We start from the raw sequence: 72,089 nt of genomic DNA, 5'->3' as shown, positions 1-72,089 counted from the left end.
CAGATCCCCAAATTATCTTCAACCTCAGTGCAGCTCCCAACCTTATTGAAGTACCTGGTAAGGAAGGTGAGCACGTCAGCGACAGGGACGTAGGGGTTGTACAGATGCACCGTCACAACCCGTTCTCGTTGCAATGGTAGAGCAAAGAGCGGCTCCGCCGTCAGGATCTTCATTTCTGGCAGGTCTTTCTTTTCCTCAAACACCTTCAGGAGTTTGACACAAGCTGCCACTTGCTTGAAGGTCACATCAAAGAAACCAGCGCTGGGGAAATCCTGTAGGCAGTAGATCTCCGTAGCCTCAAAACCACACAGCTTAAATAAGATCCTCTTGGTGAAGAAGGTCCTATCCATTCCTGTTCCTTGCTCGCTGCCCTTCACCATGACTCGGATGGTGTTAGGTACCCCATGGTAAGGAGTTCGACTGGTTATAGCCATTTCTCTTTTCCTGGCAGAAACGCGATGAAGGTCTCTCCCCTGTCAGGTAAGTTTGGAACAATTGATAGGTTAACCCTTCTGCCAGTTCATTTTTCTCCTTATTCTAATGGTGACATTCCCCATGTTCCTAGTTATTCCTTTAAGTCAGACCTTGAATTGTTTGTGCCTTGTTTCATCATTTTCCCACATTTCACTAACAAATGTTGAAATGTTTGCTCCACATCCACAGGCTTTCATCTGTTTAAAGCCACGAACATCAAGGTCCAGTTTTCTCCTGGAGTTTGAGACAAATCAGCTTTCAAAATGATGCAGTGTTTCAGCCAATGAGGGAGTTCCGAGCTCAGCCCCGCCCCTCATTCACTCCGATTGGTTGAAGAACCAGGCGCTCCCGCTCGGATCTCCATCCCCGCCCCCTCTTCCTATTGGTCCGGAGCTGCTGCCAATCAGGCGAGGACGGCGAGCTGGAGCATGCGCAGTGCGGCTGGACACAGTGCGCAGGAGCACTGTCGAAGAGTTTGGAGCACGCGCAGTGCGATTGATGTCCTTGCGGGAAGAGGCGCCTGTTTGTTCCGGAGAATCGGAGTCAGAGCGAGGCGGTGGGTGGGAGGATTTGGAAACACTTTGTGGATCCGCAAACCCTGAGGAATAATTGTCAGCTCCTGGTTTGCAGCTGCGGGGCTTCTCCCTCCCGGGAACAGGCCCAGGTTAACGGCCGCCATCCTGGGTCAGCGAGTGGAGGATGGTTCACATCAGAGGATGGGGGAGGGGGGACAATAAATAAGAGGTTACACTTTGGGCTCAAATCAGTGAGGAATCTGATCTGTGGGAAGGAAGGAAACCCTGGGAGGTGGGCGGGGAGGATTCAGAAACACCCGCTGGAGGCCCCAAACCCCCAATAAGACTCATTGATTTTATTGTCAGTCTGCAGACAGGAGCTGGAGAACTGAACCCAGGCAGAGGAGAGGGAGGGAGAAAACTGGGAGTGGGGGTAAGAAATGGTGCAGATGGTGAGATGGGTTTGGATTTCAGCCCAGGGAGGAGGGAGAGTGAGTAGGACGGGGATTTACAGCTTTGGGGAAACGAGGAAGAAATGGTCCATAGAAACTAGAGTTGTCTGTTCTGAATTTCTAGGCTGTGCTGACAGTTAAGCGTTTTGTAAACTCCTTTTGCAGGTTGTTAGAAGGGGAAGATTTACAGAGGGAAGCTCAAATCAAACTTCACATCAAGATTTAAAATCGTCACTTGATTCATCAGGACCTGAATATCACTGGCAATTGAACGTGGAAGGAGAAATGCTTGTCTGTTCTGTCTGTGGGAAAATATTTCAAACATCAGTGTGACTGGAAAAACACTGAGGCACACACACACCCGAGTAAGAGTGTTCAGTGCACCGACTGGAAAGAGCAGTTACACAGCCTGAAAAAACATCGCACCGTTCACAGTGGGGTGAGACCGTACTCGTGTTCTGCATGTGTACAAGACTTTAACTGATTATTCAACCTGGAGAGAAATAAGGACTCCGGCACCATAGAAAAACCATGGAAATGTATGGATTGTGGTAAAGGATTCAATTATCCATCTCAGCTGGAAATCCATCGACGCATTCACGCTGGGGAGAAGCCGTTCACCTGTTCCGTGTGTGAGAAGGGATTTACTCAGACAACCAAATTCGTCACACCAGCGAATTCACACTGAGGAGAGGCCATTCACCTGCCCTGTGTGTGGGAAGGGATTCACTCATTCACCCGGCCTTAGGTCACACCAGTGAGTTCACTGTGAGGAGAAGCCATTCAGCTGTACTTCCTGCAGGAAGAGTTTCAGGCATTCATCTGCCCTTGCTGAACACCAGCGAGTTCACACTGGGGAGAGGCCGTTCACCTCTGTGGGCAGGGATTTACTCGTTCATCCAGTTTGCTGAGACACCAGCGACTTCACACTGGGGAGAAGCCATCTAGCTGCACTTCCTGTGGAAAGAGTTTCAGGCAGTCATCCATCCTTATTGCACACCAGCGAGTTCACACTGGGGAGAGACCATTCACCTGCTCTGTATGTGGAAAGGGTTTCACTGTATCATCCGCCCTCGAGTCACATTAGCAAATTCACACTGAGGAGAAGCCACTCAGCTGCACAGACTGTGGAAAGAGTTTAAGGTGTTCATCTGCTCTCCAGGCACATCAGAGAGTTCACACTGGAGAGAGACCATTCACCTGCTCCGTGTGTGGGAAGAGATTCACTCGGTCCTTCAACCCAGTGACACATGAGCGAGTTCATAAGTGACTGCAGGGGTTGGATTCTGCTGTTATCACTGCTGTTAATCACATCCGGGATTGATAGTCTGACAATATCAGGTTTGTTTCTGCTGATGTTAACAACCCCTATAATTGGCTGGAGTTTAATATTCTGGAAGTGTCCCTTTTTAAAAGCACCATCTGTGATCATGCCCCTTAATTCATGAACTGCTGGAAGGTCAGATCCGTTCCACAGGATGTGCATGACACAACAATCACAATTTACAAAAACAAAGGGGACAGAGGAGATTGCAACAAAAACTTTGTCCACCAAAGGTCCTCAGTCTCATCCACTCCTTTCATGACACTGTGCCCTGTACTGTACAGTTTGATGGCTCCACTTCTGACAGTTTCAGGGTGAAGAATGTTGTGAAACAGGGCTGTGTCCGAGTCCCCAGTTTATTTGGTATTTTCTTCTCCATGTTCCTGACCTTGGCCTTCCCTGCAGATATGGAAGGAGTTTCCCTGCATACTCAGTCAGATGGCAAACTCTACAATCTGTCCAACTGAAGTGAAGACAAAACACAGCCTGTCTTGATCAGACTTCCTCAACACTGATGATGTCATGCTTGTGACTCAAACAGAAACTCAGCTCATGGACTGTCTCTCCCATGTCTGTAACTTGTTCTCCTTCACTGTAAACATCAAGAAAACTGTGGTTTTGACACTGGTTGTCACATCTCCGTCCTTGATCACACTAAATAACTTCCCGCTGGAAGTGGTCAGTTGATTCTGTGACTTTGGGTCCACAGTGACAGACAATCTTTCCTTTGATAGAGAATTTGATGCACGCGTAAGAAAAGCAGGTCCACCTTTGGCTGACTCATGAATCGTTCATGGAATAACATCAAGCTGTCTCTCAGCACCAAGATGCTGGTTTTTGAGGCCTGTGTCCTCAGTACCTTGTTGTCTGTCTGTGAAACATGAACGATTTACAGTGATCAGGAAAGGAAGCTCAACAACTTTCACCTTCAATGTTTGAGGCACGTTCTGGACATCTCAGGGATGGAATCAGGAATGTGGCTGTCCTCTCAAAGACAAATCTCCCAAGTACGTTGGTTCTCATCAAGCAGAGGTGACTTCACTGGCTGTGAAGAAGAGTCATATCAGACTTGAAACGTTAACTCTGTTTCTCTCTCCACAGATGCTGCCAGACCTACTGAGTTTTTCCAGAATTTTCTGTTTCTACCCCATAAGAGACAGCTGACCTCTCTTCCATGGTCTTGTCCGTGTCTGGGTGGCTCTGGAGAGGGAGCATATGGTGTCCACGGTTGATGCCTTCCACCACCAGTGGGTACCTCAGGGTACAGAGTGTCTCAGGGACACTGGAAACAACATTCTGGTTTAGTTAGGAAGATTGTCTTCGCTCTAGTTGGGGCTTTGATACTGATTTTGGGCTCTTTTAGTTTAATTGGACAACATGTTTGAGAGAACAAGAGAAGAAAATATGTTCTATAGAAACTAGAATTGTCTGTTTTGAATTTCTATCCTGGACTGACAGTGATGACTTTTGTGAATCTTTGTTTACAGGATATTAGAAGATGATTTGAAGATGGGAAACTTGAAACAAACATCTCATCACGATCTGACAGAGTCACTCGATTCATCAGGACCTGAATATCATCGGCCTTTAAATGTCGAAGGAGAAATGTTTGTTCTGATTGTGGGAAAAGATTTCAAGCATCAGAGTAACTGGAAAAGCACCGAGACACACACACCCGAGTGAGAGTGTTCCATTGCACTGACTGTGGAAAGAGCTTTAACCAGTTACACAGCCTGAAAAAACATCACACCATTCACAGCGGGGAGAGACTGTACATGTGTGTGTGGACGAGGCTTCAACTGATCGTCCAACCTGGAGAGATACAAGGACACTGAGACCACGAAGAAACCATGGAAATGTGGGGAGTGTGGGAAGGGGTTCATTTGCCCATCCCAGCTGGAAGCTCATCGACGCACTCACACTGGGGAGAGACCGTACACCTGCTCCGTGTGTGGGAAGGGATTCACTCTGATGTCCAGCCTTCAGTTACACCAGCGAGTTCACACTGATGAGAGGCCTTTTAAATGCTCTGACTGTGAGAAATGCTTTAAAATCTCACCGGATCTAATTAAACACCAGCTTGTTCACACTGATGAGAGACCGTTCAGTTGTTCTCAATGTGAGAAGAGATTCAGACAGTCGTCTCACCTCATTCAACACCAGCGAGTTCACACCGGGGAGAGGCCGTACATCTGCTCCGTGTGTGGGAAGGGATTCACTTCATCATCCAACCTGGTGACACATCAGCGGGTTCACACTGGGGAGAAGATATTCGCCTGCTCTGTGTGTGGGAAGGGGTTTTCTCAGTCATCAAACCTGCTGAGACACCAGCAAGTTCACACTGGGGAGAGGCCGTTCACCTGCTCTGTGTGCGGGAAGAGATTTTCTCGATCGTCTCACTTGCTGACACACCAGCGAGTTCACAAGTGACTGCGGAGGTGGGTTCTGCTGTTAATGATTCCTTTGTTTCTGCTGCTGTTAGTAACCCTTGTAACTGAACCAGAGTTCAATATTCTGGATGTCTGTCAATGAGTTTAGATGAAAGCAGACAGCGCTGTTGTAAGAACATAAGGGCGGGGAACAGGATTAGACCAGATGACCTGTCACGCCTGCTCCGCCACTCAACACGATCATGGCTGATTTCAGCCTCAATTCCAATTTCCTGCCTGTTCCCCATGATCCTCGATTCCCTTAGAGACCAAAATCCTGCCTCAGTCTAAATCTCAGTCTTCAACATCTTCAGCGATGGAAACTGAAAATGAAACTTTACAGGACAGAAGGAGGCCATATGGCCCATCATGTCTGTGCCAGCCCAATCCCACAATCCAGTTCTTCATCTGTAACCTTGCAGGTTACAGAACATCAAGTTCCTAACTTTATTAATTGGTGCTACAGTCAGTCTCCACCTCATTCCCACAAAATAATCACAAGAACCTGAATTGTGAATCACAATGGTGGGGCTTTTACCAACATTCCCCGAGGTAGAGAATGTCCCCTATCCACACCACAGGAGACCAGTGCACAGGCTCAGTGCCCCCCAGTGTTTGGAGCATGTGCAGTGTCAGTCATGACCATGGAGAGCCACTTGTTTGTCGCTTCTGCAGCTGGCCGAGGGAGAGATGGAGTCGGCGGCTGGATGGGGAGGATTTGGAAACACTTTGTGGGTCCGCAAACCCTGAGGAATATTATCAGCTCTTGGTTTGCAGCTGCGGGGCTTCTCCCTCCCGGGAACAGGCCCAGGTTAACGGCCGCCATCCTGGGTCAGCGAGTGGAGGATGGTTCACATCAGAGGATGGGGGAGGGGGACGATAAATAAGAGGTTACACTTTGGGCTGAAATCAATGAGGAATCTGATCTGAGGAAACTATTAAGAAATGGCTCCTTGTAAAACATGACCTCGAGGTGACATTGGGCAGGAAGAAAACCAGAAAACAAAATGGCACAAGAGACTGAGTTTAACTTAGTTAGAGAGAAAGAGAGAGAAAGAAGGATGGAAACCCTGCGAGGTTTGGAGAAACCACCTTCACAATTGCTTATTAAATCTCCACACAGTAAGTTCTGGTCACAAGGTTAACATCTGTTATTCTGTGTGGTCGGTCAGGGTGATTCAGATTAATAGATAATTGGTTTGGCTCGATAGATAATTGGTTTATGGAAAAGTCGTCACGGTGGCAGGTACTGAATTATGATGATGATACAAATAAAACAAGTAATCATCATTCATGACATAGTTATAGACAATATTAAAATTAAGATATAAATCAATAAAAGGATTGCACAATTATAATTATTTCAACATAAAGTCATTACAATATGTTACAAAATGGAGGACTCCTTAACCTATAGAATAGAAATTAAAGGTTTACTGCATTCTGCATTTTCTATTAAAGTCCTTCGATTAAATGTTGTCAGCGTGAGTTCATTAAATTCTCAATCATTTACATCGTATTTATGAGTTTTATACAGTAGGTGATTGGGCTGTTTTGTAGTGTATTTGTCCCATAGCTTATTTGCAGAATGGTATCTTTTCTCCTGAACTCCATTGCATTTACTTCCGTGTGTATGGGAGGTGCCGATGGGAGGTGGGATTCTGGAGTTTTCTACTGAAGTCCAGACAGAGTTTTTCCCACATTTCAGCAAGGAAACACACATTAAGACATTTGATTGTGTAACGTTTTGTCATGAGTCACGAATGAAGTGAATTATCGAACATGTTGCTATCTCTGTTGGATTTGTTAAAAGAATACAGAAAGAATTATCCAACACTTTATTTGGATTTTAGCCCAGGGAGGAGGAAGAGTGTGTGGGACGGGGATTTACAGCTTTGGGAGAACAAGGGAGGAAAAAATGTTCCATAGGAACTAGAACTGTCAGTTTTGAATTTCTGTCCTGGACTGACAGTGATGATTATTGTAATCTCCTTTTATAGGGCGTTAGAAGGGGAAGATTTGCAGATCTCTGAAACCAAAAATCACATCAAGATCTGACAGAATGATAGTTCATCAAGACCTGAACATCATCGGCTTTTGAATGTGGAAGGAGAAATGTTTGTCTGTTCTGACTGTGGGGAGAGATTTCAAACAACAGGAAAAAGCACCTACACATCCACACACCTGAGTGAGAGTGTTCCAGTGCACTGACTGTGGAATGAGCTTTAACCAGTTACACAGCCTAAAAACAAACAGAACCATTCGCTGTGTGGAGAAACCATCCACATGTTCTGTGTGTGAACGAGGCTTCAACTGATTGTCCAACCTGGAAAGACTTAAGGACACAGACACCATGGAGAAACCATGAAAATGTGGGGACTGCGGGAAGGGATTCAGTTACCCATCCCAGCTGGAGATTCATCGACGCAGTCACACCTGGGAGAGGCCATTCACCTGCTCGATATGTGGGGAGGGATTCACGTTATAAGACCATTCGGCCCAACGAGCCTGCTCCGCCCTTCAATCATGGCTGACGTTTCTCAACCCCATTCTCCCGCCATCTCCCCGTAATCTTTGATCCTCTTACCAATCAAGAACCTATCTATCTCAGTCTTAAATACACTCAATGACCTGGCCTCCACAGCCTTCTGTGGCAATGAATTCCTTAGATTCATCGCTCTCTGGTTAAAGAATTTCTCCTCATCTCTGTTCTAAAAGGTCTTCCCTTTACTCTGAGGCTGTGTCCTCGGGTCCTAGTCTCTCCTACTAATGGAAACATCTTCCCCACGTCCACTCCATCCAGGCCTTTCAGTATTCTGTATGTTTCAATCAAATCCCCCCCTCATCCTTCTAAACTCCATCGAGTATAGACCCAGAGTCCTCAAACGTTCCTCATATGTTAAGCCTTTCATTCTTGGGATCGTTCTCATGAACCTCCTCTGGACCCTCTCCAGGGCCAGAACATCCTTCCTGAGGTACGGGGCCCAAAATTGCTCACAATATTCTAAACGTGGTCTGACCAGAGCCTTATAAAGCCTCAGCAGCACATCCCTGCTTTTATATTCTAGTCCTTTTGAAATAAATGCCAACATTGCATTTGCCTTCCTAACTACCGATTCAACCTGCAAGTTAACCTTAAGAGAATCCAGGACTAGGACTCCCAAGTCCCTTTGCACTCCAGAATTCTCTCCCCATTTAGAAAATAGTCTATGCCTCTATTCTTCCTACCAAAGTGCATGACCTCACATTTCCCCACGTTGTATTCCATCTGCCACTTCTTTACCCATTCTCCTAACCTGTCCAAATCCTTCTGCAGCCTCCCCAATACTACCTGTCCCTCCACCTATCTTTGTATCATCTACAAACTTAGCCAGAATGCCCTCAGTTCCTTCATCTATATCATTAATGTATAAAGTGAAAAGTTGTGGTCCCAACACTGACCCCTGCGGAGCTCCACTAGTCACCATCCTGAGAAGGACCCCCTTATCCCCACTCTCTGCCTCCTGCCAGACAGCCAATCTTCTATCCATGCTAGTACCTTGCCTCTAACACCATGGGCTCTTATCTTACTGAGCAGCCTCCTGTGTGGCACCTTGTCAAAGGCCTCCTGGAAGTCCAAGTAGATAACATCCATTGGATCTCCTTTGTCTAACCTACTCGTTACCTCCTCAAAGAATTCTAACAGATTTGTCAGGCATGACCTCCCCTTGATGAAACCATGCTGACTTTACCCGATTTTACCATGCACTTCCAAGTATTCTGAAATCTCATCCTTAATAATGGACTCTAAAATCTTACCAACGATCAAGGTTAGGCTAATTGGCCTGTAATTTCCCATCTTTTGCCTCACTCCCTTCTTAAACAGGGGGGTTACATTAGCGATTTTCCAGTCCTCTGGGACCCTCCCTAACTCCAGTGATTCCTGAAAGATCACCACTAATGCCTCCACTATCTCTTCAGCTATCTCCTTCAGAACTCTGGGGTGTAATCCATCTGGTCCAGGTGATTTATCCACCTTCAGACCTTTCAGTTTTCCTAGCACCTGCTCCTTGGTAATGGCCACCATACTCACCTCTGCCCCCCAACTCTCTTGAACATTGGGGATGTTACTTGTGTCTTCCACCATGTAGACTGACGCAAAGTACCAATCAGTTCCTCCACCATTTCTTTGTTCGCCACTACTACTTCTCCAGCGTTATTTTCCAGCGGCCCACTGTCCACTTTTGCCTCTCTCTTACCCTTTATATATCTACAAAAACTCTTGCAATCTTCTTTTATATTACTGGCTAGTTTACCCTCATATTTAATCTTCTCCCTCCTTATTTCTTTTTTAGCTGTCCTCTGTTGGTCTTTGTAGGTTTCCCAATCCCCTGGTTTCCCACTGCTCTTCGTTGAATTGTATGCTTCCAGCTGTATTATCTTGTATTATCTTCCAGCTTACATATAAACCAGAGGACTCACAGCGGGGAGAAGCCGTTAACCTTCTCCGTGTGTGGGAAGAGATTCAATTTTCTGTCTCAGCTGCTAAGACACCAGCTAGTTCACATTGATGAGAGGCTGTTTAACTGCTCTGATTGTGAGAAGAGCTTTAAAAGACGAGAGGACCTGGTCAAGCACCAGTTTGTTCACACTGAGAGACAATTCAGTTGCTCTCACTCTGGGAAAGTGTTTAGACAATCACTGAACCTCATAAAACACCAACAAGTTCACACCAGGGATAGGGCACTCACCTGCCCCGTGTGTGGGAAGGGATTCACTCGACTATCTCACCTCAGTTCACACCAACTTGTTCACACTGATATCAGACCTTTCCAATGTTCTGAATTTGGGAAGAGCTTTAAAACTGCAGGTGATCTGCTGAGACACCAGTGAATTCACACTGAGGAGAGGCCGTTTATCTGCTCCATCTGCCAGAAGGGATTTATTTGTTTGACCAACCTCAAGATGCACCAGCGAGTTCACTCTGATAGGAAACCTTTCCAATGTTCTGACTGTGAGAAAAGCTTTAAAACAAAAGGGATCTGCTGATGCACCAGCGCATTCACACAGGGGAGAGGCCATTCACCTCCGTATGTGGGAAAGAATTCACCCGTTCATCCCACCTACTGACACACCAGCGGGTTCACACTGGGGAAAAGTCGTTCACCTGCTCTGTGTGCGCGATAGGATTCATTCGGCGAGCTCACCTCAATTCACATCAGCTTGTTCAGACTGATAACAGACCTTAAAAATGTTCAGAATGTGAGAAGACTTTTAAAACCCCAGGTGTTCTGCTGAGACACCAGCGAATTCACAGAGGAGAGGCCTTTCACCTGCTCCATGTGTGGGAATGGATTCATTTGTTTATCCCACTTAATGAGTTACCAGCAAGTTCACAACTGAATGCAGGGGTTGGATTCTGCTGTTATTACTGCTGGTAATCACATCCAGGACTGAAGCAGGTTCATTCTGACAGTTGGGCTGATGTTAATACCCCTGTGACGGCTGAAGTTTAACTCATTTGACAGATCTCAAAATATTAATATTGTTTGAAACACAGAGTGTCGGGTCCTTAATTTCTCCAAGATAAGAGAAGAATAATTGTTGTCCTGTTACTAACTGCTGGATTTTTGGGCCTTTTCTCCTTTCGATTCTCTGGATTATTTCAGTTCTCATACCTTCAGTTACTCTCATGGACAAGACCCAGCTCCCCATACCTTCCAGAGTGTCTCGCCTAGCCTTAGGGTCCAGGGAAGGTATCGGTAACACACCCAGGATGGATAAACACAAAACCCAGCCTACTAATCACTTTCAGACACTGGACTTACTGTGTGTCCTGCAGCAAAAGTCAAATAAATCAGTTTTCTGTTAAACACGGAGTGTGTCGAGTCTTTTAAATAACTCAAACACAAATTTACTTCCTTTTGAAGTGCTCTCTCCCCCCACCCCCATCCCCCAGTCTTCTGCATCCTCACCTCTGTAAGATTAAGGTTCGGGAGTTGCAGATTATCCAAAAAATTGTTTATTAATTATTAAGTAGCTTATTAAGAATCATAGATCAAATATGATGCACAAATTAAATGGACATAAAATAACATCCGGCCTGTGACAGGTGAGAGTGGTTTTGACAGCAGTCTCTTGTTCGATGTTTGCAGCTTCTTTCTCTTTTGTTCTGTCTTCTCGAACTGACCGAGGGGTTAGGAAGTTAGGAATGTTTCTGGCGATGAGGACTGCCCCCTTTCCCTCTGAGCACCCGTTAATATACTTTATTTCTAGGGGCTGGTAGTTTATCCCATGTCAATCACTTGTTCAATCCCCATCTGGCCAGTGACCAGAGGCAAGGTAGCCATGGTGTCACCTCCCCCGTCCATCATTTTACCTCAAGGTCATTTTGCAGCTTATCTCGTGCTTGGTGCCATCTGTTAACTCCTGCCAGACACTTGTCGAGATTCTCTTCAGCTGTTATCTTTGTTTTTCCCTGGCTCTGGCTGCATAGAACTATTTTTTCAAAGTGAGAGAGAGAGAGAAGAGTAACAAACTTGTGTCAGACAGTCTCATGCATTCTCTGCTGATTCAATAATAATTCTGTAATAGTCTTAAAGGTACCATTTTTTACAGCTCCCCCTTTTGAGAAGGAAATATCTTTATACATTTCTCACAATTCTACTTTCTAGTCAATCTAGTTATTTCTACACGAGAGCTCATTCCCCTAAGTTTTTGATTACATACTGTGGATAATATACAGAAGCTATTGCTGAAAAAAAGAGATGTCTACATTTTTTGTCTTGCACTCGTTAGGACACTCGCAAGAATACCAACATAAGGGAGAAAACAACAAATTATACTATATGTGAAGAGAGTATTGATTGGTTGGCAAGTGGCATTGCCATGGAGAATGCACTGCTGATGGTGATTGACAGTTAACTGCCAAGCATTGTTTGAAATTTAAACCAGGCAGATTGACACTGATTGGTCAGGACATTGCCCTGAGAAATGAGTCAGTGAGTGGCTGTCACTTATTCTGTTTAGCTGAAACAGGCGCAATATCTGGTTACTTCAGTTGGACTTGTCTCCAGTCCCGTGATGAGTGGATTTCTGTACCAGGCAGGAGGGGTAATATTTGGGGACTCTCGGTTCTCTACCAATTCCTACTCCCCTTCTTTCTGGTGGATAATGGAGGTGTCACTCTGTGTAATGTGCAAGTCAGGAAGAATTGTCAGGAAGAATTAATCAACATTTTCTAATTGGAGATGTCCCAAGACAATGATTCTCAAAGGGACACTGCAGCCCCGAGAACACAATCAGCTGTCAATCCAGAATATTAAACTCCAGCCCAGTTGTAGGGATTAACAACATTATTTTTCTTTATTCTTTTAGAACAGGCTTGTCCAACCTTTTCGCTTGGAGGCCCACGTTTCAGATTTTCTCTCACTTGGGGTTGTGGTTGGGGGGGGGGTGGGCGGTTGCTGAAGTGCATGCTTTAGGCCTTACAGTGCTCTCTGCTCCGCCCATTCAACACTGATTCAGTGAGGTCTCTGACCACGTTTTCCCCATGCACAGGAACTCAATGCCTGCCTTTGTACCACCCACCACCCCCTCCCCTGGAGCTCACCCCCTTTAGTGTTGCCCTGCTCTGCCCTTCCCTCTACAGGGGGCATCAGGGCCCAGCTCAATTTTACGGTGAGGCCACCGGAGGTCCGGTTCCGCCCACTCCGGGAACGGGGTTAAAATAAAATGGATGCCGCCTCAGGTGTCCGGCACTACCACCTCTGAGCATCCTGCCCCCAACGGTGAAAATTAAAGTCGAGGCCGCCAGAAGTCGGTGGCTGTCGAAGTCAAAACAGAGGTCACCCCCCACCCGAGTCCGCCAGCTCCGACCACCCCGCCAAGCCTGCCAGCTCCAGGTGCCGACCCCCTGCTGATCCCGCCAGCTCCAAGCTCCCAACTCCCTGAGCCCACCAGCTGTGAGCACACGCCACCCCAACCCCAAGAACCACCCCCTACCCCCCAATCCTGCCAGCTCCGAGCAAATTGAAATTTAGGTCACCGAGGCCTCATGGGGTCCCAGGCTCTGGAGGCTGGGGTCGAGCCGAGGTGGGGGTCTGGGTGGAGGTGGGGGTGGGGTCAGGGTGGTGTTCAGGACCGAGTTGGAGGCTGGGGCCGAGTCAGCCCCTCCCCCAGTCTGCTAGCTCCAAGCACCACCCCTCCAAGATTTAACCCTCCCCCAGCTCTGAGCACTTAACCCCCATAGCTCAAAGACCACCCCCCCAACCAGCTCTGATCACCCCCCGCTCTGAGCACTACCCTCCCCAGCTCTGAGCACCCTGGTGAACTTACCTGTTGCTCTGAGTACCCCGGCCAGAAATGGCATTTTTAAAAACTTATATGGCAACTGATGACATAATGCTTGACCAATCACAGGCTGTTCCTGCCCCACAAAGCCAGCCACTGGTGAGCCTATCAGCAGCCAATGCACAAAGAAACTCATCTATGATTGGATGAGCAGATTCTCTGCGCGTTTTTCAAAATTTAGTCTGGGGAGTCTTGGACGGTTGACTCCAATGATGTGGCAGGCCAGATGAAGATGCTTCTGGGGCCATGTGCAGCTGGGCCTTGGACATGTCTGTTTGAGCATTTGTTGCCCATCTTTAATTGCCCTTGAACTGAGTACCTTGCAGAACCATTGCAAAGGGCAGTTAAGAGAAAAGCACATTGCTGTCAGTCTGGAGTCACGCAACAGCCAGACCAGGTAAGGATGGCAGATTTCCTTAAAGGATATCAGTGAACCAACTGATGATGGTTTCATGGTCACCATTCCTGAGACTAGCTTTATATTCCAGATTTATTAATTGATTTAAAATTCCTCCAGCTGTTGTGGTGGGATTTGAACCCATGTTCCCAGAGGATTAGCCTGGACCGCTGGATTACTGGTCTACTGACATTACCACTAGGCCACCATCTTCCCTGAATAACATCAAACATCAGCAGAAACAAACCTAAATAATCAGAATGAACATGGTTCAGTCCCAGATGTGATTAACAGTGGCATTAGCAAGAAAATTCAACTTCTGCAATCACTTGTGAACTCGCTCGTGTGTCAGCAGGTTGGCTAACTGAGTGAATCCTTTCCCACACTCAGAGCAGGTGAATGGTCTCTCCCCAGTGTGGATTCGCTGATGTGCCAGCAGTTGGGATGACTGAGAAAATCTCTTCCCAGACACAGAGCAGGTGAATGGCCTCTCTCCAGTGTGAACTCGCTGTCGTTTCAGCAGTAGGGATGACTGAGTGAATCCTTTCCCACACACAGAGCAGGTGAATGGCCTTTCCCCAGTGTGACCTCGCCGGTGTACAGTGAGGGCAGATGATTGGCTGAACTTCTTTCCACAGAAAGTGCAGCTGAATGGCTTCTCCTCAGTATGAATTCACTGGTGTGACTGGAGACCAAACAAGGCAGTGAATCCCTTGCCACACACAGAGCATGTGAATGGCCTTTCTCCAGTGTGATTGCGTCGATGAGTTTCCAATTCAGATGGGTAATTGAATTCCTTCCCACAGTTCCCACATTTCCACGGTTTCCCCATGGTGTGATTGCGCTTGTGTCTCGACAGGCCGGATGAATGGCTGAAGCCTTGTCCACACAGACAACACGTGTACAGTCTCTCACTCTTATGGCAGGTGCTTTTTGGTTCCATGTTCAAAATCCTATGATAGTCAGGTTATGATAAATCGAATCACCTCGTTCGACCTTGAAGTGATGTTTGTTTGCATTTTCTGACGACAAATCCTCTCCTTCTAATACCCTGTTAAATTGATTTAAAACAGAAAAAAAGTGTGAGAGAGTTGAACAGAGAACTGTAAATCCCCATCCCACACACACTGCCTCCTCCCTGGGCTGAAATCCAAACCCATCTCACCATCTCCACCATTTCTTTCCTCCACTCCCAGTTTTCTCCCTCCCTCTCCTCTGCCTGGGTTCAGTTCTCCAGCTCCTGTCTGCAGACTGACAATAAAATTAATGAGTCTTATTGGGGGTTTGGGGCCTCCAGCGGGTGTTTCTGAATCCCCCCCGCCCACCTCCCAGCGTTTCCTTCCTTCCCACAGATCAGATTCCTCATTGATTTGAGCCCAAAATGTAACCTCTTATTTATTGTCCCCCCTCCCCCATCCTCTGATGTGAACCATCCTCCACTCGCTGACCCAGGATGGCGGCCGTTAACCTGGGCCTGTTCCCGGGAGGGAGAAGCCCCGCAGCTGCAAACCAGGAGCTGACAATTATTCCTCAGGGTTTGCGGATCCACAAAGTGTTTCCAAATCCTCCCATTTCAGCCGCCTCCAGAAGCAAAAAAAATTCTCAGCATCAAGACACCACTCGCACTGCGCATGCACCAAACACTTTCAGCGCGGCACCGGCCCGCAGCAGCATCCCTGCTGAGCATGCTCCAGCTCACAATGCCCGGCTGATTGACGGCAGCTCCGGACCAATAAGAAACAGGCATAAGACTGGAGGACCAAGTGGGTGCGGCTGGTCCTCCAACCAATCGGAGTGAGCGAGGGGCGGGGCTGAGCCCGGATTTCTCTCATTGGCTGAAACTCTGCATCATTTTGGAAGCTGATTTGTCTCAAACTCCAGGAGAAAACTGGACCTTTCTATTTGTGTCTTTAAACAGATGAAACCCTGTGGGTGAGGAACAAACATTTCAACATTTGTTGGTGAAATGTAGGAACATGATGAAACAATGGGCTGACTTCAAGGGATAACTGGGCAGATAGGGAATGTCACCATTAGAACAAGGAGAGTCCCTGGTTTCAATAAATGAACTGGCAGGAGGGTTAGGATAGACTAGGGAGAAAGTTATACTCTCATCATTCAGAATAACTATAAAGAAACAACTGATCTCAAATGCGATCTCTTGTACTGATGAGATAAGGTGAATAAGTATTAAAATTGTTAAACAACCTATGTTTTCTATATTGAACAGATATGAAAACTTGGATGTCAGATTTTACGCAGTGCTCACACACACAGACACCCACACACATGGGGACATACTTCCCGTCTGATCAGGTTGACAACATTTGTCCTCATACCAACAAACTTGAATGATACCAGGGAGAAGGGCCACAATGCTTCAGAATGTCAAGTGAATATTACCCTGCAGGGACTGCAGACAGTTTTGACCATCCAATCCCCATTGTTTTAACCTTAAATCCATATTGAACAACGTCTGGGAGAGAAACAAAAACAAAACAATAACATTGAAGAGTCTATTGCCACCCGGGTGATCAGCCTGGTGGAAGATAGTATACAATACAGGACAACATCCTTGAATAATTGCAGCCACTACTTTCCTGCTAGTATTACAGATGATGCCGAATCAACTTATATTGCTGATCTGCTTGCTTAAGCGAATTCTAAGACAGATTATAAGAAGAAAAAATAGAATGGGAACATTTGCACTGATCAGGAGTTAATCTTTGAAGCTACCAAAGGAAGAAGGTTCCTGAAACCTGAGGTGGGGAATGTTGACAGAGAGAAGCCAGATGGAATACCCAAATATCACAAATAACTCTAATAACTTTAGGAAGCATTTCTTAATATTAAAGGCATTTACCACACTTGCACTATGGATCTGCAATAGAGGTTTATTCTAGCAAGTCATTTTTGGGATAAAAATTGGACCAGAGGGCACTCATTTAAGATGATTGAAAAAGAAGCATTGGTGACGTGAAGAAACATTGTTTTATGTTGTGGGTGGGACCTGGAATGCACTGCCTGAGAATGTGGTGGAGCTAGATTCAATCGAGGCCTTCAACAGAGAATTGGACAATTATCTGAAGAGAAAACGTTTGCGATGCTACTGGCCAAAGATGGAGGATGGGACTAGGTGAGCTACTCTTGCAGAGTTGGCGCAGACATGATTTGTCAAATGCTTTCCTTCTGCGCTTTAACCATTGCATGATACTATGATTTGAGGGAAATGCAGTTCCCCACTGTAGGAGAGGCTGATTGTTCCATCTTGATATAATTGAAACCCTGTCCCCAGTGCAGGAGTGGCTGGTTGTTGGGCAGCGTGAGCTGAGCATACAGGGATGGTAAAAGTTGAGGCAGAGGTCAAGATTCTTGGGGATGAAATAGGCCTGGAGGGCGTTTGTTAATAAACCTGGGAGGTGCCAGCTTTATGTACCTCGAATGTGACCCCAGTCACAATTATAAACAGTAACCATATGTATCACTGATTTTAATTAGATGGTTTTCCACGTCTTTGCTCAGATTTAAAGTGATTTGTAAAAAATTCATTGGAAGCATTTCAGAGAAGGTTTACCAGATTAATACCTGGAATGGACGGGTTGTCTTATGAAGAAAGATTGGACAGGCTAGGCTTGTATCCACTGGAGTTTAGAAGAGTGGGAGACAACTTGATTGAAACATATAAGATCCTGAGGCGTCTTGACAGGGTGGATGTGGAAAGGGTGTTTCCTCTTGTGGTAGAATCTAGAACTAGGGGGGGTCACTGTTTAAAAATAAGGGGTCGCCATTTAAAACAGAGATGAGGCAATTTTTTTTTCTCTCAGAGGGTCGTGAGTTTTTGGAACTCTCTTCCTGAAAAGCTAGTGGAAGCGGAGTCTTTGAATATTTTTAAGGCAGAGTTGGATAGATTCTTGGCAAGCACGGGGGTGCTACATTATCGGGGGTAGGTGGGATGCAGATTTGAGGTTACTATCAGATCAGACATGATCTTATTAAATAGCAGAGCAGGCTCTAGAGGCCGAATAGCCTACTCCTGATTCTTGTTCATATGTTTGACGTTGGGAGAATTTTTTTCACATAGCGAGTGGTTTGAGTCTGGAATGCACTGCCTGGCAATGTGGTGGAGGCAGATTCAATCGAGGCATTCAAGAGGGCATTAGTACTATTTAAATATTTACAATGCACAGGAGCACGGGGAAAAGGCAGGAGAATGGCAATAAGTCATAATGCTCATTTGGAGAACTGGTGCAGACATGATGAGCTGAATGGCCTCCTTCTGCAATATAACATTCTGTGGTTCTGTACGTACTAACTGTAAAGGGGGTGGGCTCTCAGGAGGTTCCACTCTGCTCGCTGTACATGTTTAATTCTATCAGTGAAATGTGCTTCTGTATTTCAGTGCTGGGTATATGGTTCTGAGATCCTACCTGTCCCCAGTGTTACGAAGGATGGGTCTGGCCACGCTGCCACGAAATGTTCCAAGTAGTTGGACCATGCCATACCACCTGTCCCTCGTGGGCAAATTTATGCAGAGAAACACCTTTGACCACAAGTCGGCAGTGGTTGGCATGTAACGTCTTAAAGGCCCTGAGGGAAAAGTAGAGGATGGATCCTATGGGATGGTTCCCTGAGCAGATTGACAAAGTCATTTGGCAGAATGCCTCATCGCCAGAACTTTCCAACAAGCACCAAGACGTAGCTTGGCTGGTGGTGAGAAAGGCTCTCCCTGTAAGATCCTTCCTATATGCCAGGAGTCTCACCCACTCTGCACGTTGCCCTCGAGGTGGCTGTGGTGGGGAAGTGACCGTTGTTCATCTCCTTGTAGATTTTGCCTTTGCGAAGAAGGTCTGGAGAGAGATGCAGTAGTTTCTGTCAAGGTTCATCCCGAGCAGTTCTGTGACACAGGATTCTGTGCTATACGGTCTGTTCCCAGGGACACACACCGAGACAAACATCAACTGCAGTTGGAGGATCATCAACTCAGTGAAAGACACTCTTTGGTCTGCCCGAAACTTGTTGGTCTTCCAGCGCAGAGTTGTCCCCGACCGAGTGTTGCAGACTGGCACATTCCAAGGTCCAGGACTATGTGCTGAGGGACACAATTAAGCTTGGGGCAGCCAACACAAAGGCGCAATGTGGAAGGGTCGCTGCCTAAGACCTTTCTGCCACAGTGCACTGAGGGGCTGGGAACTGTTTAGAGCCCCTCAGGCTCTAAACAGCTTAAAATGAATGTCTGCCAATGTTTGTAATATTCATTGTTTGTACTGATACACCTTGTGATTCATGTTGTAAAATTTGAACCGGATTGTATTTTTGTAATGGTGATTTTGAAATGGTTCGAAATGTTTTTGAAGATTTATGAATAAAGTATATTTTTGCAAAAAAAAAAGGATATGGTTCGGAGGGACCAGGGCATACGTTTGAAACTAGAAGGAGCGAATGGCCATGGTGAAAAGAAAACTGGGCATGTGGGAGCGACGGTCCCTCTCCATTGCGGGTAAGAACCTAATCATCAGATGTGAGGCACTCTCGGTGTTGCTGTACATGATACAGGTCTGGCTCATTCCTCATTCCTGTGCCAAGCGACCAGCCAAGCCATCTTTAACTTTATCTGGGGTCAAAAATGGATCGTGTTCACAGGGACACGATGTACAAATCTCTAGATGAAGGGAGAAAAACATGCCCAACATCGCCCACGTCCTGATGGCCACCTTTGTGTGTGGCTGCATCAAGCTGTGAGTAGACCATTGGTATGCAAACATCAAGTGCCACTACGTGCTGAGGATCTACCTGTCCCCAGTGTTGTGAAGGATGAGTCTGGTCACGCTTCCGCAGAACACTCAAAGTAGTTGGACCCATGCCATACCACCTACCCATTGTGGATAAATTTATGCAGAGCAGCACCTTAGGGGAGGTGGTGGCATAGTGGTATTGTCACTGGATGGGTAATCCTGAGGCCAAAGGTAATATACTAGGGACGTGGGTTTGAATCCCACCATAGCAGGTGGTGGAATTTGAATTCAATAAAAAAAAATCTGGAATTTCTGAAAAACATTGATGTCTGTTGTTAAAGCCCATCTGGTTCACTAACGACCTTTAGGGAAGGAAATTTGATGTCCTTACCTGGTCTGGCCTATGTGTGACTCCAGTCCCACTGCAATGTGGTTGACCCTCAAATGCCCTCTGAACAAGGGCAATTAGTGGTGGGCAATAAGTGCTGGCCCTGCACATCCCATCCCATGAATAAATATTAAAAAAAAACCTTTGACCACAAGTCCATCAGGCAGTGGTTGGCATGTAATGTCCTAGAGGCCCTGTGGGAAAAGGAGATAGTGGATCCTGTTGGATGGTTCCCTGAACAGACTGTCAAAATTATTGGCAGAGAGTCTTATTTCCAGAACTTTTCCAACCCAAGGCATAGTTTGGCTGGTGGTGAGAAAGACCCTCCCCATTAGATCCTTCCGACATGCCAGGAGTCTCACCCCCTCTGCACATTGCCCTTTAGGTAGCTGTGGTGGGGAAGAGACTGTGGGTCACCTCCTTGTGGAATGTGCCTTTGCAAAGAAGGTCTGTAGAGAAATGCAGTGGTTTTTGTCTAGGTCCATCCCAAGCAGTTCTTTGACACTGGAAGCTGTGCTCTATGGGCTGTTCTGAGGGACACACACTGAGACAAACGTCAACTACAGCTGGAGGATCATCAACACAATGAAAGGCGCTCTTTGATCTGCCCAAAACTTGTTGGCCTTCCAGTGCAAAGAGTTGTCCCTGACCGAGTGTTGCAGACTGGCACATTCCAAGGACTAGGACTATGTGCTGAGAGATACACTAAAGCTTGGGGCAGCCGCCACAAAGGCACAATGGGGAAAGGACCTTTCAGTCATAGTGCACTGAGGGGCTTGGAATTGTATTGACCCCTCGGGCTGTATGACTCACATCGAATACTACATGTGTCACAATTGTATTGAAGCACCTCAGAATACTCATGATTCATGTAGATAACTTAAATACTATTGCACTGACTGTCTGTAATGACCATGTTGAAATGTCTGTAATGTTCATTGATTGTATTCAAGCACCTCATGATCTATGTGCAAAACTTGAATATGATTGCACTTTTTGTGATGGCCAGTTTGAAAAGTTTTGTAATGTTCTTTCAGATATTTAATGAATAAAGTATATTTTTCCAAAAAAAATTAGTGAGTCACATTGGATGTATACTGTAAATATTGCATGTAGCACGATTGTATTATAGCATCTCAGATTGCAAAATGATCTATGTAGAATATTTGAATATCATTGCACTGTCAAAGTGGCCATTTTGTAATGGTTTATAGTGTTCTTTTAGATATTTTATGAATAAAATATACTTCTCCAAAAAAAAACTGTGTCAGCACCAATTATTGTGCTTCACGTCGTGTGCTCTTCATCCGTAGATCTTTTTTGCCAACCGGGGAAAAAAAAAAATTCTTGATTCCTCCCTCATCCCTATGTTGGTTAGTTTACCCAGAACAGCCCGCATTGTAGAAAGTCCCCTATCAATGACTGTAGGAGTCCAGTGCGCAGGTGCAGTATGGGTGCGCTCTGAGCATGCTCAGTGTCAGTCATGGTGACAGAGTGAGGAAGAGCGGACAGTTCGGAAGGCGGGAGGAGATTGTGAGCACAGGGTAGGAATGGAAACCGCAGCTGGACTGGAAACTGGATGAACTTCCCGGGGCTCCTGAGGCACCGAATAAGAGGCCACAGGGCCCTGTTTACCTCGCGGTGACAGGCCAGGGGGGAGAGGGCCCACTGGCCGCCATCTTGCGAGTGGCAGTCGGGGCGAATCAAGGAGGCGGGGCTTCCTCCCCGGTGACAGGCCCGGGTACCCAGGCCACCATCTTGGGAGGGGAAGGCGGGGCTTGTTCCGCGAGCGAGGCGCATAGGCGGCCATCTTGGTGAGGGAAGAGGCAGTGAGCGAGGCTTCAGGGACCCACCAGTCTGTGCGGCATTGTAAGATGGAATTCACTTCCCCATTGCACATTTTCAAGGCTGAGTTAGCTGCAATGATTTTTGACCCACGAGGAAGTCATGGGTTAAGGCTGCAGGGAGAAAAATGGAGTGAAAACCAGAAACAGATCAGCCATGATCTTATTGAGCAGGCTTGATGGGCCAAATGGTCTCTGCTGATCCTATTTCCTATGATCTTATGAAGGCGGGGCTGCTTCAGCAAGCTGAGTGTATTTATGGCCAAAACAAAAACAGAATTACCTGGAAAAACTCAGCAGGTCTGGCAGCATTGGCGGAGAAGAAAAGAGTTGATGTTTCGAGTCCTCGTGATCCTTCAACAGAACTGAGTGAATATTAGGAGAGGGGTGAAATATAAGTTGGTTTAAGGCGGGAGTTGGGGGAGAGAAGTTGGGGGGGGGGCAGACCTGCTGAGTTTTTCCAGGTAACTCTATTATTGTTTGGATTTCCAGCATCCGCAGTTTTTTGTTTTTATCTCTGTATTTATGGTCATCTTGCAGGGGAACAGAGATTTGGTGGTATTTCAGCATCCCAGACACCAGGAGGGAGAGTGTTTGGTACAGGTGTGTTGGGGAAACAAGAGAGGAAAAAATGCTGCGTAGAAACTAGAATTGCCTGCTCTGAATTTCTGTTCTTTACTGACAGTGGTACTTTTGTAAACTCCTTTTACAGGGTATTAGAAAGGGAGGATTTGCAAATAAAAGCTTAAACCAAACATCGCACCAAGATCTGACAGTCATTTGTTTCATCAGGACCTGAATATTATCCACCTTTGAATGTAGAAGGAGAAATGTTTGTCTGTTCTATCTGTGGGAAAAGATTTCAAGCATTAATGTGACTGGAAAATCACCGAGACAAACAAACCTGAGTGAGCGTGTTCCAGTGAACAGACTGTGGAAAGAGTCTTAACCAGTTAAACAACCTGTAAAACATCAGCCCATTCACAGTGGAGAGAAACCACACACATATTCTGGATGTTGCTGAGGCTTCAACAGATTATCCAATCTGGAGAGACACAAAGACACCTGCACCATGGAGAAACCGTGGAAATGTGGGGACTGTGGGAAGGGTTTCAGTTACCCTTCTGAGCTGGAAATTCATCGCCGCACTCACACTGGGGAGAGACCATTTACCTGCTCCACTTGTGGGAAGGGATTCACTCAGTCATCCAGCCTGTTGACACACCAGTATGTTCACACGGATCAGAGACCTTTTGAATGTTCTGACTGTGAGAAGAAATTTAAAAGCAAAAAGTATCTGCTGAGACACCAACACATTCACAGTGGGGAGAAGTCATTCACCTGCTCCATGTGTGGGAAGGGATTCACTGCTGCATCTAACCTGCAGAAACACCAGAGAGTTCACACTGATGAAAGACCTTTTAAATGCCCAGACTGTGGGAAATGCTTTAAAAGTTCTGGGGAAGTGACATGCCATCAACGTATTCACACAGACGAGAGACCGTTCAGATGCTCTCACTGCGGGACTGGGTTCAGGCGATCATCTGAACTCACTGTACACCAGCGAATTCACACTGGGCAGAGGCCGTTCACCTGCTCTGCATGTGGGAAGGGATTCACTCAGTCATACAACCTGCTGAAACACCAGCGTATTCACTCTGATATGAAACCCTTTAAATGTTCTGACCCTGAGGAGAACTTTAAAAGCAGCAATGATCTGCTGAGACACCAGCAAGTTCATGAGTGATTGCAGGATTTGGATTCTGCTGTTTTTGCTGCTGTTAATCACATCCTGGACTGAACATGTGGGTTAATCCTGAGGTGTGTAAGAAATGTATCCCAGCCGCTCTCTTCCATGGTTCAGAGCTCCTAGGCACAGAAAAGAAAGCTCCTTTACAACTGTGTTTAGAGCCAGTAAGATTAACGATGAATGCTGGAAACTAAGATTTTAGTCTGAGACTTACAGATTATCCAAAAGGGGAGTTGAAGTCATAGGTGATTTTTCAGCATTTTACTAAGAGGCAACAGTTTAGATATGATACATCAGTTAAATATTCAGAAAAGACACACGACCCATAACAGCTGAGAATGGTTTACTGATCCTTGATATACTTGACCTCATCAACCTGCCTGCTACAGATGCATCTGTCCGTGACAATATCGATCAGAGTGACCACCGCACAGTTGTTGTAGAGACAAAGTCTCACCTTCACATTGAGGGTACCCTCTATCATGTTGTGTAGCACTATCGCCATGCTAAATGGGATAGATTTCGAACTGAACTAGCAACTCGAGACTGGGCATCCATGAGGTGCTGTGAGCCATCAGCAGAATAGTACTTGAGCACACTCTGTAACCTCATGGCCTGGCATATCCTCCAATCTACCATTACCATCAAGCCAGGGGATCAACCCTGGTTCAATGAAGAGTGCAGGAGGGCATGCCAGGAGCAGCACCAGGCATACTTTAAAATGAGGTATCAACCTGGTGAAGCTATAACACAAGACTATTTGCATGCCAAACAACATAAGCAGCAAGTGATAGACAGAGCTAAGCGAAACCACAACCAACGGATCAGACCTAATCTCTGAAGTCCTGCCATATCCAGCCATGAATGGTGGTGGATAATTAAACAACTCACTAGAGGAGGAGGCTCCACAAATATCCCCATCCCCAATGATGGAGGAGCCCAACACATCAGTGCAAAAAATAAGGCTGAAGCATTTGCTGCAATCTTCAGCCAGAAGTACCAAGTGGATGATCCATCTTGGCCTCCTCCAGAGATCCCCAGCATCACAGATGCCCGTCTCCAGCCAATTCGATTCACTCCACGTGACATCAAGAAAAGGCTGAAAGCACTGGATACTGCAAAGTCTTTGGGCCCTGTCAATATTCCGGCAATAATACTGAAAACTTGTGCTCCAGAACTTGCCGCGCCCCTAGCCAAGCTGTTCCAGTACAGCTACAACATCTACCCCAGCTATGTGGAAAATTGCCCAGGTATGTCCTGTACACAAAAAGCAGGGCAAATCCAACCCAGCCAATTACCGCCCCATCAGTCTGTTCTCCATCATCAGTAAAGAAATGGAAGAGGTCATCAACAGTGCTATCAAGAGGTGCTTGCTTCGCAATAACCTGCTCGTTGATACCCAGTTTGGCTTCCACCAGGGCCACTCAGCTTCTGACCTCATTACAGCCTTGGTTCAAACATGGACAAAAGAGCTGAACTCCAGAGGTGAGGTGAAAGGCCCTTGACATCAAGGCCGCACTTGACAGAGTGTGGCATCAAGGAGCCTTAGCAAACTTGGAATCAATGGGAATCGGGGAAAACTATCCAGTCATACCTAGCACAAAGGAAGAAGGTTGTAGTTGTTGGAGTTAGTCATCTCAGCTCCAGAACATCACTGCAGGAGTTCCTCAGGATAGTGTCCTAGGTCCAACCACCTTCAGCTGCTTCATCAATGACCTTCCTTCCATTATAACGTCAGAAGTGGGGATGCTTGCTGATGATTGCATGATGTTCAGCACCATTCACAACTCCTCAGATATTGAAGCAGTCCGTGTTCAAGTGCAGCAAGACCTGGACAATATCCAGGCTTGGGCTGACAAGTAGCAAGTAACATTCGTTCAACCCAAGTGTCAGGCAATGACCATCTCCAACAAGAGAGAATCCAGCTATTGCCGCTTGATGTTCAATGGCATTACCTTAACTGAATCCCCCACTATCAACATCGTGGGGATTATCATTGATCAGAAACTGAACTGGACTGGCCATATAAATACTGTGGCTACAAGAGCAGGTCAGAGGCTAGGAATCATGCATTGAGTAACCACCTCCTGACTCCCCAAAGTCTGTCCACCATCTACAAGGCACAAGTCAGGAGTGTGATGGAATACACCCCACTTGCCTGGAGAGTGCAGCTTTCTAACACCCAAGAAGCTTGACACCATCCAGGACAAAGCAGCCTGCTTGATTAGCACCACATTCATAAATATTCGCTCACTCTACCACAGACACAGAGTGGCAGTAGTATGTACCATCTACAAGATGCATTGCAGAAATTCACCAAGGTTCCTTTAAAAGCAGCTCCCAACCCACAACCTCTACCATCTAGAAGGACAAGGACAGCAGATAGAAGGGAACACCGCTGCCTGGAAGTTCCCCTCCAAGCCACTCACCATCCTGACTTGGAAATTTATCGGCTGTTCCTTCACTGTCGCTGGGTCAAAATCCTGGAACTCTCTCCCAAACAACACTGCGGGTGTACCTACACCACGTGGACTGCAGTGGTTTAAAAAGGCAGCTCACCACCACCTTCTGAAGGGCAACTAGGGATGGGCAATAAATGCTGGCCCAGCCAGTGAAGCCCACAACCCAGGAATGCATTTAAAAAAAGATTATTAGATGGTGATATTTCAGAAAACATGCTGTCCATTCAGAGATGTGTGTAAAACTGTGATCTGTTCCTGACTGAAAGTGAAGTTTCCAGTCTGAAAGTTTCCAAATGTTTATGTGACATTCTGGAGTCTCCCAATGTAAGGCAGTGACAACAATGCCTTGGATTTACCCTTGAATAGATTAAAATGTCCCGAGACCCTTCACAGAAGATCAAAAGCTGGATTGAAAAGGTAAAAAGAGACAGGTTTAGTGAGGGAATTCCAGCCCTTAGGACCTCAGCAGGCGAAAGCACCTTTCCCAATGGCGGAGTGATGTGGGTGGGGGAAGCTGAAAGGGTTAGAATTTTAGTTTCATTCTTTCATGGATGTGGGGGGTCACTGGAAAGGCCAGTACTTGTTACCCATCCCTAATTGCCCTTGAAGTGAGTGGCTTGCTGGGCACTAGTGTCAACCACATTGCCATAGATCTGGAGTGACATGTAGGTCAGACTGGGTAAGGATGGCAGATTTCCTTCCCTATCTTTTCCTATTTCCTTTCCAGATGCGTTTTTACAACAATTAGAATAGTGCCGTAGCCACCATTATTGAGACTAGCTTGACATTCCAGATCTATTAATTGAATTTAAAATCCACCAGCCATCAGGATTTGAAGCCATGTCCCCAGAGCATTAGCCTGGGGATCTGGATTACTGTTCAGTAAAATTAAAACTAAACCACCTTGCCCCCTACTTGGAGGAGTGCAGGGAGCTTGGAAGGTCATAGGGCTGGAGGAGGTTCCGGAGTCTGTCTGTCATGGAGAGAGTGGCTGCCTCCATGGAGCTTCAAGCACGGCTCTGAAATGGGTCCATGCAGGTCATGACCATGGCCGTGCAGGAGATGTCTGCTGCCTTAAACAGGATGACAGACACTGTATCTGTGACCTTACAACATGTCACTGATCTCCACCAAGCTGGTCTGCAGCAGAGTGGGAGGAATGATGTGACACTGGTCCAGGAGAGGGATGATGGAGAAAGCAGACATGTAAGTGGGAACTTGGATCAAAGCGCTCCCACTTCTCACCCATTGCCCCACCCAGCCCCCATCTCCCTTGACATGCCGCCCCGTCTCCCGCCAGGTGAGCTTTCTCCTGCACAAATAATGGTGGATCAGTCTTTGCCAGGACTCTCAGGGGTGCTCAAACCCAGAGGGTAGAGACCACAACCTCTTGGCAATGAGAGCAGGGATGTGAGCAGCCTGTCTCTCCCTCTGCTGAAACCACACAGGATGCATCATGTAGAAGCAATAGTTAGGGTCTGGGCTGGAAATTGTAATTCACCAAGGGTGTACACAGGGGCGTTTGATAAAATATTAATTTCCTTTTTAAATAATGACACAGAAAATGTATTGATTGGAACCACTTCCAGCTCTTGTCCATTCTGACATCCTGAGGGCCAACTCACCCTCCCACTGGGTTCATGCTGAATGTCAGTCCGGGCTGGGAGCCATTGGGTGGATGTGCAATGGGTGGATGAGTGGGTGAAGGAATGTTCAGTGAACAGGGAGGCAGACGGGCGGGTTGATGCTGCTGGTGGGAAGTGTTCATTCCAAAGGAGTTCCACCTGAAATAGCGACCATTCCTTTATCACTTTGAAATGATTGAGCTGCTGTGTATTGTTCTTTTTGTTTGTTTAGTTTTCCAGGATTCATATATATATTATTTTGATTAAAACATTTTTGCTGTAACACTGAAATACAGTGGGTTTGAAGTTCTTTAAAGTCAATCTCCATGAGTACAATGACTACCATGAAACCATTGCCGATTGTCATAAAAACCGATCTGGTTCCCTAATGCCCTTCAGGGATGGAAATCTGCCATCCTTACCAGATCTGGCCTACATGTGACTCCAGACCCACACAATGTGGTTGACTCTTAAATGCCCTCTGAACAAGGGCAATTAGGGATGGGCAATAAATGCTGACTTAGCCAGCGACGCCCAGATCCCATGAATGAATAATAAAAAAAGGATGCAAGTCCCTCCAGTACTTCCTCTCTCACAATGCTTATTGTATTTAATATTTCACACTCTTCCTCTTTCACTAGAATGTCTGCATCATCCCTCTCCTCAGTGAAGATAGAGACAAAGAACTAATTGAGAACCCTGCCCCCAACTTCTGCATCAACCTACAAGTTACCATGTACACCTCTGATAGGCCCTATCTTTTCCTTAGTTATTCACTTGCTCTTAATGTACTGCTAAAAGATCTTAGCATTTTCTTTGATTTTACTTCGCAATGTTTTTTGTATCCTCCCTGCTTTCCTAATTCCCATTTTTACTTCACCCTGTACTTTCTGCACTCCTCTACGTTTCTACAGTATTAAGTCTTTTGTGACTGTCATAATCTTCCCTTTTCTGCTTTATCTTGGCTGAAATGTTTCTGGTTAACTAGGGGGCTCTAGATCTGCCAGCCCCACCTATTTTCTTTGTGGGTTGGAAAAAATGAAATTGCTTGCTTATCCCACGTACTGAGACTCCAGTGAGTTTGCATCTAACTGTTGAGGCATTAATTTCTATTAAATACACATACAGGATAGAACTATGGTGGATGGCCGGTACACTTTGGTTGCTGTATCAATTGGTGTGATAATTTTATATCTTGACCCTAAGACTGGTCACGAAACATAATTTTCCATTCAATATCGTCTTTCAATGGCCGAGGGGTTACCCAGCATTCGCGGCGGGGCAGAATATGCTCTATCTTCTCTGCATGAAGACCTTGCGCAGGCGCATTACCAGGTATGACTCGTGCATGCGCCTTGTGACGGTTTTGCAGAGCATGCGTAGTAGCGGCTGCACGAGGAATTGGTCGAAGGAGCCGAGTGCAGGCGAGTAAATTAGAAACCGGTAGATCGGGAGGATTGGAGGCGGCGGAGTAGGAAGCGAAGCTTTATAAACATTCACCGGTGGTGTCAACGCCGGAATAAGGAGCTAGTGGTCCCGTGGTTGCAGCGAACGGACGGGGAGGCGGCTGTGGACCGCGGTTCTCAGTCAGAAGCCGGAGTTAACGGCACCATCTTTACTAGGGACCAAAGCGCAGCAGAGCGCACGCGCAGCCGCCATCTTTACAGTGACAGTGTGCATCAGGGCGCATGCGCCGTCATCCGCATCCCTGTCAACAGGAGGAGAGAATATTGTGCATTTCTCTCCTGGACTGACAGGGATGGATTTTGGAAACACCTTTTACAGGGGTTTAGAAGGGGAGGATTTACACACAGCAAATTCAAACCAAGAGAAATTTTGTCTCTTCTGATATATGTCTTTAAAATCCTCATTAGGATGGGCAGGTGATGCGGACAGAATGTTTCCACTTGTTGGCCTGCCCAATACTGGGGGCCATGTATACACAATAGTTGCAAATAAATCCAACAGGAAAACTGGAGATATTTCTTTCCTCAGGCAGTAATTAGAATGTGGAACTTACGACTGCATGGAGTGGTTGAGAGAAATACCTGAGACTCTTTCAAAAAGAAACTAGATGAGAACATGAGAGTAAAGGAATTAGAAAGATATGCTGAAAGACTGAGCTGAGGTCGGCAGAATAGGAGGAGACTCCTGTGGAGTAGAAACTCCAGTACAGACTGGATAGACTGAATGGCCTGTTTGTATAATGTATATTCCATGTAATTTTTTGTAAACTTATTTTACAGGGTAATGGAAGAGGAGATTTAACGGTCAGGCAAATCAAACCAAACCTCACGCCTGACAGAGTCAGTCGGTTCATTGAGATCTGAAGATTTGTACATCTGAAGGGACTTAATTGATCGTCTCAGCTGGAAACTGGTGAGAGGCAGTTCACCTGCTCCTCCTGTTGGAAGGAATTAAAAAGCTGGTAAACATGCTGACACGTTGGCAAGCTCGCAATAATGAGAGTCCGTTCACCTGCTCCATGTGTGGGAAGAAATTCATGTGTTCATCCAACCTGCTGGCACATCAGCTCGATCACTTTGATGAGAAACCTCTTCAGTGTCCTAACACTGGGGAAAGCTTTGAAACCTCTGAGGAACGGGTCCAACACCAGCGAGTTCACACTGATGAGAGACCATTCAGTTGTTCCCACTGCAGGAAGAGGTTCAGGCTGTCCTCCCGCCTTGCGGAGCACCAGCTCCTTCACACACACGAGAGACTGTTCAGCTGCTCCCACTGTGGGGAGTCGTTTAGCGAGTCAGTACATCTCACTGAGCACCAGCGAGTTCACACCAAGGGCAGGCCATTCAGCTGCCCCCAGTGTGGGAAGATATTCACTCAGTCCTCCCATTACACTGAGCACCAATTGGCCAATTGGTTCACTCCGATAAGAGACCTTTTAAATACTCAGAATGTGAAAAGACCTTTAAAAAATGCAGGGAACTGCTGAGACACCAGTGCACTCACACCAGTGAGAGGCCATGCGCTTGCTCTGTGTGTGGGAAGTTCAACCTCTGAAGCACGAGGGTGTTCACACTGGGGAGAGGCCATTCACCTATTCCGTGTGTGACAAGAGAGTTTCTGAATCCTCCCAATACACTAAACACAAACACGTTCGCTCTGAGAAGAGAACTTTTAAATGTTCTGAACATGAGAAGACCTTTAAAAGAAGCAATGACCTGCTGATACACCAGCGCATTCACACTGGGGAGAGGCCGTTCTTCTGCACTGAGTGTGCGAAGAGATTCACTCGGTCATCTAATCTGGTGGAGCACCAGCGCACTCACACTGGTGAGAGGCTGTTCCTCTGCTCCGACTGTGGGAAGAGATTTGCTCATTCATCTGATCTGGTGAAACACCAGAGAATTCACACTGGGGAGAAACCGTTCACCTGCTTTGAGTGTGGGAAGACATTTACTCGCTCATCCCACCTGCCGACACATCAGCGGGTTCATACAGGGGAGAGACCACTCACCTGCTCCGAGTATGGGAAAGGATTCACTCAGTCAGCCAACCTGTGGATGCACCAACGAGTTCACACTAGGGAGAGACCGTTTCTCTGCTCTGAGTGTGGGAAGGTATTCAGCCGGTTAGCCAACCTGTTGAGACACCAGCGAGTTCACACTGAGGAGAGACCTTTTAAATGCTCTGACTGCGGGAAATGCTATAAAACTTCCGGAGAACTGATGTACCATCATCATGTTCACACTGAGAAGAGACCATTCAGGTGCTCTCACTGCAGGACTGGGTTCAGGAAATCATCTCAACTCACTTTACACCAGCGAATTCACACTGGGGAGAGGCCATACACCTGCTCTGAGTGTGGGAAGGGATTTACTTGTTCACACCACCTGCTGAGACACCAGTGAGTTCACAGGTCACCAGCTACGTTGGATTTTCTTGTTTTTGCTGCTGAGAATCACGTCCAGGACTGAACCTTTTCTCCTTTCTAACTCTAGATTATTTCAGTTCTCATACCCTCAGTTACTGTCATGGACAAGTCCCTGCTCCTCGTACCTTTCAGAGTGTCTGTCCTAGCCTTGGGATCTAGGAAAGTGTAAGAGTTTTGATTTGGGAGCCACAGATACCTTAGAAAGGGAGCCGACTATTTGTAAGTAATTTTAAGATAGCTTATTAATAAAAAACAGTTTAGACACGATGCACGAGCTAATTAGACAGAAAAGGTATATGACCTGTGACAGCTGAGAGCAGTTTTCTGATCCCAGAGGACAAATGGACAGTTGGCACAGAGTGCATTGATCTCAGTAGTTTGTGATAACAGCATTCTGCTCTCTAACCGAAGTGTTCAGGAACTCTTCCTTTCGTCTTCCTCCTCCTCCTCTTCCATTTGGAGAAGATGAGCACTGCCACCTCACCAGCCCTGCCTCCTGTCCCTGAGCACTTGTTGATATACCCTTTTCCTGCTGGCTTACGCAGTGTCAATCATCTATTCAGACCCCTCTGTCCAATGAAAACAGGACAGGTACCCAAAATGTCAGGGTGGTTACCTCCTCCCCTGTTGGTCGCCATGCTCCAGGTCAGTTTTTTAGTTTCCGACATGCTGAGCGTCATTTCCTGGCCTTTTCTAAACACTTGTATGGAAAAGGGGGTACACAAGACGCCATCCTACCAACTTAGGCGTGTTCACATGTCAGCCTGAAACAAGTGACCTTGCCGTTTCCTGGGAATGTTTCGTGTTGTTGCCTATTTTGAAATTGCCTTTCCAGAAGTTGCCTTTCCAGAGGGAGAAAATCAATACTGTTGAGCTAATCTCATAGAGCTCTATCCTGTGCAGGAATACCGATTTATTAAAGTTTGTTTTGGGAAGGTCATGTTTGACAATTTTGATTGATTTTTTTGAGGAGATAACCAGGAATGTTGATGAGGGTAATGCCTTTGACGTGGTCAACATGGACTTTAGCAAGGCTTTTGATAAGGTCCCTCATGGCAGACTGGTCAAGAAAGTAAGAGCCCATGGGATCGAAGGCAAAGTGGCACGTTGGATCCAAAACTGGTTGAGAGGCAGGAAGCAGAGGGTGATGGTAGTGGGATGTTTCTATGACTGGAAGTCTATTTCCAGTGGGCTTGGCAGAGCTCGATGCTGGGGCCCTTGCTGTTTGTGGTGTACATAATTGATTTGGACTTAAATGTAGGGAGTATGATCAAGAAGTTCATGGATGACACGAAAAGTGGCAGGTTGATAAATAGTGAGGAGGATTGCCGTAACTGCAGGAGGGTATCAATGGACTGGTCAGGTGGGCAGAGCAGGGCAAATGGAATTCAACCGAGAAAAGTGTGAGGTAATGCACTTGGGAAGGGCTAACAAGGCAAGGGATTACACTATGAATGGCAGGACCATGGAAAGTCCTGAAGATCAGAGGGACCTTGGTGTGCATATCCACAGATCCCTGAAGGTAGTAGGGCAGGTAGACAAGGTGGTTAAGAAGGCGTATGGGATACTTGCCTTTATTAGCCAAGGCGTAGAATACAAGATCAGGGAGATTATGCTGGTACTGTATAAAACGCTGGTTAGGCCACAGCTGGAGTGCTGCGTGCAGTTCTGGTCACCTCATTACAGGAAGGATGTGATTGCACTGGAGAGGGTGCAGAAGAGATTTACCAGGATGCTGCCTGAGCTGGAGAGTCTGAGCTATGAGGAAAGATTGGTTAGGTGTTGTTTTCCTTGGGGCATTGAACGTTGAGAGGGGAACTGAAAGAGGTGTATAAGATTATGTGGGGCAGAGATAGGGTGGATAGGAAGGCACTTTTTTCCATTAGTAGAGGGGTCAATAACCAGGGGGCAGAGATTTAAGGTAAGAGATAGAAGGCTACGAGGGGAGTTGAGGTGAAATTTTTTCACCCAGAGTGGTGGGAATCTGGAACTCATTGCCTGAAAATGTGGTTGAGTCAGAAACTCTTGTAACATTAAAGAATTATTTCGATATTCACTTGCATTGCCATAGCCTCCAGGGCTATGGGCCAAGTGCTGGAAAGTGGGATTAGTGTTGTCAGATCTTTGTTGATTGGTGCAGGCATGATGGGCCGAATGGCCTCCTTCTGTGCTGTAAATGTCTGTGAGTCTGAGAGTCTAAATCCCACCTGCGGAGAAACCAGTGAGTTCACAGGTGGCTGCAGGAGTTGGATTTTGCTGTTCATCAGGACGGAGCCATGTTCATTGGGGTCTTTTTCTGTTGATGTTATTAAGTTCCAGCTGAGTTATAAATGTTAATAGCTGGATAAAAGTCAAATAAATCAGCTTTATAAACACATTGGGTGATGAGTCATTTTAATATTTCTAACACATGTTAATTCCTTGACTGGCACCCAATCCACCACTGTAAACATTCACTCCTTCCATCACCGACCCACAGTGGCAGCAATGTGCACGATCTACAAGATGCACTGCAACAACTCACCAAGGCTTCTTCAACAGCTCCTTCCAGCAACCTCTACCGAAAGACAAGGGAGCAGATAGATAGGAGAACCACCACCAGCAAGTTCCCCTCCAATCCAGTCACCAACATGAGTTGGAAATATATCCTGTTCCTTCACGGTCACTGGGTCAAAATCCTGGAACTCCCTCCCTAACAGCACTGTGGGTGTACCTACATCACATGGACTGCAGTGGTTCAAGAGGACGGCTCACCACCACCTTCTCAAAGGCAGTTAGGGATGGACAATAGATGCTGGCCTAGCCAGCGACGCCCGCATCCTGTGAACGAATAAAAAAAGTGCTCTCCATCTCCCGTCTCCATCCTCACCTCCGACAAGTGCGAAGAACTCATGGAGCTTCTTTGTCACTAAGATTGAGACAATTTGATCAGCTGCTTCCCTCCCTTCCAGTAGCCCACCAGGTCAAACTGTCTCTGAAGATCCCCCTTGTCCGAGCCCTGAACTCGCATCTTTCTCCAGCTTCTCTCCTATCTCCCATTAAGCCCTGTCAGAGCTCATCTTATTCACCTCCTAGTCCCTCGACCCTATTCCCAATAAGCTGCTGACCATCCACCTTGTCCAAAATCACCTGGACAGTATCAGCTGCCATTGTGGATTCACAGTTGAGGATTTGTTGAAAATGCTCTTTCCTGTGTTGATGGATGACATTGTCATCCTCGAGCAGAGAAACACCATCCTGCGAGTGATGGGGATTTTGTCCATTTGTCTTAGTCTATTCATGGCCCTGGTGGCTTCAGAAAGCTTTGCTTGTCACGATGGTCAGCGTATCGTTGGGTATCTCGGGCTTGCTCCTCCCACCATTTGTACTTTATTGTCTTTGGCCGTCAGCTTTGAGCTGTTGGAACTCTGCCTTCTTGTGACCTCGGGTTGTTCTGCAGGGCAATGAAGGTTGTTCATTTTTATTGCAGGAGGTCAAGTTTTGAGCATCATTTTCATTGAACCAGTTCTGGTGACGACGATGCTCCAACCCAATTGGCTGGGTACAGAAGCCTAGTACAACTGACTTCATCCAATCCCAACATTCTGAGGAGAAACAATGCAGACCAAATGGTACAATTTTGAAGAGGATGCAGAAAAGGACAGACTTGGGTTTGTTTGTGCACAAATCTCTGAAGGTGTGAGGACAGATTAACAAACAGTCAATGAAGCAGACGGGATGCTGGGCTTTATAAGTAGAGCGAGAGAGTACAAAGGTCAGGAAGTCTCACTATAAAAAACATTAGTTCTGCCCTGGCTGGAGGATTGTGTCCAATTCTGAGCATCACATTTTAGGGAGGACATGAAGGCTTTGGAGAGGGCACAGAGGAGATTGACTCCAATGATTCCAGCGTTGGTGGATCACAGGACCACAGATCAATGAGAGAATCTGGGGCTGTTCTCCTTGGAACAGAGAAAGCAAAGAGGAGATTTGATAGACCTGTTTAAAATCATGAAGCTTTAGATAGAGTGAATAAGGAGAAAATATTTCCAATGACCAATGGGTTTGATAACCAGAGGACACTGATTCAAGGCGAGAGAACCAGAGGCATCAGGAGGAAATCTTTTCAGTAACAAGTGGTTAGGATTTGGAATGCGCTGTCTGATAGGGCGATGGATACCCGGTTCAAGAGTGATCTTCAAAGGGCAATTGGATAAATATTTTAAGGAGAAATGATGCAGGGATGGGATAAAGAATGGGGGAGTGGGACTAACTGGATAGCTCATCGAAAGTTACCAGCACTTGGCCTCCTTCTCTGGTGTACTATTAAGAGATTCTATGATTTATAATACAATGATTCATAATAAACATATGATAGAATCATAGAGCATGGATGGTGACCATTCAGCCCGTTGTCCCTGTACTGTGCCTGAAAATGTTACCAATCTGTCCCATTCTCCTGCTCTTTTCCGATCGCCCTCCAAATCTTTCCTAATTAAAGTCCAAATCACTTTTGAAAGTTACTATTGAATCTGCTTCTACCAGTCATTCAGACAATGAAAACAATGACTTCAGTCTTCCCAATATTTAATTGGAGGAAATTTCTGGACACCCACCACTGGATGTCAGACAAACAGTCTGATAATTGACCAAGAGTGGAGAAGTTGAGAGAGGTGGTGATGAGGCAGAACTGGGAGCTGTCAGTGTAAATGTGATAACTGACAGTGTTTTCAGATTATGTCATTGTTTGGAGCTGATTAATGAGAAATAAGAGGAGACCAGAGTGTATCCTTGGGGATACCAGCGGTACTGTGGGAGTGGGAAGGGAAGACATTACAAGTGATTCTCTGACTATGATTCAATGGAGAAGAATAGAACCAGGAGAGAGAAGCCCCACTCAGCTGGATGACAGGGGAGAGGTGAAGGTGCAGAATGATGTGGTCAACATTGTCAAAGGCTGCAGACAGGTCGAGGACGAGAAGGGAGAGTTTATCTTTGTCACAGTCACATAGGATGTCATTTGTCTCTTTGATAAGAGCTGTTTCAGTACTGTGGCAGGGGCAGAAACATGATCGGAGGGATTCAAACATGGAGTTCTGGGAAAGAAGGGCAGGGATTTGGGAGGTGACAACATGTTCAAGGACTTTGGAGAAGAAAGGGAGGCTAGAGATGGGGCAGCAGTTTGGAAGGACAGTGGGGTCAAGGATTTGTTTTTTGAGAAGGGTATAATGATGGCAGATTTGAAGGCGAGAGGGACAGTACCTGAGAGAGAAAACTATTATCATAGTCAGTGAACATGGGGAAATTGAGTAATCAGCAGTTCAGTGAGTGTAGGGTCGATGGAGCAGGAGGTGAGTTTCATGGACAAGATGAGCTCTGAGAGGCCATGAGGGGAGATGGGAGGGAAACAACAGAAAGATGTGATTTCAGGGCTAGGGCAACAGGGATCTTTAGAGGCAGTTCAGCCCCGTGGGCTAGTGGAAGGGAAGCAGCAGAGGCAGCTGATCAGATTGTCTTAATCTTAGTGACAAAGAAGCTCCATGAGCTCCTCACACTTGTTGTTGAAGGTGAGGATGGAGGAGATGGGGAGAGGGAGAGCCCTTCAAAAAGAACTAACCTGAGTTAGAGATATTCAAAGAAACTTGATGGATTTGCGTTTAACACAAAGCTGCTTATTTGATTTTTATCAAAAATATTAGCCCCTGTAAGTGGTCTGCAGATTAGTAAAATCAGCAGAAATAGACTCCAATGAACATGGTTCAGTCCTGGATATGATTAACAGCAAAATCAAATCACTGTAGTTACTTATGAATTCACTGGTGTCTCAGCCGGTGGGATGAGGTAGTGAATCCCATCCCACACTGTGAGCAGGTGAATGGCCTCTCCCCTGTGTGAACCCGCTGGTGTGTCAGCAGGCTGGATGATTGAGTGAATCCCTTCCCACACTGAGAGCAGGTGAATGGTCTCTCCCTTGTGTGAATTCGCTGGTGGTCAGCGGGTTGAGATAATTGTCTGAACCCAGTTCCACATTGCGAGCACTTAAATGGTCTTTCATCAGTGTGAACACGTTGATGGTACATCAGTTCCCAGGAACTTTTAAAGCACTTTCCACAGTCCAAGCATTTGAAAAGTATCTTATCAGTGTGAACTCGCTGGTGTGTCAGCAGGGTGGATGAGGTAGTGAATCCCTTCCCGCACTCAGAGCAGGTAAATGGTCTCTCGTCAGTGTGAACGTGTTGATGCTTCATCAGTTCCCAGGATCTTTTACAGCATTTCCCGCAGTCCAAGCATTTAAAGGGTCTCTCTTCACTGTGAACTCACTGGTGTCTCATCAGGTTGGATGAAAGAGTAAATCCCTTCCCACACATGGAGCAGGTGAACGGCCTCTCCACAGTGTGACTGCACTGATGCTTTTCCAGCTCAGCTGGGGATTTGAATCCCATCCCACAGTCCCCAAATTTCCACAGTTTCTCCCCAGTGTTACTGCACTTGTGTTTCCACAGGCCAGACGATTGCCTGAAACCTCGTCCACACACAGAACACGTGTACTGTTTCTCCCCACTGTGAACGGAGCTTTTTTCTTCCATGTTCAAAATCCCTTGATACTCAAGTTCCGATCAACTGGATGACTCTGTGTCAGATTTCGATGTGATGTTTGGTTTGAGTTTCCTGACTGTAAATCCTCCTCTTCTCATACCCTGTGAAATTGATTTAAAACAGAAAAAGGAGTGAGAGAGAACCCACAAAAACATAAAGGGAGGTTGTGAAACTGAGCTGAATGAATCTGGTTATTTGTGGAATTGACACGAGGAAAAAGTGACCATGAAAACTGCTGGATTGTCATAAAAACCCAACTGGTTCACTAATGTCCTTCAGGGAAGGGAACCAGAAACCCAGACTGGGTCTACACAAGACTCTGGTCTCCATGGGAGGAGAGAGAGAGGTGGAAGATGCAGGGGGTGAAGAAATGTTTTATACATCTACAACTCATCCAGGAATTTCACAGAATCCCCAGAGCCTCAACCACCACCGCCTAGAAGGACCAGGGTAACAGGTGTCAGTGAACAGCATCACCTCCAACTCACACACTATCCAGTCTGACATCCAGTGCAGGATGAGCAGAACTTTCCTCCATTTAAATATTGGGAAGAGGGAAGCCATTGTCTTCAGTCCCCACAACAAACTCCACCCCCTAACCACTGACTCCTTCCCTCTCTCTTGCAGGTCTCTGGGCCTGAACCAGACTGTTCACAATCTTGTTGTCATATTTCAGGCCAAGCTGAATTTCTGACTATATACCACTAAGACTGCCCATTTCCACCTCAGTAACATCACCCAGCTGTGTCCCTGCCTCAGTTAATCTGCTGTGAAACTCATCCATTCCTTTGTTCCCTCTAAACTGGATGATTCGACTGTGCGTCTTGTCGACCTCCCAGATTCAACTCCATGAAAACTGGAGTTCATTCAAAACGTCTGCTTGTCCTTACTCACACCAAATCTTGTTCACCATTATCCCTGTGCTCTCTGTTCTAGGTGGTGATAGTTTCCAGTCTTACAGCCCTCCAGGATTATCTGAGATCATCAAATTCTGGCCCACCCCATGGCTCCAATTCCTCCTGTGCATCCACAATCTCCTCCGGCCTCCTAAGCTGCCTGTTCCACCTCAGTCCCTTTCCACCAGCTGCACTGTACATGCTCTGAGCACAGCCTGGCCCCCACGCCGGCGATCAGGGTTCCTGTTCTCATTGATAGGGGAATTTCTGACCCATGAGGCATTCTGGGTAATCTTACCGCCATCAAGACCAATCCGTGAACGGGCAATTTTTTTTTCCAGTTGGTAAAACGGAAGTTCCATGGACAAGGGGGATATTGGATGGGAAGCACAATGAAAGGTTCAGACACTTTATTGAATACTCACAGCAGAAGCACATTAATCTGATCGGAGATCACTTCAACACGAGCAGCCAGCGGAGTGGAGCATCTTGAGATTCCTCTCCCTTTCCAGTCAGTATTTACAGGAGCTGGGACATGGAAAAGAGTCTCAGTAAAATCTAGGATTTATTTGTTCACTGTTTTAAAATGGGTCTGGGCTCACACTCGAAGTTTGTGCAGCCTGTGACTCCCTGGGATTATTAATCCTCCCCCTCCATACCCTTTGGGCTCTCTATTGTTGGACTCTGTATTGTTTCTCAATGTCCTCCTGGCCTTGTACCTGATACAATAAAAACACTTCTTACATCACACAGAGAACAGGTTTAGACATGTTCTGACTTTTCACCTCAATCTTATTCTGCTGAATGATCTCACTGACCATTCCCTTTCTCTCGATCAGTCCATCCACCATCTGTTTTCTAGATTTCACTCCTTCTTCTTGTTCCAGGATTTCATCTCTCTGCCTTTTATTTCTTTTACTGAAGATTCCTGTCCATTGCTGCCTCACAGCCTCGTCCTGTTCTCACATATTCTCCATGTCTAAGTGCTTCCCAGCAGCCATGCCCCTATTCCAGTCCAGTCACTGATCCCTCTCTTCCCTCCACCCTTTTTACTGGTGTCACTGTCACAGGGATGATTTCAGTGTTTTCCCAAAACTGCCTTAACATCGGGGTCATAGTCCACCTATCTCTCTCCCTGCATTCTGACTTATGAAAATCTTGGATAATTCCCTTATCATCCGAAAATCAAGGTCCTTGTAGATGGGATGACATAACCTTGGGGATGGGTATGTGGTATTCAGGGCATGTATTACAGGAACTATTTTAAATCTTGTATCATTATTTAAGCTTTGTGAGTACGGGTGATGATTAAACCATTTGTGGGACCAATTTCCTATGGCAGAACAGATTAAGGGGTAGTTAGGGAAACATCTGGGATCTTGGGCTTCATAAATAGAGCTACTGAGTACAAAAACAGGGAAGTGCACCAACAGAGAGTTGTTCTGATCTGGAGATCTCTCCCTGATAAGGTGCTGGAACCTGATTCTATGTTTAGACTCCAGCTGCTCGTCCTAGATTCCCCAACCAGTGGAAATTGTTCCTCTCTATCGACCCTCTCAATTCCAATTAATATCCCAAAAACTTTGATCAAATCACCTCTTAATCTTTGAAATTCCAGGGATTACAACCCTCACAGTGAGGTGATGTATTTTAGCAGGAGGAATAGGGAGGGGAAGATATAATTCATGGCACAGATCTAAAGAATGCGAATGGACAGAGGGACCTGGGGCTGCATGTGCTTTGATCTCTTAAGGTGACAGCATGTATTAAGAGAGTTGTTAGCACAGTAGATTGGATCTTGAGCTACATAAATAGTGGTAGTGAGAACAAAAACAGGGAAGTTATGCTGAATCTTTATAAAGCTTTGGTTAGGCCAGAATTCTAGAATTGCATTCAGTTCTGGTCACCTCACTTTAGGAAGGGTGTGAAGGTCATTGAGAAAAGTGCAGAGGAGATTTACCAGAATGGTTCCTGCGAAGGAGGTTGAGGGGAGATTGGTAGAGGTGTACAAGATTATGACAAGTTTAGATAAGGTGGACAAAGAAAAGCTGCCCAGAACTGTGTGACTGAGCTGTTGTGTCAATAATTGGGATAACTGAGAGAATCCATTTCTACATTCAGCTTGTGAATGATATTTTGTGGTGAGATTTTACTCATGAGTTTCCAGCTCAGACGAGGATCCAAAACTCTTCTGGTAATGAGACCCACACTCTTAACACTATCCAGTTAAAGAAAAGCAAAATACTGCAGATGCTGGAAATCTGGATTAGCAACAACAAAAAATAGTTAACACATCTGGTAACATTTTTGGAGAGGGAGGCATAGTTTACATTTCAGGTCTATAACCTTTCATCCTGACTGCACCACATCAGTTCATAGACCTGAAACGTTAACTCTGTTTATCAATCTCCAGATGCTGCCAGATATGCTGAGTACTTCCATTCTGTTTTATCTCCAGTTAAAGAAATTGCTGCTAAACTGCACATTAAATTTATTACTGACTAAGTTATATTTATTTTCGACCTTGGCAAATGGAAATTCTTCCACTTATCAACCCTGTAAAAACACTTTTGTTATCTTAAATTCCTTGATCAGGTCACCCCTCACTCACTTTTCCGGAGAAAACATTTCCACCTTGTTCAATCTTTCTTGGTAGGTATAATCTTTCAGTTACAGCAACACTCCAGTAAATTATTCTTGCATCTTCTCCAGTCCTTATAATATGGAGACCTGGGCTAATCTGAGCAGAAAACTCACCATTGTCCCCAAATGCCTGTATGTTGCAGCATTTTAGTCATTTTCCCATTAGCTGAATAAAAGATTGGATGGGGTGAGCAGATCCAGCGAGCCAGTCTGTAACACTATGGAGTCTCTACTCCTTACAGTGAAGCAGTTGGCCATTTCACTCTTAATTCTTCAATTATGACATGTAGAATAGCGTGTCTGAGAATGACAAGATTTGAGCATGGTGACAGTAGGTCAAGTTAAGTTCAGTTAATGATTGCTGAACAGTGATAGGAGGAACTTGCAATTAATGTGCAACTTCATTGTGCATTTTCCAGATTAAAATGAATTGATCTCTGCCTTGAGCATATTCATAAGCAGCAATCAGACGAGTGACCAAGTAATCATGTATTTTTGGTGTGTTAGTTAAAACATGAATGGTGGTCCCACTGCACCAGGAGAACTCGCATGTGGACAGTATGTGGAGCTGAAAACTCTTGTGTTCATTTAGAACCTTTCACACCCTCAGAACAGTGGGGGATTGGGGAGGCAGTTGCATTGTGACGGGACTAGTAATCCAGAGACCTAGGGTAATGCTCTGGGAACCTGCGTTCAAATCCCACCAAAGTAGATGGTGGAATTTGAATTCAATTAAAATCTGGAATTAAAAGTCCAATGACAACCATGAAACCATTGTTGATTGTCGTAAAATCCCATCTGGTTCATTGATGCCCTTCATGGAAAGAAATCTGCCGTCCTTACTGGTCTGGGCTACATGTGACTCCAGACCCACAGCAAGGTGGTTGACTCTTAAATGCCCTCCGAAATGGCCTAAAAAGCAACTCAGTTGTATCAAAACCACTAAAAACAAGTCAGCACTGTTGGTGTACCTATACCACATGGATTGCAGTAGTTCAAGAAGACAGCTCACCATCACCTTCTCAAGGGCAATGAGGGATGAGCAATAAATCCCACACACATCACATGAATGAATAAAAAAATGTATCAATAATCAGGACACTGTTACATTAATAATCAGAATCCTATTGCATCAATAATGAGGATCCTCAATGCTTGGGTTCCTATTATATTAATGATCAGAGTCCAATTACTTTAAGATTCAGGATCCCAACACATTAATAATCAGGATATTATTACATTGATAGGCTGGTGCCTATTGTATCAACAATCAGGATCTTATTATATAAATTATATAAATACTAATAATCAGGATTCTATTATATTAATAATCAGAATCTAATTACATTAATTACATGGTTCCTACTGCATTAATAATCAGCTGCCTATTGCTTCAATTATGATAGAAAGGTAGGTTGGAGAGTAAGTTGTGAAGAGGACATAAGGAGGCTACAAAGAGACACGGATAGGTTAAGTGAGTGGGCAAAGAACTGGCAAATGGAGTATAATGTGGGCAAATGTGGAATTGACCATTTTGGCAGGAAGAATAAAAGAGAAGCATATTACATAAATGGTGAGAGATTGCAGAGCTCTGAGATTCAGAGGGATCTGGGTGTCCTAGCGCAGGAATCACAAAAGGCTAGTATGCAGGTACAGCAAGTAATTGGGGAAGCTAATAGAATGTTATCATTTACTGTGAGGGGAATTGAATACAAAAGTAGGAAGGTTATACTTCATTGTTCAGGACACTGGTGAGATCATATCTGGAGTACTGTGTATAGTATTGATCTCTTTATTTAAGGTAGAATCTAAATGCTTTATAAGCAGTTCAGGGAAGATTTACAAAGGTAATACCAGAAAAAGGCGAGTTGTATTTTGAGGAAAGACTGGACAGGCTAGGCTTGTATCTGCTAGAGTTTAGTAGACTAAGAGGCGATTTGATTGAAGCATATAAGATGTTGAGGGGTCTTGACAGGGTGGCTGTGGAGAGGATGATTCCTCTTGTCAAGAACTCGGGGTCACTGTTTAAAAATAAGGGGCCACCCATTTAAGACAAAAATGAGAAGAATTTTTTTCTCTCAGAGGGTTGAGAGTCTTTGGGACTCCCTTCCTCAAAAGGCAGTGGAAGCAGAGTCTTTGAATGTTTTCAAGGGGAGGTAGATATATTCATTATAAATAAGGGGTTGAAAGGATATCTGGCGTAGGCGAGAGGTTACAGTCAGAGCAGCCATGAGTCATTGATTGGTGGAGCAGACTCGAAGGGCCGAGTGGCCTATTCCTGCTCCAAACCCAAGCACAAAGACTTGAGTGTATATATGCATAGATCATTGAAGGAAGCAGGGCAGGTGGAGAGAGCAGTTAATCAAGCATATAGCACCCTGGGCTTTATTAACAAGGGTATAGAACACAAGAGCAGGGAGGTTATGCTGAATTTATATAAGACATCCGTTAGACCTCAGCTGGAATACTGTGTACAGTTCTGGGCACCAAATTATAGGAAGGATTGATTGCTTAGCAAGCAGAAAGGCACCCAGCAAGGAAGAAATTCCACCTGAACTGCTCAAGCATGGAAAGTCCCATCTACTGCCTCACCTTCATGATCTCCATCTTCTCGGTTGGAATGTAGGATCCATTCCACAGGACACGTGTAATGCAAGGATCATCACAATAAACAAGAACAAAAATGACAGAGGAGATTGCAGCACCTACAGGGACATCTCACTCCTTCACGTCACTGGGAAGACCTATGCTTAAAGACTTCATCTACTTGCAGACCAAGTACATCCGGAAGCACAGCACAGTTTCTGTTCTTCTGGAGAGTGGGAGATGTCTGTCTCACAGGAATACAGCTCACAGTAATGTTCAACCCAGCGAGACATTTGTTTACTTCTATCGGTGAGTACTTCACCATATGCTGATTTCAGGGGTTTAATTTTGGTGATGGTCAGACCATGCGCCTTTGACCCCATCATCCAAAGCATGGAGGTTTCTATTGGCACAGGCAGTTTGGATTTCTTGACATAGGCTGATCCAGTGTTTATTTACACAGGATCTCCGTGTCTTTTGCACAACTGTCGTGGCTACTTTCAAGTTATGCAGTGCTCTTGCTGTTGGGTTTCAAACCAGTCTCTGTTGTGGATTCCACCTTTACCAAATGTTGCTGCTGCTGTGTCAGAAATGATTGAACTCAGCGACTTCCAAACTTCATCAATATCAATGAAAGCAAAATACTGCGGATACTGGAGATCCGAAACAAAAACAGAAAGTGCTTGAAAAACTCAGCAGGTCTGGCAGCATCTGTGGAGGCAAAAACACAATTAATGTTTTGAGTTCAACAGCCATATTCAACTCAAAGCGTTAACTCTGTTTCCCTCTCCATGGATGTTACCAGACCTGCTGTGTTTTTCAAGCATTTTCTCCTTGTGTTTAATCAATATCATTGTTGATTGATGATGCTTTTATTGATGACCCTGTAAAATATTTTACTGTTGTGTTTAATGTTCCTTATTAATTTAATTTCATAAAGGTGTAACTGAAGAAGAATGTGTAAGTCAGTAACAATTGTCAGCAAAGATTAATCAGCACTTTCTAATTAGAGATGTTAATCAGTGGAACCTTTCAGACACTGAATTGTAGATTTTACACCAAAGATCGATTTAGGATTGAAGTAAAAGTTCATAATTTTATTACAAATGAGTTTGTGTTGAGAGATCTTGAGAATTAAGGGGAAAGATCACAGGTTGTATATTTAAAAAGGGATACTGCAGCCCTGAAAATCAGCAACATCTGCAGAATATTAAACTTCAATCACTTATAGGGGTTGTAAACATCAGCAGAAACAAACCAAATCCTGGATGAGATTAGCAGCAACAATAGCAGCAAAATCCAACCCCTGTAATCACTTATGAATTTGCTGATGTGTCAGCAGGTGGGATGACCGAGTGTATCCCTTCCCACGGAGCACGTGAATGGCCTCTCCCCAGTATGAGTACATTCATGTAACAGCAGGCTAAAGGACTGAATGAATCCCTTCCCACACGAGGTGCAGGTGAATGGCCTCTCCCCAGTGTGAGTGCATTAGTGTGCAGTGAGGCTGGATGACTGTCTGAATCTCTTTCTACATTCGGTGCAGCTGAATGGTTTCTCCTCAGTGTGAATTCGCTGGTGTGTCAGAAGGCTGGATGACTGAGCAAATCCCTTTCCACACACAGAATAGGTGAACGGCCTCTCCCCAGTGTGAACTCGCTTGTGTGCATTGAGGTCGGATGAACACCTGAATCTCCTTCCACAGTGAGAGCAGCTGAACGGCCTCTCCTCAGTGTGAATTCGCTGGTGTAACTGCAGGCTGAATGACCGTGTGAATCCCTTCCCACACATGGAGCAGCTGAAGGGGCTCTCCCCTGTGTGAATTTGCTGGTGTGCCATGAGGCAGGTTGACTTAGTAAATCTCTTCCCACACATAGAGCAGGTGAACGGCCTCTCCCCGGTGTGAATGCGTCTATGAGCTTCCAGCCGGGAAGGATAATAAAACCCCTTCCCACAGTCCCCACATTTCCAAGGTTTCTCCGTGGTGTGGTGCCTGGCCTTTGTGTCTCCCCAAATTGGACGATCAATTGAAGCCTCATCCACACAGAAAATACATGTATGGTTTCTCCCCACTGTGAATGGTGTGATGTTTTTCGTTAACTGGTTAAAGCTCTTTCCACAGTCAGTGCACTGGAACACTTTCACTCCAGCTGAAATATTCTCCCACAGACAGAGCAGAGAAACATTTCTCCTTCCACATTCAAAGGCTGATGATTTTCAGGTCCTGATGAATGGAAAGACTCAGTTAAATCTTGATGTGAAGTTTTGAGTTTCCCATCTATAAATCCTCCCCTTCCAATATTCTGTAAATGGAATTTTGAAAATTCTTAATTGTAAGTCCAGGATAGAAATTCAAAACAATTTTAGTTTATATAGAACATTTTTCCCCTCTGGTTCACCCAAAGCTGTAAATCCCCATCCCACACACTCTCCCTCCTCCCTGGGCTGAAATCCAAACCCATCTCATCATCTGCACCATTTCTTTCCCCCACTCCTGGTTTTCTGTCTCCCTCCCTCTCCTCTGCCTGGGTTCAGTTCTCCAGCTCCTGTCTGCAGACTGACAATAACATCAATGAGTCTTATTGGGGGTTTGGGGCCTCCAGCGGGTGTTTCTGAATCCTCCCCGCCCACCTCCCAGGGTTTCCTTCCTTCCCACAGATCAGATTCCTCATTGATCTGAGCCCAAAGTGTAACCTCTTATTTACTGTCCCCCCTCCCCCATCCTCTGATGTGAACCATCCTCCACTCGCTGACCCAGGATGGCGGCCGTTAACCTGGGCCTGTTCCTGGGAGGGAGAAGCCCCGCAGCTGCAAACCAGGAGCTGACAATTTTTCCTCAGGGGTTGCGGATCCACAAAGTGTTTCCAAATCCTCCCACCCACCGCCTCGCTCTGACTCCGCTTCTCCGGGACAAACAGGCGCCTCTTTCCGCAAAGCCATCGATCGCATTGCGCATGCTCCAGACTCTTGCGTACTGTTGACCAGCTCCGTCAGCCGCAGCGCGCATGCTCCAGCTCTTAATGTCCGGCTGATTGACGGCAGCTCCGGACCAATAAGAAGAGGAGCAGCTGCTCCCCCAACCAATCGGAATGAATGAGTGGCGGGGCTGAGCCTGGATCTCCCTCAATGGCTGAAACTCTGCATCATATTGAAAGCTGATTTGTCTGAAACTCCTGGAAAAAAACTGTTATTTTCTGTTTGTGGCTTTAAACAGATGTAATTCTATGGATGTGGAGCAAATACTTCAACATATTTAAGTGAAATGTGGCAACATGATGAAACAATGTACAAATAATTCAAGGGCTGACTTCAAGGTATCACTGGGCAGCCAGGCGAGTCCCTGGTTTCAATAAATGAACCGACAGAAGGGTTAGGACAGGATTGGGAGAAGGTTAAAACTGTTATCATTCAGACAAACACAGACTAAAAAAAAGGAAAAAAACTGATCTCAAAGACAATCTCTTGTAGTATATGTGGACGGGTGTGCTGAATCAGGTATAAAGCAGTTAAATGAGGTACGTTGAACAATTATATTAAAATCTGGAACATAGATGGTCATTAGGTGGGCAGATTTTAATCAATGATGAAGTGCAACATCAAAGGTTATTGCAGAAAATAAAAGCTCATGGTGCAGGGGTAACATATTGGCAAGGATAGAAGATTGGCTAGCTAACAGGAAGCAGAGATTTGGCATAAATGGGTATTTTTCTGGTTGGCAGGATGTGACGATTTGTGGGCCAAAGTTCAGTGCTGGACCTTCAACTTTTTACGAGTTATATAAATGACTTGGATGAATGGACTCCCTTTTGTGGGAGAATCTAGAACTAGGTGTCACTGTTTAAAAATAAGGGGTCGCTCATTTAAGACAGAGATGAGGAGAATTTTTTCTTCCCTCGGAGGAACTCCCTTTCTCAAAAGGAGATGGAAGCAGAGTCTTTGAATATTTTTAAGGCAGAGCTAGATAGATTCTTGATGTACAGGGGGTGAAAGGTTATTGGGAGTAAGCAGGAATATGGACTTGAGGTTACAGTCTTTTCGTGATCTTATTGAATGGCGGATCAGGCTCGAGGGACCGAGTGGCCTACTTCTGCTCCTAATTCATATGTTCATATGTACTCCAGGAAGCCTTAAAATCTGATTGACAATATTTCAGAACTGATTACTGTGAAAGCAGCAATCTCATTGTTCTCTGTTGGTATGATCGATGGAAGTACTTAAAATGGAGAACATAGACCTGTTGCTGGATGATGTACACAAGGAATTTGTGAACTATCTGAGGATAATAGTGAGGGGATTGGAAGGATCTAGAAAGCAGCAGACTCTTAATGTTGTTCCAGGAGAAGTGGGGTCTGCGTGTGTAAATGTGAGGTTTAAACAGCACTCACATACACAGACATGCATACACACACACACACACACACACAGAGAGAGACATACATGGGGACACTTCCTGTATGATCAGGTGGACATTTTGCCTCATAACAACCAATCTAATTAGCACGGGGAATAAGAACCACAATGTTCCAGAAATTCAAGTGAATTTTACCCTTCAGGGACTGCAAGCAGTTATGGCCGTCCAATTCCACCCCTTTCTCTGAACTGTAAATCAATATTGAGCAACGTCTGGCAGAGAAGCAACAAAAAAACATTGAGAGCTTTATTGCCACCTTTGTGAACAGCCCCAGTGAGAGACAGTGTATAATACAGGACAACATCCCTAGATAATTGCAGCCACTACATAATACGTTAATTCTCCTTATACTGATGTTCTGCTTGATGAAGATAATTCTTAGATAGGCTATAAAAAGAAAGAACAAAATGGAAATGTTTGCACTATCAAAGAAATAATCTTCAAAGGGACAAAATGAAGAATATAGTTCAGCCCCGAGGTGGAGAATGTAGACAGAAGGAAGCCAGATGTGGAAGACACAAATTTGATAGGGTAGATACTGGGACGGTGTTTCCACTTTTGGGAGGGACTAGAACCAGGGGATACAGTTTAAGAATAAGAGGCTTCCTTTTGAGACTGAGATGAGGAGAAAAGTTTTCTCTTGAAGGGTTGCTGGAATGTGGAATTCTCTTCCCCAGAAAGCAGCGTAGGGTAGGTCATTGAATTTATTCAAGGCAGAGTTATGGATATTTTTGATAGACAAGGGATTCAAGGGTTACAGATGGCACACAGCAAAGTGGAATCGAGACACAACCAGATCAGCTGTGATCTTATTGAATGGCGGAGCAGACTCAAGTGGGATGTTGCAAGTGGGATCTGGAATGCACTACCTGAGAATGCGCTGGAGGCAGATTCAATGGAAGTCATCCAAAGAGAATTTGACAATTATCTAAAGTGAAAAAGTAACGCAGGGCTATGTGACAAAGAATGGGGAAGTGGGACTAAGTGAGTAACACATGCAGAGAGCTAGCACAGACAGGATTTTTCTATGTTGTAGCTTGGATATAAGGGAAATGCAGTGCTCCAATGCATGAGAGGCTGATTATTCCTTGTGCCCCGGTGCAGGAGTGGCTACGTTTTGGGCAGTGTGACCTGAGCATACAGAAAAAAGACTGAGGCCAATGAAAAGATTCTCGGGGGTGAAAAAATGCTGGAGGGAGTGGGTTAATAAAACTGGGGAGCTGCAGGCTGCACGATCTTCAAGTGTGACCCCAGTCATAATAATAAGCAGTAAATAAATATATCTGATTAGAAGAGGTGGTTTTGCATGTCATAGTGCCTGTAAATACTCGCTGTAAAGGATGTGGACTCTCAGGAGGCTCCACACCACCGGCTGCTCGTGTGTAACTGATATCCTATCAGTGTAATGTGCACCTGTATTTAATAAAGTGTCATAACTCCTCATTGTGCTTCGTATCCAATATCCTCCTCATCCGTAGATCTTCAATTTTGCCTACTGCGAAAATATCTTCCTAATCGCTGACTCGTCCCTATGGCGGCTTGTTTACCCAGAACACACTGCGCTGCAGAAAGTCCCCTATCAATGACCATTGGTGTCCAGAGCGCAGGTGCAGTGTGGGTGTGCGCTCTGAGCATGCTCAGTGTCAGTCATGGTGACTGAGTGAGGAGGAGCGGACGGTTCGGGAGGCGGGAGGAGATTGTGAGCACAGGGTAGGAATGGAAACCGCGGCTGGATTTGGAACTGGATCAACTTCTGGGGTAGGCCCCAGGCCCTGTGTTTACCCCGCGGTGACAGGCCCGGGGGGAGGGAGCGATGGAGCCGGCGGCTGGACGGGGAGGGTTTGGAAACACTTTGTGGATCCGCAAACCCTGAGGAATAATTGTCAGCTCCTGGTTTGCAGCTGCGGGGCTTCTCCCTCCCGGGAACGGGCCCAGGTTAACGGCCGCCATCCTGGGTCAGCGAGTGGAGGATGGTTCACATCAGAGGATGGGGGAGGGGGGACAATAAATAAGAGGTTACACTTTGGGCTCAAATCAGTGAGGAATCTGATCTGTGGGAAGGAAGGAAACCCTGGGAGGTGGGCGGGGAGGATTCAGAAACACCCGCTGGAGGCCCCAAACCCCTAACAAGAACCTGCAGGTCCCGTGTTTGTAGTTCCGGGACTTTATGCTTTATGTGCGGCCATTTTGGTGAAGCAACAGCGAGTGGGCGGGGCTTCAGGGTCCCAGTGACCAGGAGAGAAAATTATAGATTTGATTTACCTGCACAGAGTGGCTTGAGAACTGAATCGACCCAGATTGCAGGGAGGGAAAAAACTGGGAGTTGAGGAAACAAATGTTGGATGGGTTCAGATTTTAATCCATGGAAGTGGGACTGTGTATGGGACGTGGATTTACAGTTTTGGGGAACAAGAGGAAAATATATTCCATCAAGGGGAAGTGATGGTGTCATGGTAATGTCACTGGACTAGTAATCCAAAGGCCCAAGGTAATGCTCTGGGGACATAGGTTCAAATCCCCTCACGTCAGCTGGTGGAATTTAAATTCAATTAATAAATCTGGAATTATAAGCTCGTCTCAGTGATGATGACCATGAAACTGTCATTGAGCGTTGTAAAAACCCATTTGGTCAGTAATGTCCTTTAGGAAATCTGCCTGGTCTGATCTACATGTAATTGACTCTGAAAGGCCATCTGGAATGGCCTCACAAGCTACTCAGTTCAAGGGCAATCAGGGATGGGCAACAAATGCTGGCCTTCCCAGTGATGCCAACATCCCGAGAAAGAATATTTTAAAAAACTGGAATTGTCTACCCTGAATTTCTACACTCTGCTTACACTTATAACAATTACTTTTGTAAACTCTTTTTGAAAGTATTAGAAGGGAAAGATTTGTAGTTGGAGAAATCTAAACAAGCATCTTGGTTTGAGTCACTTGATTATTCTGGATGTGAATATCAAGAACCTTTGAATGTGGAAGGAGAAATGTTTGTCTCTTCTGTCTGTGGAAAAGATTTCAAACATCAGTGTGACTGGAAAAGCACCAGTACACACACACACCCGAGTGAGAGTATTCCAGTGAACTGACTGTGGAAAGAGCTTTAACCAGTTACACAGCCTGAAAAAATATCACAGCGGGGAGAAACCATATACGTGTTCTATGTATGGATGAGGTTTCAACTTATTGTCCAACCTGGAGAGACACAAGGACACCCACACCATGGAGAAACCATGGAAATGTGCGGACTGTGGGAAAAGATTCAATTCATCATCCCAACTGAAAATCCATCGACGCATTCATACTGGGGAGAAGCCATTCAGCTGTTCCGTGTGTGGGAAGGGATTTACCAAGACAACCTACCTGATGTTACACCAGAGAATTCACACTGAGGAGAGGCCCTTCAGCTGCACTTATTGTGGGAAGAGGTTCAATTGTTCATCCACCCTTGCAACACACCAGCGAATTCACACTGGGCAGAAGCCGTTCATCTGCTCCGTGTGTAGGGAGGGATTCACTCGGTCTTCCGGCCTTTGGACACACCAGCGAGTTCACACTGAGGACAAGCCATTCAGCTGCACTTACTGCGGAAAGATTTTTGGGCAGTCATCCACCCTCACTGCGCACCAGCGTACTCACACTGGGGAGAGACCATTCACCTGCTCCCTGTGTGGGAAGGGATTTGTTCAGTTATTCACCCTCCAGTCACACCACTGAATTCACACTGAGGAGAATCCGTTCAGCTGCATTACCTGTGGAAAGAGTTTCAGGCAGTCATCCAACCTTCTGACTCACCAACGCCCTCACACTGGGAAGAAGCCTTTCACCTGCTCCTCATGTGGGAAAGCATTCACAAGGTCCTCCAGCTTGCTGAGATATCGGCAAGTTCATCAGTGACTGCAGGGGTTGGATTCTGTTGTTATTGCTGCTGTTAATCACATCCAGGACTGATAGTATTGTGGAATATTGTGTGCAGTTTTGGTCTCCTTACCTAAGAAAGAATATACTTGCCATAGAGGGCGTGCAGCGAAGGTTCACCATACTGATTCCTAGGATTGCAGGATTGTCATATGAGGAGAGATTGGGCTGACTAGCCTTATATTCACTGGAGCTTAAAAGAATGAGAGGGGATCTATTTGAAACATAGAAAATTCTGACAGTGCTGGACAGACTGGATGCAGGGATGATGTTTCCTCTGGCTGGGGATGGGAAGGGGTGTGGGGGTATGTCTAGAACAAGGGATCCATCTCAGGATACTGGGTAGAACATTTAGGACTGAGATGAGGAGAAACCTCTTCACTCAGTGCATGGTGAGCCTGTGGAATTCTCCGGCACAGAAAACTGTGGAAGCCGAGTCATAGAATATATTAAAGAAGGAAATAGATAGATTTCTAGACTCTAAAGGTATCAAGGGGAATGCCGAGAGAGTGGGAGGATGGTGTTGAGATAGAGGAACAGCCATGATCATATTGGATGGCAGAGCAGGTTTGAGTGCCGAGTGACCTACTCCTGCTTCTATTTTCTATGTTTCTGTATCAGGTTTGTTCCTGCTTAGGTTAATAACCCCTATAACTGGCTGGAGTTTAACATTCTGGAGATGTCACTGATTTTCGCGGCTGTCCCCTTTTAAAAGCCCCATCTGTGATCTTTCCTCTCTCAACTCTCTCAATTACAATAAAATAATGAACTTTCACTCCAATCCTAAATTGGACTTTGGTGCAAAATCTACAATTCAGTGTCTGAAAGGTTCCACTGATTAACATCTGCAATTAGAAAGTGCTGATTAGTCCCTGCTGACAATTCTTACTGACTTCCACATTCTTCTGTTATAAAATTAAGCTATCAAAGAAGAATCAAAATAGTAAAATATTTTACAGGCACATCAATAAAAGCTTCATTGATCAACATTGATACTGATGAAGCTTGGAATTTGCTGAGTTCAATCATTTCTGACACAGCAGCAGCAACATTTGGTTAAGGTGGAACCCACAACAAAGGCGGGTTTGAGAACTAATCAGCAGACACGACATCTGTCACTGAAGTAAAAAGCAAAGCCTACCTGATGCACAACATAGACCCAACAGCTAGAACCCCCTGTAACTTGAATGTAGCCAAGACAGTCGTGTAAAAGACAGGGAGATACTGCTCAATGTCATGAAGCTATTAATGTCAATAATATTTTGGAAAATATTTTTTTTTTTTAAATAGAAGTTTAGTCTGTGGGTGTGTCTTAGTTGTATTAAAACCAGCTAGTCTGGGTGCTTTGATATGTACTCATTTTGATATGCAAGAGAGAGAGCGTGCATTTGCATTTTTTGAATAGAGCATTCAAGAAGTGGGGTGAAAATTGACCCTTTTCTAGCAGCTACCAAGCAATATGTTCATATTACTCATAAATTGGTATTATGAAAGGGGTTTCATTGTTAAAAGGTGAAGTTCAAAGAGGTTGTTGAAACAATGAGAATTAACATTCAGTGGGGCTGGTAAGTATAATTTCAGTAGTTTTCGGGTGTGCAGGCCGAGGCAATGTAAGGTCAAAAGACAGCTGCAAGCCTCCAACTGGCTCCAAAGTGAAAATAAGCTCATTTTGAATACGGAAGGTGAAAATGCTTTGCCTGGTGTTTGGTTAAGTCTATGGGTTGCTGTTGCCTTAATGGAGATTAGTTTGGGAATTTTTAAAAAAACTATAACAGTAATAATTTGTAGCCATGTGTATATGTTTTAACCTGTGTAAATTAATAAATGTTTCAATTAGTTTAATGTAAAACCTTGAGAACTGATGGTCTGATTCCTGAATTTAAGGCCACACCTCAAACATAACACTTAAAATGATAGGTTATGACAGTTGTTTAAAGTTTCCCTCTGGGATTTTTAAATAACTCTGCTTTACCAACTGCATTGGTCAGAACAGCAAATAAACATTGGATCAATCTGCATCAAGAAATTCAACCAGCCTGCGCGTAGGAAATCTATGTGCTATGTTGTGATTCGATGAACAAGGCACTTGGTTCGACCATCACTAAAGTTGACTCCCACTGAAATCTTATGGTGAAGTGCTCACCAACAGAAGTAATCAGATATCCTGCTGGGTTGAACATTATTGTGATCTGTACGCCCATGAGATGGACATCTCCCAGTCTCTGTTTGACTCTCCAGTAACTTCCTGTCATGGTTAGTTGGACAAAGAACCCTCACTCGAGCTTGAAAAGGCCATTGATTGTTCAGCAAGCAGAAAGTCACCTGGCCTAATGGAATTCCAGCTGAACTGCTCAAGCACGGAAAGTCCCATCTATTGTTAGCACCCACTTCTCTGTCGGGAGGTAGGAACCATTCCACATGCGTGACACAAAAATCATCACAATAACCAAAAACAAAGCTGACAGAAGAGATTGTGACTACAGGGCCATCTCACTCCTTAGCGTCACTAGGAAGACCTTCACTAGAGTCATGTTTTAAAGACTTTACCTTTTTGCAGACCGAGTCTATGGAGACCCACAGTGGTGTTTCTTGCTGGTAGTTCGATAGTGGACATGATCTTCTCCATACACCAGCTACAAGAGAAGTTGGAAGAAGAAGAAAGGAAGAGCAATAGTGATAGGGGATTCGTTAGTTAAGGGAACAGAGAGGGTTTCTGCAGCTGTCGACATGACTCCAGGATGGTATGTTACCTTCCTGGTGCCAAGGTCAAGGATGTCATTGAGTGGGTGCAGGATATTCTTCTGGGGGAGGGTGAACAGCTAGAGGTCATGGTCTACGTTGGTACCAATGACTTAAGTAGGAAGAGGGATGTTGTCCTGCAGACAGAATTTAGGGAGCTAGGTAGAAAATTAGCAAGCAGGACCTCAAATGTATTATTCTCCATATTACTTCCAGTGCCATGTGCAAGTGAGTATAGAAATAGGAGGATAAGGCAGATGAATGTGTGGCTGGAAAGATGTTGCAGGAGGGAGGGCTTTAGATTCCTGGGACACTGGGACTGGCTCTGAGGGAAGATGGCACCTGTACAAGCCAAAAGGGTTGCAGCTGGACAAAGCCAGGACTGAGCTCCTTGAGGTGTGTTTGCTTGTCCTGTTGGTTGGGGGCGGGGGGCGGGGGTCTTCAAAGTAATTCAGCAGGGGTGTGGGAACCAGGAGAGAATATTACAGAGTAATACCAAGGTGCACAAAATACTGGGAGAGACACAAAACACCAGAATACAAATAGGGAGTGAGGGAGAAAGTAATGCACTCAAAATCAGGGTTATACTATATGTATGTGACTGCACAGAGTATAGTAGATAAGATTGCTGAGTTACAGGTGCAGATTGCCATGTTACGTTATGGCGATGACAGAACTGGCTCAGGAAAGGGCAGGACTGGGTGTTAAATATTCCTGGGAACAACGTGTTCAGGAAAGATAGGGCAGGAAGAAAAGCAGGAGGGGTGGCTGAAACAAAAACAGAATTACCTGGAAAAACTCAGCAGGTCTGGCAGCATCGGCGGAGAAGAAAAGAGTTGACGTTTCGAGTCCTCATGACCCTTCGACAGAACTTTCTCAAGTTCTGTCGAAGGGTCATGAGGACTCGAAACGTCAACTCTTTTCTTCTCTGCCGATGCTGCCAGACCTGCTGAGTTTTTCCAGGTAATTCTGTTTTTGTTTTGGATTTCCAGCATCCGCAGTTTTTTTGTTTTTATATAGGAGGGGTGGCTGTATTGATTAGGGAAAGCATTGCAGTGCTGGAGAAAGAGGATGTCCCAGAGGGTTCAAGGACAGAATCAATTTGGCTAGAGCTAAGGAACAAAAAGGGTGAAATTACATTGCACCAGCAACTAGTGGGAAGGATGTAGAGGACCAAATCTGCAGGGAAATAGCAGAGAGGTGCAAACATTATAAAGTAGTTCTCATGGTGGACTTTAATTTCCTGAATTTAGACTGAGGTAGTGGTAGTGTAAAGAATAGAGAGGGGCAAAAGTTCCTAGGGTGTGTTCAGGCAAATTTGCTACAGCATGTGTCCAGTCCAAAAAGAAAGAAAGCACTGCCAGACCTGGTTCTTGGAAACGATGTGAGCCAAGTATATCAGGTGTCAGTGGGGGAATATTCAGGAGACAATGATCATTCAATCATTAGGTTTAGAATGATGGTAGAAATGGACAATGTGCAATCCAGAGTAAGAATAATTAACTGGGGGAGGGCCGACTTCAATAGAGCAAGAACAGAACTGGGCCGGATGGACTGGAACCAAAAGTTGGTGGGAAGAGGTAGCTGAACAATGGGCTACCTTCAAAGAAGAAATGGTTCGAGGTATATTCCCTCAAAAAGGAAAGGTAAGGCAATTTAATCCAGAGCTCCCTGGATGAAAAATGAGATAGAAGTTAAGATAAAGGAGAAAAAGTGTGCCGATGACAGGTGTCAGATAGAAAATACAATTGGGAACCAATCAGACTACAGAAGGTTCAGAAGGGAGATGAAAATGCAAATAAGAGAAGAAAAGAGGGGTCATGAGAAAAAAAATGAGCCAACATAAAGTGGAATGCCAAAGTTTCCTATAGGTACACAAAAGGGTAGTAAAAGGAGTGGGGTCGATTAGGGGCCAAAAAGGGGTATTACACATGGAGGCAGGGTGAGATGTTAAATGAATATTTCGCATCTGACTTTACCAAGGAAGCAGATGCCACACAGGCCACGGTGACAGACGGGGAACCTCTGTCACTGGAAGGGTACAAAATTGATGAGGGGGAAGTGTTGGTTGAACTGTTGGTACTTAAAGTTGACAAGGCACGGGGACTAGTTGAGATATTGAAAGAAGTGAGAGTGGAAATTGCAAGGGCACTGGCCATAATCGTTCAGTCTTCCTTTGACTCAGGGGACGTGCCAGAGGACTGGAGAATTGCAAACATTACGCCCTTGCTCAAAAAGGGAAGGATAAGCCCAACATTTATAGACCAGTCAGTTTAACTTCGTTGGTGGGGAAGCTACCATAGAAAATTATTCAGGATAGAATTAGTCGTCACATGGAAGAATGTGGGTTGATTAGAAAGAGCCAGCAAATATTTCAAGTTCAACAAACTTGCTGGAGTTCTTTGAAGAGGTGACAAGAAGGTTGATGAGGGTTATGCTCTTGATGTGTTTATGGACTTTCAAAAGGCATTCAAGGCAGTGCTGCACAACAGACTTGTGAGAAAAGTTATAGTTCATGGAATAAAAAGGACAATAGTAATGTGAATACAGAATTGGCTGAGTAATAGGAAACAGAGAGTAATGGTCAATGGATACTTTTCTGGTTGGAGGAAGGTTTCTAGTGGAGATCTCCACAGGTCAGTATTGGGACCCTTGCTTTTTGTGACCAATATTAATGATCTAGATCTTGGTGTGCAGGGGACAATTTCAAAGTTTGCGGATGATACTAAACTTGGAAGCACTGTAAACTGTGAGGCAGACAGCAAAGAACTTCAAAAGGACATAGGCAAGTTGGTGGAGCGGGCAGATAGCAGATTAAGTTCAATGTGGAGAAGTGTGAGATGATATATTTTGGTGGAAAGAACATGGAGAGGCAATATAAAATAAGGGGTACAATTCTAAAGAGGGTGCAGGAGCAGTTGGGCCTGCATGTATATGTGCATAGATCATTGAAGATGGCAGGACAGGTGAAGAGAGCCTTTAATAAAGCATACAGTATTCTGGGCTTTTAATGGGGCATAGAGTACAAGAGCAAGGAGATTATGCTGAATTTAGATAAGGCACTAGCTAGACATCACCTGGAGTATTGTGTACAGTTCTGGGTGCCACAGTATAAGAAGGATGTGATGCATTGGAGAGAGTGAAGACGAGGTTTACAAGAATGGTTCCAGGGATGAGAATCTTCAGTGATGAAGATAGATTGGAGAGGCTGGAACTATTCTCCTTGGAGAGGAGATAGAGGAGATTTGATAGACTTGTTCAAAATCACGAGGGGGCTGGATAGAGTGTAATGTGGGTGGGGGACCTGTTCCTGCTCATAAAAGGATCGAGACCAAGAGGGCACTGATTTGAAGTGGTTTACAAAAGAAGCAAATGTGATGTGATAAAAACCACTGAGCGAGTGGTTCGAGTCTGGAATGTACTGCCTGGAAGTGTGGTGGAGGCGGGCTCAATCCAGGCATTTGAAGGCATTGGGCGATTATTTGAATAGAAACAATGTGCAAGACTACAGGGAAAAGGCAGAGAATGGCACTAAGTCATAAGGCTCATTTGGAGAGCCTGTACAGACACGATGGGCCAAATGGCCTCCTCTTGTGCCATTACAATTCTGTGTTTCTGTGATTATCAGAAGGATTTGAGATCCCAGTTTGAGCTGGAAAATCATGGGTAAAATCACAAAAAGGTCATTCACTAGCTCAACATGGAAATGACTCATGTAAAAGCCACACTGCTCATGCTGGAAATCTGAAATAAAAACATTAAATGCTGGAAAAACTCAGCAGGTCTAGTAGCATCTGTGGAGATAGAAACAGAGTTAATGTTTCGAATCTGTATGACTCTTCTTCAGCAGAAGTGATTCACTTGGTCACCCCATTCGCTGACACAGCAACACAGTTACATCTGAGAGACACTATTCAGATACTGCATTTGTGCAAAGGGGTTTACTCACTGTGCCCACTTATTAACACACTAGTTTTAAACCTTCAGAGATTTTGATCCAAAATTGCTACATTTCTACTGACAACACAGAGTTTGAATGTTCTGTGTAGGAAGAAAAGTCACTTGTTCAAACAGCCTACCATTAACCATAGGTGTATGTTCTGCTGTTAACTATACTGGGACAGTTCTGGGTGCCACAGTATAGGATTGGAAAGAGTGAAGACGAGGTTTACAAGAATGGTTCCAGGGATGAGAATCTTCAGTTATGAAGATAGATTGGAGTATCAGTGCACTTTGGTTGCCGTATCAATGGACTTAATTTTATATAACACAAACACAGAAAGTGCTGGAAAAACTCAGCAGATCTGACAGCATCTGTGGAGAAACAGACTTGACGTTTCAAATCTGTATGATTTGTCAGAGCTGAAAAAGAGTCAACTCAGAAGAAGAGTCATACGGACTCGAAACATCAAGTCTGTTTCTCTATCCACATTTGCAATCAGAACTGCTGAGTTTTTCCAGCATTTTCTGTTTTTGTTTCAGATTTTCGGCATCCAAATAATTTTGCTTTTATAATAATTTTATATCTTGGCCCTGTGGCTCCAATCAGTATCGGTTCACAAAACTTAATTTTCTGTTGAACACAATCACATTTCAATGGCAGCCTGTTTACCCAGCATTCGCCGCGAGGCGGAATGGACACTAGTCTTTTTATTCATTCACGGGATGTGGGCAGCGCCGGCTCAGCCATGGTTGAGAAGAGCTCCTTGCGCAGGCGCGGTACCGTGCAGCGACAGGAACATGCGCAATGTGAGCAAGAATCGGAGCATGCGCAGTCCTAAGAGTCCGGAGCTGACCGAAGGACTGAGAAATATCGAGAACAGGCGAGTAGAGGGAGCCGGTGAGTGGGGAGGAATGGAAGCAGTGGAGATGGCGGGGATCTTCATAAACACCCAGTAGAGTTCTAAAACCGTGAATAAGAATCTACCGGTCCTGCGGTTGCATCAAATGAGGCGGCGGCAGGTGGGGCCCACTTTACCTTCAGAGAGAGGCCCAAGTAAACGGCCGCCATTTGTATAGGGGACAATGTGCAGCAGGGCGCATGCGCCGCCGCCATCTTTCTAGTGGGAAACGTGCAGCTGGAGTCAGAATCACACAGAGCAGAAGAGGCCAAAAGCAAAAATACCTGGAAAAACTCAGCAGGTCTGGCAGCATCTGTGGAAGGGATATAGTTAACGTTTCGAGTCCGCATGACTCTTCAACAGAACTACGGAAAATTAGAAAAGGGGTGAAATATAAGCTGGTTTAAGGTGGGGTGGGGTGGGGTGGGGGGGGGGCGGGTTGGGACAAGAGAGCTGGATAGAGGGCCAGTGATAGGTGGAGATAACCAAAATATGTCACAGACAAAAGGACAAAGAGGTGTTGAAGGTGGTGATATTATCTAAAGGAAAGTGCTAATTAAGGGTAGAAAGCAGGACAAGCAAGTTACAGATAGCCCTGGTGGGGGTGGGTGGGGTGAAGGGATCGAAATAGGCTAAAAGAGATAAACCAATGGATGGAAATAGGTGGGAACAGAAAAATCTATGTAACTTATTGGAAAAATCAAAAAGGAGGGGGAAAGATCAGAAAGGGGATGGGGATGGAGGAGAGAGTTCATGATCTAAAATTGTTGAACTCAACATTCAGTCCGTAAGGCTGTAAACTGCTGAGTTGGAAGATGATATGCCATTCCTCCAGTTTGCATTGAGCTTCACTGGAACAATGCAGCAAGCCAAGGACGGACATGTGGGCATGAGAGCAGGCAAGCAACAGGGAGGTCTAGGTAATGCTTGCGGACAGAATGAAGGTGTTCTGCCAAGCGGTCACCCAGTCTGCCGTTGGTCTTTCTAATGTAGAGGAAATCACATTGGGAGCAACGAATGCAGTAGACTAAGTTAAGGAAAGTACAGGTGAAATGCTGCTTCACTTGAAATGAGTGTTTGGGCCCTTGGACGATGAGGAGAGGGGAAGTAAAGGAGCAGGTGTTGCATCTTCTGTGGTTGCATGGGAAGGTGCCGTGGGAGGGGGTTGAGGTGTAGGGGGTAATGGAAGAGTGGACTAGGGTGTCACGGAGGGAACGATCCCTATGGAATGCCACCAGGTGGGGTGAAGGGAAGATGTGTTTGGTGGTGTCATCATGCTGAAGTTGGTAGTAATGGTGGAGGATGATCCTTTGAATATGGAGGCTGGTGGGGTGATAAGTGAGGACAAGGGGTACCCTATCATGTTTCTGGGAGGGAGGAGAAGGTGTGAGGGCGGATGCGCGGGAGATGGGCCGGACATACTTGAGGGCCCTGTCAACCACCGTGGGTGGAAAACCTTGGTTAAGGAAGAAGGAGGACATGTCAGAGGAACTGTTTTTGAAAGTGGCATCATCAGAACAGATGCGATGGAGATGAAGAAACTGAGAGAATGGGATGGAGCCCTTACAGGAAGCGGGGTGTGAGGAGCTGTAGTCGAGGTAGCTGTGGGAGTCGGTAGGCTTGTAATGGATTTTGGTGGACAGTCTATCAGAAGAGGCCCTTCGGCCCATCGAGTCTGCACCGACAAGTGAGAAACACCTGACCTACCTACCTACCTAATCCCATTTACCAGCACTCGGCCCAAAGCCTTGAATGTTATGATGTGCCAAGTGCTCTCCCAGGTACTTTTTAAAGGATAAAAGTAAAATACTGCGGATGCTGGAAATCTAGAACAAAAACAAAAATACCTGAAAAAACTCAGCACGTCTGACAGCATCTGCGGAGAGGGATACAGTTGACATTTCGAGTCCGTATGACCCTTCATCAGAATTAAGACATATAGAAATGAGATGAAATATAAGCTGGTAGAAGGACCTCTTCTGCATTTTGTGATTCTGTGATTAAGCTCCACCCTGCACTTTCTCTATTCCATTAATGCCTCCGCTGATTTGTTCCCCTTGTACCTGCTAAAAGCCTCTCTTTTCCTTCTCATCGTATCCTGAATATCTCTGGTCATCCATGGTTCTCTGGGCTTGTTACTCCTTCCTATTGCCCTAGTGGGAACATGTTGAACCTGTACCCTTCCCATTTCCTTTTCGAATGCCCCCCACTGCTCTTCTGTAGATTTCCCCACAAGTAGCTGTTCCTAGCCTACCTTGGCCAGATCCTGCCTTATTTTACTAAAATCTGCTCTCCCCAATCCAAAACATTTTTTTTGCAACTTGTCTATTTCTTTGTCCAAAACAAGCTTAAATTGTACCATGTTGTGGTTGCTATCACTAAAATGCTCCCCACACGTGTGTTCATCCCTTTCAGTGTCAGCAAGAGGAGAGAATATTGTGAATGTCTTTCCTGGACTGACGGTCATGGATTTTGGAAATTTCTTTTCCAGGGTATTAGAGGCAGAGGATTGACGGACAGGAAACTCAAAACAAACATCACATCAAGATCTGACAGAGTCATTTGATTCATCAGGACCTGAATATCATCAAACTTTTAATGTGGAAGGTAAACAACTTATCTGTCCTACCTGTGTGCAAAGATTTCAAGTAAGGGTAAGAATAATTAACTGGGGGAAAGCCAACTTCAATTGGGTAAGAATGGATCTGACCCAGGTAAATTGGAATTTCAAACGGAATGGAGTTTAAAAATCGGGAAGTCTTGCTCAAACTATATAAGGCACTAGTTGGACCACACCTAGAATACTGTGAACAGTTTTGGTCCCCTTCTCTAAGCAAAGATATGCTGGCATTGGAGGCAGTGCAGAGAAGGCTCTCGAGGTTGATCTCGGGTTTGGAGGGTTTTTCTTATGAGGAGAGGTTGAGTAGGCTGGGCCTGTACTCATTGGAGTTTAGAAGTGTGAGAGGCGACCTTATTGAAACATATAAGATTCTTCGGGCTCTTGACAGGGTAGATGCTGAATGGGAGAGTCTAGGAACAGGGGGCATAATCTCAGAGTAAAGGGTCGCCCATTTAAGACAGAGACAATGAAGAATTTCTTCCCTCAGTGGGTAGTGAATCTGGAATTCTTTACCGTAGAGGGCTGTAGAGGTTGGGTCGTTAAGTATATTCAAGGCTGAGATAGACAGATTTTTAACCTGTAAGGGAATCAAGGGCTATGCAGGAAGTGGAGTTGGGGATTATCAGATCAGCCATGACCTCATTTAATGGCGGAGCAGATTCGACGGGCCGAATGGCCTACTTCTGTTCCTACATCTTATGGTCTTATCAATCAAAAGTTGGCAGGTGAAACTGTAACTGAACAATGCACTACCTTCAAAGAAGAGAGAATTCTGACACAGTAAAGATATATTCCCATGAAGGGGAAAGGTAGGGTAAAGAAATCCACAGCCCCCTCGATGAGAAAAGAGATAGAGGTTGAGATAAAGGAGAAAAAGTGTGCTTATGACACATATTAGCTGGATAATAAAACCAAGAACCAAGCTGAATAGAGAAGGTTCAGAGGGATTTGGAAAACCAAATAAGAAAAGCAAAGAGAGCATGAAAAGAGACTGAAAGCAAACATGGAAATAAATCAAGAAGTTTTCCATGGGCATGTAAATAGTAAAAGGGTGGTAAAAGGAGGAGTGGAGGCAATTAGAGACCAAAGAGGTGATTTAGGCATGGAGACAGGGAGCATGGTTGAGGTATTAAATGAATATTTTGCATTTGCCTTTACCAAGGGAAAATATGCTGCACAGGTGATTGTGAAAGCGGAGATAGTTCAGACCCTTGTGGGGTTTAAAACTGATAAGGAGGAGAAATTGGATAGGCTGTCTGATAAAGTTGACAAGACCCCGGGACTGGATGAGATGCATCCAGGGATACTGAGGGGAAATGAGAGTGGAAATTGTGGAAGTGCTGGCCATAATTTTCCAGCCTTCCTGAGATTCAGAGTTGCTGACACAGGGACTGGAAAATTGCAAATGTTATACCTTTGTTCAAAAAAAGGTGCAAAGATAAGCTCAACAACTGCAGACCTGTCAGTTTAATCTCGGTGCTGGGGAAGCTTCCAAAAATGGTCATTCAGGGCAAACTTAATAGTCACTTGAGCAAATGTCAGTTAATTAAGGAAAGCCAGCATGGATTTGTTAAGGGAAAATTGTGTTTAACTAAGTTGCTTAAGCTTTTTGATGAGGTTACAGAGAGTGTTGTTCAGGGTAATGTATACATAAATGATTTGGAGGAAAATGTAACTGGGCTAATTAGTAAATTTGCAGACAACACTAAGGTTGGAGGAGTTGCAGATAGTGAAGAGGATTGTCAAAGGATACAATGGGATATAGATCGGTTGGAGACTTGTGCGGAGAAATGGCAGATGGAATTTAATCCGGACAAATGCATTTTGGAAGGTCTAATACAGGCAGGAATTATACAGTAAATGGCAGAACCCTTAAATGCATTGACGGGCAGAGGAATCTGGGTGTACAGGTCCACAGGTCACTGAAAGTAGCAACGCAGGTGGATAAGGTAGTCAGGAAGGCATATGGCATGCTTGCCTTCATTGGCAGGGTTATTCAGTATAAGTCATGCTGCAGCTGTATAGACCCTTGGTTAGGCCACACTTGGAATATTGTGTGCAATTCTGGTCGCCACATTACCAGAAGGATATGGAGGCGTTGGAGATGGTGCAGAGGAAGTTTACCAGGATGCTGCCTGGTCTGGAGGTTATTAGCTATGAGGAGAGGTTGGAGAAACTCGGATTGTTCTCACTAGAGCAACAGAGGTTGAGGGGCGACTTGATTGAAGTTTACAAAATTATGTGTGGCATGGACAGAGTAGATAGTCAGACTCTTTTTCCCAGGGTGGAAGAGTCAATTACTAGGGGACATAAATTTAAGGTGAGATGATAAAACTATAGAGGAGATTATGCGGGGCAAGTTTTTTACGCAGAGGGTATTGAGTGTCTGGAATTCGCTGCCAGAGGAGGTGGTGGAAGCAGGTATGATAGTGGTGTTTAAGAGGCAGCTTGACAAATACATGAATAGGATGGGAATGGAGGGATACGGACCCTGGAAGTGCAAAATGTTTTAGTTGATGGGCAATATGATCGGCGTAAGTTTGGAGAGCCGAAGGGCCTGTTCCTGTGCTGTACTTTTCTTTGTTCTTTCTAATGCTGTTAATGTGGTGTGCATGGACCTCCAAATGGCATTAGATAAAGTGCCATGCAACAGACTTGTGAGCAAAGATTATATCTCATGGAATAAAAGGGATTGAAGCAACATGGGTACAATATTGGCTGACTGGAAACAGAGAGTCGTGGTTAATGGATGTTTTTCAGACTGGAGGAAGGTTAAGAGTGGAGTTCTGCAGGAGTCAGTGTTCGGACCCATGCTGTTCCTGATACATATAAATGATCCAGACCTTAGTGTTCAGGCACAATTTTGAAATTTTTGGACAGAGTCTTGAGTGGGCATAGACCACGTAGCAGGTTCCCTTCCCTGAAGGACATTAGTGAACCAGTTGGGTTTTTATGACAATCCAGCAGTTTTCATGGTCACTTTTCCCTGGTGCCAGCCCATAAATTACCAGATTCATTCAGCTCAGTTTCACAATCTGCCTTTGTATTTTTGTAGGTTCTCTCTCACTCACTTTTTTCTGTTTTAAATCAATTTCACAGGGTTTTAGAAGGGGAGGATTTGCAGTCGGGCAACTCAAACCAAACATCACATCAGAATCTGACAGAATCACCCAATTTATCGTAACCTCAATATCACTGAATTTTGAACATGGAAGAAGAAAGCACCGTTCACAGTGGAGAGAAACTGTACTCGTGTTCTGTGTGTGGACAAGGCTTCAACCAATCTTCTGGCCTGTCAGAACATAAATGCCATCACAACGGGATAAAACCATGGCAATGTGGAAAGGGATTCAAATCCTCGTCTCACCTGGAACGTCATTGCCGCACTCACACTGGGGAGAAACCGTTCACCTGCTCCGAGTGCGGGAAGGGATTCACTAGTTCATCCTATCTGCTGATACATCAGCGAGTTCACACTGGGGAAAGGCCATTCACCTGCTCTAAGTGTGGGAAGGGATTCCTTCAGTCATCCAACCTGCGGACACACCAGCGAGTTCACACTGACGAGAGACCTTTTAAATGTCTGGACTGCGGGAAGTACTATAGAGGTTCCACGGAACTGATGCGCCATCGACGTGTTCATACTGATGAGAGACCATTCAGATGCTCTCTCTGCGGGACTGGGTTCAGGTGGTTGTCTCAACTCACTGTACACAAGAACAGCCACACTGGGGACAGGCCGTTCACCTGCTCTGTGTGTGGGAAGGGATTCACTCAGTCATCCAACCTGCTAAGACACCAGCGAGCTCATGCTGGGGAGAGACCATTTACATGCTCTGAATGTGGGAAGGGTTTTACCCGGACATCCAACCTGCTGACACACCAGCGAGTTCACACTGGGGAGAGACCATTTACATGCTCTGAATGTGGGAAGGGGTTTGCTGTTTTATCTACACTGCAGAGACACCAGCAAGTTCACAAGTAACGACAATGATTAGATTTTGCTGTTAATCATATCCAGGATTGGGGTCTGTCTCTGATGATAATAAACTCCAGCCCAGTTATTTGGGCTGATATTGTAGATAAAGGTCAAATAGATAAGCTTTGTGTTAAATAGTGTCTTGAGTCTTTTTAATATGTCAAACCTAAGTTAGTGCCTTTTGAAGTTCTCTTCCTCCCCTGTCTCCTCCACCCTCACCTCCAACAACAAGTGTGTGGAGCTCATGGAGCTGCTTTGTCACTAAGTTTGAGACAATCCGATCAGCTGCCTCTGCTACTTCCCTCCCTCACCAGCAGTGGCTGTGATTATTTGAATTAGATTTTTACATAATCACTTGGTAAGTGATCGGGTGTCACTGAACTTTGGCAGAAAATTGTTTCATTATCATCCTCACAGTGACCGTATCTTGCAGACCAAGTGATTCTATCCACACCAACCTTTCTGGAGAAGATCACCAGAGAAGAGTGAAGACATTACAGTCCACAACCCAGCTCATAGCGGTGCACACATCTGATAAATCCAATTAAAATGCAGAGTATATCGGTCTGCTACAGGTTTATCGATAAACAGTGATTATCAATCATAATAAATAGGAACTAGAGTTCCTGGGTCCCCAGTTCGAAACCAGGCAGAAACATCATCAAAACGAATTTAAGTGTGAGCAATAATTCATCTTTATTGTTAAATATTAACTGAATATAAGAACAGCCATGTGATATTAGCTCTTCCCCGCTACAGTCTGCACACACTGAAACTAGACAGAATCTTTCACTTGCTCCCATTTCCAGTCCTGATGGTTCAGAACCTCCCTCAAACTTGCGCATTCTGGCTGATTGATATTGATTTGTATAGGATTATTAAAGGCTTCTGCAGCATGATCTCTATCACTAACAGTTGGTCAAAGCTACATTTCAGACGAGGCAACAAATGCCTCAATGATTCTGTCTTCCCTGCTCCACAGTGAGTGAGACAGGGACAAGCAGCAGGATTTTGCCCTGCACACTCCAATCACCCGCTGCCAACCGAAAGCAGCGATAGCAGCTTCAATCAACAGGTTACTGCCCATCCCTGGGCTGCAAGGTACTGCAACCTGGTCCAAACTTGCGAATACACTGAGCACAGACTCAGGAAAACACAAGGAGGTTATATTCCAGTCAATCAACCTCTGAGCAGTGTTCACAGAAAACTTGAGTGAGTGAAACTTTCTTGAGCTTTAATTGAGAACCTCAGCTGGTACAATTTGTGGAAACTTATTCTGCATGAACGTTTTCACTTTTGTGAAAGAGGCTAAAATCCTTTTACATTTGGTAACGCTGCAACAGACTATTCACGTCCTGAGAACCAAACTCTTAAAATACAGTCCACAAAATGAGAAGCGACATAAGTGCATGGCACTAAGAGCACATAAAATGATGAAAGTGTTGACTGTCACACAGCATATACATTAGCATTTCTTACAGCCTGCAACAGAAATGTATGGGTTTATTGAAGCAGATTGACATTTTTACACACCAACATTAAAATATCAATGTTGTATATTAAATCCTGCATTAAAAATGGATTGCAATGTTTGGAAAGAGGTGCAGCAATGAAGTGGAACATGAGAATGATGTTATTGATGATTGAGAGGGATGCATTGCACCCTGGGGCTTTTGTAGGTCAATTACAAAGAACAAGAACAAAGAACAAAGAAAAATACAGCACAGGAACATGCCCTTCAGCCCTTCAAGCCTGCGCCGATCATATTGCCCGTCAACTAAAACATTTTGCACTTCCGGGGTCTGTATCCCTCTATTCCCATCCTATTCATGTATTTGTCAAGCTGCCTCTTAAACACCACTATCGTACCTGCTGGCAGCAAATTCCAGACACTCACTACCCTCTGCATAAAAAACTTGCCCCGCACATCTCCTCTATAGATTTCTCCTCTCACCTTAAATCTATGTCCCCTAGTAATTGACTCTTCCACCCTGGGAAAAAGCTTCTGACTATCTACTCTGTCTATGCTACTCATAATTTTGTAAACTTCAATCAAGTCAATTACCTTCTACACTTTGAAATTCAGAACAAACTGAGACGCTAGGTGAAAACCAACATTTGCCTCCCTGTATTTTGAGATATGAAACCTGATTCATTCATGCCCGGCTGCTTCAGCTGGTGGGACATCAGCTTCTTAATCTCAGGATCCTGTGTTCAAGCTCCACTCAGATATTGTTAACTTTAAACATTGCTGCTGTTTTCAGGAATTAACCCCAGCTCTCCATTCCTCCAGTAGTGTCACCGCATTGGAAGGGAGTCTGTCTCCATCAGGTAACATCACAGTTATTGGGCTCGGAGTGCAAACTGCCTTTGCTTCACTGGAAGTGCGGGATAGCGGTTTGTAGGTGCAGGTCTGATATGCAATGAATGATGATTGAGTATTTTTAAGGCAGAGGTAGATAGATTCTTGTTAGGCAAGGCAATCAAAAGTTATCAGGGTTAGATGGGAATGTGGAAATCGAAACACAAGATGATCAGCCATGATCTTATTGAATGGCAGAGTAGGCTCAAGGGGCCAAATGGCCTAGTCCTGTTCCTATTTCTTACGCTCTTATGACCGTTTAAAAGTGGCAAGTTCCACTCAAGCCCCTGTATGAACAGAACTGCTCAGAGTCACAGAATTAGAATAGTCACTTCCTGGAGGACTGATAGCATCGGGTCCACATCCGATGGGATCCAGATGAAAATGGTCTAATTCATAAGATTACAGGAGGGAAATTATCCAGGTGACAGTGAAGATTTCTTTTCCTGTGTGACTTGTGTGGGTTTGTTCAATGAAATGTTTGTTCCAGGTAACAGAGGGGAAGGATTGAGAGTTTTCATTGTGGGAAAGAGCACACTGAGTGAGAGCAGAGAGAACTGATTGAGACAGAATGGCACCATCATCCCTTGTGTTTTTTTTTATTCATGGGATGTAGGCGGTACTGGCTGGGCCAGCATTTTATTGGCTTTCCCTAATTGCTCCTGAGAACTGAGTGGCTTGCTCAGCCATTTCAGAGTCAATCACATTGCTGTGCGTCCAGAGTCACATGTCAGGCAGCCCAGGTAAGGACAGCAGGTTTCTGAAAGGACATTCCTGAATTGGATGGGTTTTTTAAGGACAATTGATGGTTTCATCATTTAGACTTTTATTTCAAATTTCACTGCCTGCCATGGTGGGATTCAAACACTACCCTGGGCCTTTGGACTACTAGTCCAGTGACAATACCAGTCCACTGCCCCCTCCATCTCTCCTGCTCCTACCAACTTATCACAGACCTTCCCTTTTGTTTCTTCTTTCTCTCCTCTGTATCTGTTTCAAACCTGTTACATCTCTAACATTTACCAGTTTTGATGTAGCACAGTGGTATTTTCACTGGACTGGTATTCCAGAGACCCAGGGTAATGCTCTGGTGGTCCCACCACAGCAGATGGTGAAATTTGAATTCAATAAAAATCTGGAATTATAAGTCTGTAAAAACCCATCTGGTTCGCTAATGTCCCTTCGAGAAGGGAATCTGCTGTCCTTACCTGGACTAGCCTACATGTAGCTGACTCTTAACTGCCCCATGAAAAAATGGGCAATTTAAGGATGGGCAATAAATGCTGGCTTAGCCAGAAGCACCCACATCCCATGAATGAATAAGAAAAAAAAATTAACTCTGTTTCTCTCTCCGCCTGTTATTTCCAGCTTTTCCTGATTGAAAAGTCAGGAGTCACTCCATGAAAAGAACAAAAGGGAAGGTCTGCGATGGAGAGTGAGGCAGGATGGATTAACTGACACAAGAATGATGGACAGGGCAGCACGGAGCTGGCGATGGTGGACCCCGGGTGGTTTGGAGCCATTACTTTCACAATCACTGCCTGGGCTCGATGGCCGGTGACCAAAGGTTAATCAAACAAACGATTTTGTGTGAGAAACCTGTCAGCAGTGCCAGTGAATGGAAGGGCAGTAACAGGTAAAGAGATGATCATCAGTGATTTTGAAGGCTCACTTGTTAAATTTCCTGGTCAGCCCAACCATTGGAAACCTCCAAACATTCTGGTAGCTTAGCACTGCCCTGTTTGTTACACAAATATTTATCCTCTGGAACATTCAGGTCCAGGAACAAAATTATTTCAAACTAATTGAAGGAAACAAACAATTGAAGCATATGATCTTGGCAGGGCCCTGTTAAACTCCTTAACTAACATTTTCCTCTGTAAGAGCGCACCCTCGGTTGAAGGGATATGGAGCAAAAGTAATAAGATTGTATAAATCAACTTGGATATAATGAAATGTTTGATCAGAAAAAAAATAACACTTTTGTGAATTCGATATGATATCAATTGCAAAATTACATCATAGGTAAAGTATATTAGTCCAAATTGTCATGTGAACCTTGTGAATTAAGGGAAACTAGGCATGGATTCTGCAGACACTACTTTTTCAAAAGGGAATTCAACAATTTAATGAAAGGGAGAAAAAAAGACTGGTTATTAAGAGAGAGAAGCAAATTGTGATTAATTAGTTTCCTCGTTTAAAAAGGGGCCTGAGATCGGATGATGGAAGGGCCTCCTTTGCCTTTGCTTGGATACATGGTGCTCAGCCATTTTATGATTACATTGTTACATAGTCTCACTGCAGCGTTCCTGAGAATAGCAGCTGAATTCCATTTCTCTGCAACGGAGACCCAGGATGCTGCTGAGTTACAGTGCAGTTTAGCATTCCAGACAGGCTCACTGCAGCCACGGCTGTTTCTGTGGTGTAGTAGTTATTATGTTTGCCTAACACGCGAAAGGTCCCCAGATTGAAACCAGGCAGGAACATTATTGAAACTTACTCATTAAATGGTGAAAATAAGTTGCATTGTTGAAACTTACCTGAATCTCCTATGTTGCAGGCATATTGCATTTGGTCTCACCGAGGTCATAAAATGAATGCAGCCAAACGACACACTTGAATGGAAATAGATGTTTGTATTTCACTGCCCTCACATATTAGCAGTTAGTTCAGTCAACAACAGTAATTAATGTGTCTTTTGATGCAGATTAACAGTTACTCACCATGTCAAAGATGTCTTATAGTAATGTGCAGAGGGAACAAATATTATTAACACGTCATTCTCAAACCTGTTCCCAGTAAAATTCTTTGATGATTTTGTTGAAATGCTGACTGTTGTGCTAAATCTCAAATCAGGCCCATCTCGAGTGCATTACCTGGTGACTGGCATCCTTTTGCTTGCC

The 72,089-nt window shown here is 45.1% G+C and overlaps 1 protein-coding gene and 1 long non-coding RNA gene across 2 annotated transcripts; one reads left to right on the top strand and one right to left on the bottom strand.

Moving 5' to 3' along the window:
* The first annotated feature begins 30,707 nt into the window (after positions 1-30,707).
* On the top strand, positions 30,708-52,444 carry LOC121270267 (gastrula zinc finger protein XlCGF26.1-like). Its single transcript, XM_041175587.1, has 3 exons — positions 30,708-31,387; positions 31,472-31,566; positions 51,903-52,444. Exons 1-3 carry the CDS (start codon positions 30,708-30,710, stop codon positions 52,442-52,444), a joined length of 1,317 nt encoding a protein of 438 aa, XP_041031521.1.
* LOC121270457 lies at positions 46,423-47,261 on the bottom strand. The gene is made up of 2 exons (XR_005941540.1): positions 47,202-47,261; positions 46,423-46,622 (listed from the first exon to the last, which is right to left on the bottom strand). It is a non-coding gene; the product is annotated as an uncharacterized LOC121270457 (long non-coding RNA).
* Positions 52,445-72,089: the final 19,645 nt, after the last annotated feature.

This window comes from Carcharodon carcharias, chromosome 27, assembly GCF_017639515.1.
Source record: "Carcharodon carcharias isolate sCarCar2 chromosome 27, sCarCar2.pri, whole genome shotgun sequence".
NCBI lineage: Eukaryota > Metazoa > Chordata > Chondrichthyes > Lamniformes > Lamnidae > Carcharodon > Carcharodon carcharias.
This window is presented reverse-complemented; position numbering and strand designations above follow the sequence as displayed.

Excerpts from the sequence above, each read along its gene's own strand:
- LOC121270267 (XM_041175587.1), top strand. The coding sequence starts at position 30,708 with ATGCGCTTGCTCTGTGTGTGGGAAGTTCAACCTCTGAAGCACGAGGGT. Across the intron at positions 31,388-31,471 it reads AAATGCTCTGACTGCGGGAA|TGGGTTCAGGAAATCATCTC; the intron begins ATGCTATAAAAC and ends TCACTGCAGGAC. Across the intron at positions 31,567-51,902 it reads GTGTGGGAAGGGATTTACTT|GTTTCAACTTATTGTCCAAC; the intron begins GTTCACACCACC and ends TGTATGGATGAG.